The 72089-nt window shown below is 42.4% G+C and overlaps 3 protein-coding genes across 3 annotated transcripts in view; 1 reads left to right on the plus strand and 2 right to left on the minus strand.

Moving 5' to 3' along the window:
* Positions 1-3099: 3099 nt before the first annotated feature.
* slc18a1 (solute carrier family 18 member A1) lies at positions 3100-40675 on the minus strand. The gene is made up of 17 exons (XM_084312989.1): positions 40654-40675; positions 33367-33478; positions 31058-31359; positions 30813-30943; positions 30059-30117; positions 28378-28461; positions 26829-26921; positions 26002-26091; positions 20380-20423; positions 20197-20257; positions 19594-19689; positions 19036-19114; positions 18837-18888; positions 18522-18585; positions 17882-18001; positions 17484-17617; positions 3100-3217 (listed from the first exon to the last, which is right to left on the minus strand). Exons 2-17 carry the CDS (start codon positions 33476-33478, stop codon positions 3107-3109), a joined length of 1632 nt encoding a protein of 543 aa, XP_084169115.1. The 5' UTR covers positions 40654-40675; the 3' UTR covers positions 3100-3106.
* A 6025-nt stretch (positions 40676-46700) lies between these two features.
* On the plus strand, positions 46701-53401 carry LOC311240822 (uncharacterized protein). Its single transcript, XM_084329413.1, has 4 exons — positions 46701-47042; positions 47352-47495; positions 50853-50973; positions 51995-53401. The coding sequence occupies exons 1-4, from the start codon at positions 46929-46931 to the stop codon at positions 52297-52299; spliced, it is 684 nt and encodes a 227-aa protein (XP_084185539.1). The 5' UTR covers positions 46701-46928; the 3' UTR covers positions 52300-53401.
* A 441-nt stretch (positions 53402-53842) lies between these two features.
* Positions 53843-72089, minus strand: part of LOC311227382 (intraflagellar transport protein 172 homolog) — an 80934-nt gene continuing 62687 nt past the window's right edge. Inside the window, exons 38-48 of the mRNA XM_084312998.1 lie at positions 67961-68024; positions 67700-67786; positions 61949-62065; positions 61265-61375; positions 60035-60154; positions 59638-59733; positions 59115-59174; positions 58779-58877; positions 56098-56251; positions 55529-55620; positions 53843-55034 (exon numbers count right to left, since the gene is read on the minus strand). Coding sequence (XP_084169124.1) covers positions 54945-55034; positions 55529-55620; positions 56098-56251; positions 58779-58877; positions 59115-59174; positions 59638-59733; positions 60035-60154; positions 61265-61375; positions 61949-62065; positions 67700-67786; positions 67961-68024 — 1090 coding nt within the window. The 3' untranslated portion in view covers positions 53843-54944. The remainder of the gene's footprint in view (positions 55035-55528; positions 55621-56097; positions 56252-58778; positions 58878-59114; positions 59175-59637; positions 59734-60034; positions 60155-61264; positions 61376-61948; positions 62066-67699; positions 67787-67960; positions 68025-72089) is intronic.

The raw sequence follows: 72089 nt of genomic DNA on the forward strand, positions 1-72089 counted from the left end.
ATAGACAATAATACAAATAAATAAGAAGAAGAAGGAGAAGAAAAAGGAATACATCACAAAGGTCGGATTTGTTCCCTTTTAAACGCTGTCTTACATCACGTGGCTGTAATGCAGAAAGAGATTGATTTTTGTTGGGTCTAATCTGTGTCTAATGAATGGGTTCTTGTGTTAGGTTATGTGTTGATTTGGAATGTCTTTGTCTAGTGGTTATGAGGAGTATTAGAGTATGAGTGTATGGAATGTCGTGCTGTTTTTGAGCACGTTTTAGTTTTTTCTGTTTAGTTTGTTTGTATATTTTATTGGTGTTTTATTGATATTTGTTATGTTTTTAGGTTGTTTTATTGATTATTCTTGTTTAATTTTATATGTTTGGATCCAGACCCCAGGAAGAATAGTCGCTGCTGAGGCAGTGACTAATGAGGATCTGAAATAAAGAAATAAAGAAAATAGTCAAATAACCACACGTTGACACGCCAACAGTTTTTCCAAGCATAACACATGTTTTAATGGCAATAGATGAATCTGTACGGGAGATATATTGACTCCAGAGACATGGAACACAGTGATATACTGTAGGAAGAAGCATGTGACACTTAAAGGACACGTTTTCCATATGAAAAAAAAGAAAGAAAACACATGTTGATATAAAACTCAAACAATACTTCTGTGGGTCTGAAAAAAGAAGACTCAACATCCTGTTTATAGTTTATGGAACAGATCTAGACTTTACATCTTGATGGCATGACGATTATCTGTTTTTTGTTTGTTTTTAGCTTTGTGAGAAAGGTGTTCATATTCACAAATATTAGTTGGACTGTCGGAATAAACCATATTATGACTTGTTAAACTGAGACATGACACAGAGTGAGAGGTTATACTGTTCCAACAGAGAGCACAAGTTGAAGCAGTGGTCTGTGTTGAGTAAAAGTCAGGAAAGACCAATTAAACTCAGTTCAAAATACATTGTGTCATTAAAAAACACATGCCAATCGGGAAAATAGAATTCTTATTTCTTTTCTTTTGAGAAACAAAGTTTTCATCATCATTAGGGAGAAGTAACGGACTGCAAGATAGGATGGGGAGGAGACACCTCTGGCTGTTTCGTGATACCTGGTACTTCCTTTAGTACAGCCAATATCGCTACCATGGAATCATGATATAATGTTGTCATGGAAAAGAGCATCGTTCTTGTGTTGTAGTGACTCACATGATGCCAAAGCAATGCAATGCTTTTATTTAGTGCAACATGACTACATTACAGTACAGTAGGCCTACATCAAGTGTTGATCAATAGTATGAACAATATCTATGTATTTGTGTATGTGCTTTAATCCCCTCTGTGCATCTCTCTCTCTCTCTCTCTCTCTCTCTCTCTCTCTCTCTCTCTCTCTCTCTCTCTCTCTCTCTCTCTCTCAGCTTGGTTGATTGGTTGAGTGACTAGTGTGTAGGTTGTTCCAGGGAGCTGATTGGTTCCAGCCTATGGTTTCCCCTGGGTTTCCCCCTAGCTCCTGTTCGCTCCACTTCCAACCAGCCTGCCCGCCAGACAACATGTTCTGTGGGAAATGTTGTTTCTAGATTTGCTCAGTAATAACACCCCAGGTTCGGTAAGGGGTGGGTAGCATTTTGTTCAAATCCCTTTTCTCCAGTTTTTTTTTAGGTTAGGATTTTAGGATAATGACTTGTTTTTTTTGTTTCTTTTGTTTGAGTAGGTAATTTTAGGTTGCTCAGCTTTAGTTCCTTCTGTCTATTATTTTTGCCGTTAACCCACTCTGAAGCTAAAACATCCAAATAAATCTTTTAAAAGGCTTCAAATCCCTTGTTGCTGGTGCTTCTTGGGGGCCTGGCTTCCCCTAGGCCGGGCCGTAACAAAACCAAATACAAATGTGTAACAGCCAGTAACATAACAAAAGGACAACACGGAAAACAAATTAGAAAGTTAAACATGAATTATTTTCAATTTCCTCTCGTCTTGTCTTTGTTAGCAACAAAGTTAGATAGCAGCCAAATCGAATATATCAGTAAGTAAGTAAAGTAAATACGTAAGTAAGTAAGTAAGTAAGTAAGTAAGTAAGTAAGTAAGTAAGTAAGTAAGTAAGTAAGTAAGTAAGTAAGTAAGTAAGTAAGTAAGTAAGTAAGTAAGTAAGTAAGTAAGTAAGTAAGTAAGTAAGTAAGTAAGTAAACCTTTATTTATCTTTCAATACAAAGTAATAACAACGTGCTTCGCAAACTAAAAAGAAAAAAGAGCAGTTTCACAATAATAAACACTTTAGAAAAGACACCTATCAGCCTGTAACAAGTTAAGAAAATGCCTGCGAGTAAAGGGAGGGTTTTTAGGAGCCTTAAAATATAACGACTTAGGGTTTCACGTTGTGAGTTCATCATGGGGGGATGTGGGCATCTCATTAGTAATCAATAACAGCCTGGCCCCTCTGATTGGTCAGTATATATAGCACAGAGAGAAGAGTGAGCAGACTCAAAATAACCACCACAATGTTGAGCCAAATTATGCCTTTGCCCCCGTAATATGTTACTCACCAGGTCGCGTGCACTGCACCCGTTCATATTTCCATGACAGCATTATAAAAACTCATCTATGACAGCCTTGAGTGTAAATAATAAAGTATTTTACACTATTGAAAAGCTCTCATTGAGTATTTATCTTTACCACAGACAAACATTTTGACCCGTATGAATCTTTGTCAGAATGAGAGGATGTTGTCCTCCTGATGAAGACCTGAATGAAAATAAAGACCTTTTGGAAAGGTTTTTTTAACAGTGTATATTACATATTCATCTGTGTCTGTCATTCTTGCTACTGTTAGCACTGCTGGCTGGGTGTCTTCTCCATTTGCCTTATAAGAGCCACCTGAAATCTATCAGCCAAGAATTATACACTATACAAACCATTTGGAAACAACAACAAAATATCTACATCTCTTCTTCTTCTTTCTTCTTATTCTTCAACTCTGCAAGTGTGTTTATGTGTGTTTATGTGTGTGTGTGTGTGTGTGTGTGTGTGTGTGTGTGTGTGTGTGTGTGTGTGTGTGTGTGTGTGTGTGTGTGTGTGTGCGTGCGTGCGTGCGTGCGTGCGTGTGTGTGTGTGTTTTCATTCCTCTGTCTCCACCTCCTCACTGTCGTCGCTCAGAGGGAAGTCACGACACTCTCTCTGTGTGTTGTAACTCTTCCGGTGCATGGGGCACTCCTGGTCCATAATAGCCTGTTATACACACACGCACGCACACACACACACACACACACACACACACACACACACACACACACACACACACACACACACACACACACACACACACACACACACACACACACACACACACGCACACACACACACACGCACGCACGCGCGCGCGCGCACGCACGCACGCACGCACACACACACACACACACACACACACACACACACACACACACACACACACACACACACACACACACACACACGCACACACACACACACACACACACACACAGTCAAGTTAGACGTTGTTATATCATATAACACACTCCACGTGACCCCAGATCTCCCACAACCGAATTATTATTATTATAATTTTTTTTTGAATGAGTCTGAATGAGTCCTCCAAAAAAGATACAGTCAACTGGAATGTTAGTTCGTTACACATATGTTGGATTATGTAATTGGTTTGTCATGACCCATTGTGAAACAAAAGAAAAATCGCGGACTTAAAAAAATGAAAAAAGGCAGCCGATAATGTTTAAAAAAAAAAATTTGTCAGACCAAACAAATATAATAATAATCTGCGTTCATTTTATAAAAAAAATTTAAGTCTGTGATTTTTCAGTATTGGATCTACTTTCTCTGTGGATGGTTTTGTGAATAAATCTCCATTATGCTTCAATAACTGTGTGTTTATTGTATAGCAATAAGGTTGGGTGAATTGGGCCATTGTATAAAAGCATTAAATCACTTGAAGTCATGTGTTATACTCATTAGATCACGCCTAGGGGGGTCTAATGAGTATAACACACTCCTGCGCATGATTTAATGCTTTAGTATATGTAGCATGCAGCCCACAATAAAGGTCACTTCATACAGACAAGAAGGGGAACAGCTGTTCCATGTCACAACCAAATGGAAAAATGTATACATTATTTTGATTATAAAAGTATAGGAGCTTTTGAACCAGGGGGCAGGGCCGCGTGTATATTTTCCCTAACACACTTTCACTTCCGCGTTCGGGTTCCGCGATCTGATTGGCCACTGACGTTTCTCTCAGCGCCAATCGCGTTACGCCTAGTTCTATCACTGGTTAAGCTTGGCGACTCTTTCGAAGTTGGTTAAGGTTAGAATTTGGTTTAGAGCAGGGTGATAGAACACCAGCCCTGATTCCAAACTCTAACCTTAACCAACTTCGAAAGAGTCGCCAAGCTTAACCAGTGATAGAACTAGGCGTTAGCTAGCTAGCAGGCTGTTAGAGGCATAACTAGGCGTAACGCGATTGGCGCTGAGAGAAACGTCAGTGGCCAACCAGATTGCGGAACCCGAACGCGGAAGTGAAAGTGCGTTAGGGAAAATATACACGCGGCAGGGCCACATGGCGTATCACTTCTGTGGACTATTTACTATTATTTACTATTGTATTCTTGCACAATCGTAGCGGGCATGGCCAACTGCATTTCACTGTATCAAGTTTCAAGTTTCAAGTTTCTTTAATAGTTGTCATACAGAAGTACAGAATACTTTTGTACAAAATGCTTCTTACTGTTGCGCTCCAGAGACTGTGCAAGACAAGATAAGTATGAAATAAAAACATAGTAAAATTAGAAGTAAAAAAAAAGAGGTCACAGTGTTCAGTTTAGACATATGTACAATGTTCGATGCAGAATAGACGTAGTTACCATACAATATACAATACTGTGCAGTGTACTAATATACAATACTATATAGTGCAAGGCAGAAATGGAGAAATGGGACGAGGTGCAATTTAGGTACAATTCACAGTAGGTGTACGAGTTGTAGTGCAAATCCTTTATCAATAAATATAAAGTGTAAGTGTGTTTGTGTGATCTAAAGTGTGGAGAGTGGGTGCTGCAGTGTGTTGTTTGTTTGAGTGAGTGTGTGCGTGTGGGTGTGTGTGCTGTGTGCATTTGATGGTTGTTGCATAGTGATTATTGTTCGTTTAGCGATTATTGTTCGTTTAGCAGCCTGATGGCCTGGGGATAGAAGCTTCTTCTGAGTCTTTCTGTGCTCGCCTTAAGACTCCGGTATCGCTTGCCTGACCGCAGCAGTTCAAAGAGGCAGTTGTTCGGGTGGCTCGAGTCCTTAATAATTCTCTTAGCCTTCCCCTTGCACCGCTTGTTGTAAATGTTCTGGAGGGTGGGAAGCCCCCCTCCAATTGTGCGTTCGGCTGAACGTGTCACTCTTTGTAGTCTGCTACGGTCTTGTGCAGTGCTATTCCCAAACCAGGAGGTGATGTTGCCGGTCAGGATGCTCTCTATTGTACATGAGTAGAAGTTCCTAAGGATCTTCTGACTGACTTGGAACTTCCTTAGGCGCCTGAGGAAGTAGAGGCGTTGTCGTGCCTTCTTCACAACACTGTCAATGTGTGTGGTCCATGTCAAGTCCTCGGATATGTGGGCTCCGAGGTACTTGAAACTATGCCCTGGTATATAAATAAACCTCTTGAATCTTGAAATCTTGAAAGTAGAGATCAAATATAATATACATATTTTGTTATCGAGACTGTCTCCTTCTCTCTCTACCTTCCTACTGTCTCGATAACAAAATATGTATATTATATTTGATCTCTACTTTCAAGAGTGTGGGAGACTGGGGCTACACCATCTCTGGACCACTGACATGGTTTCAGAGGCAGGGCTCTCAACCACTACACCATCTCTGGACCACTGACATGGTTTCAGAGGCAGGGCTCTCAACCACTACACCATCTCTGGACCACTGACATGGTTTCAGAGGCAGGGCTCTCAACCACTACACCATCTCTGGACCACTGACATGGTTTCAGAGGCAGGGCTCTCAACCACTACACCATCTCTGGACCACTGACATGGTTTCAGAGGCAGGGCTCTCAACCTATACACCATCTCTGGACCACTGACAGCCAGCAAGTTGTTTACTTCCTTAAACCATGACTCAACCTCTTCATTTATGGATCTTGTTTCTCCGCTGGGTATGTCGGTGTATTTAATGCACAATTATATTTTATGATTTCCAGTGTAGCTTTGAAGCCAGGGGTCTCTGATCTCTAATCATTATAATCGCTTTGGTAATGACCCCCCAAACACACACACATCAAACCACAGGACACAGCCTTAATGACGACTGCCTGTGTTTAGCTAGATGATAGCTTTGGCTGACACTTCTGTCAGAGGAGAAAGAGAGAGGAGGGGGTGGAGGGTGGAGAGAGATAGAGAGAGCGAAAGAAAGAGAGAAAGATCTGAGAACTTCCTACTGTTCCAACTCTTCTCTTTGGTCTCTGTCAAGACCTGTCAGCTCAAGTAGTGTGTATGTGTGTGTGTGTGTGTGTGTGTGTGTGTGTGTGTGTGTGTGTGTGTGTGTGTGTGTGTGTGTGTGTGTGTGTGTGTGTGTGTGTGTGTGTGTGTGCGTGCGTGCGTGCGTGCGTGCGTGTGTGCGTGCGTGCGTGAGTGTGTGTGTGTGTGTGTGTGTGTGCATGCATGTGTTTTCTGCTGATTCACCACTGTCATTGGCTTCCAGTATCTCTGAAGATGAGTCATAAACTGAAGAAAGTCTCCACCTTTGAATAAAATGCCGTGCAAACATCTTATGTGTCACTTCTGTCACATCTTATGTTTTCTGAAAAGTTTTGCCATTGTGATATAATACAGTACCCGAGGAAGAATTGCTCTTCTTCCTTTTTAGACACATGGACGTAGTATTTATACAATGTATTATATGGACAGAGTATTCATATGTTGTATTTTATGGACCTAGGATTTATAGAATGTATGATATGGACCTAGTATTTATAAATACAAAGTATAAATACAATGTATTATATGGACCTAGTATATATACAATGTATTATATGAGAAGATTACAAAATGCCACTTCCATCACATCGTTTTATTGGTTTAACCACGCCCCTTCCTGGTCTCTATGTTTATTAGCGAGACCGCCCACCCACGACCCCAATAATTTTTTAACATTATTTTCGTGATTATGTCTCATGGGTCGAACAAACCTGAACCTTTCTGTGAATGTCTAGGAAAACTTTCTTTCTCAATCTGATGAAAAATGGCAGAGCATTTTTCATTACAAAAAAGTAACTGTAACTTACAGTAGATTTCATTCTCAGTCTTTACGGGCGCCTAGTGGTACTAAATCCAGATTGAACTCTGCCATTGGAAAGAGGAGATTTGGCCCGATCCATAGATAATGTCATTTATAGGCCTGATATTCTATATTCATATTTAAAATTGCATGTGTCCGGATGGCAAAATTCAGTACTGTATCTACAAAGAAAACTGTAAATCATCTGCCCTTTATTCATTTGCTTAGATTTTCTGTACACTTGATCTCAAGAAGGTGCTGAATGAGTAGCCATTTTTCACGTCTGGTCAAATTTACTCAAGCATAGTAACAGACACAATATTTCTGACACTCGGAATACATTTCCTGAGGTCCATATAATGTCCCTAGATACCAAGAACATGCAAATGGACCTTGTAGAAGTGGAGCAATCTTCCATTTACTTGGGTAATAATAATAATAATAACTTCGTTTTATATAGCGCCTTTCAGAGGACCCAAGGTCGCTTTACATAGGGGGGGGGGGGGGATGACAAATTAACAAACATAGTGGACAGACAACATATACACTCTTAGGCAAGGGTATGTACTCTTAGGCAAATATTCTGACAATATGGCTAGGGCTTAAGAGTTTAACTGTTTTCTATTATGACCTATTATGACTGCCTCTTTGAACTGCTGCGGTCAGGCAAGCATTACCAGAGTCTCATGGCTCATCGCCAGTACAGAGAGACAGAGAGGGCTGGGGGTTTGGACATTTACTGGGGCCAGTTTCGAATTGCAGCCACTCATCTGTGCTCTTTGAGAGCGGTTTTGAAGGAGGGTAGGGATTCACATTATTTTACGGCTGTGGGTAGGGCGTTCCACATAGTTGTGGCATAGTTACGAAATGTGTTTAGTCCCTTGTTTGAGCTGAATCTGGGTTGAACATGATTTGTGGAACTCCCTCTGGTGTTGTGGTCGTGGAATTCCCTGACCTTTGGGAAGTATTTCGACATGTACATGGGGAGCGACGACGCCTCCCTTGCGGACAAGCTCAACACCTTCTACGCGCGGTTTGGTGCAAACAGGGGCACTGCTAGCCCAACGGCTAGTGACGTCACTGGTGCGCCGGCTGTTGTGGAGGGGGGGGGGGCTTCCGCGGGGGGGGCGGGGACGCTCTCTCATTGACGGTACACAGTGTGAGAAGAGCATTTATGCAGGTGAACACCAGGAAGGCTGCTGGCCCAGATGGTATAACAGGACGCATACTTAAGTCCTGTGCCAACCAGCTTGCCCCGGTGTTCACCGCCATATTTAATCGATCCCTGGCGGAGTCAGTGGTCCCTGCCTGCTTCAAGATGTCTACCATCATCCCTGTACCGAAGAAAACCTCCCCAACATGCCCAAATGACTACAGACCGGTGGCACTCACCTCTGTGGTCATGAAATGTTTCGAGAGGCTGGTCAAGGACCATATTTGTGCCTCCCTCCCCAGTGATATGGACCCTATGCAATTTGCATACAGGACAAACAGGTCCACTGACGACGCGGTCTCCCAGGTACTGCACAGCACCCTCTCCCACCTTGACCGTCAGAAGGGGGGCTATGTGAGACTGTTGTTCATTGACTACAGCTCAGCGTTCAACACCATAGTCCCCACCAGACTGGTGGACAAGCTGATCGAGCTGGGTCTGAGCTCCGCCCTGAGCGCCTGGGTACTGGACTTTCTGAGTGAAAGACCCCAGGCGGTCAGGGTGGGGGGTCAGACCTCCAACACCATCACCCTGAGCATCGGGTCCCCCCAGGGCTGTGTTCTAAGCCCCCTGCTGTACTCACTCTACACACACGATTGTGTGGCCAAGTTCAGCTCCAACTCCATAGTGAAGTTCGCAGACGACACAGTGGTGGTGGGGCTGATCTCGGACAACGACGAGAAGGCCTACCGGGAGGAGGTTGAGGTACTGGAACGCTGGTGCCAGGACAACAGCCTGCTCCTGAACATTGGTAAAACCAAGGAGCTGATCGTGGATTATAGGAGAGGACAGCAGGAGACACACACACCACTGATGATTAACGGGGCTACCGTGGACAGGGTGAGCAGCTTTAAGTACCTGGGGGTCCACATCTCAGAGGATCTGACATGGTCAACACACATAGACACAGTAGTAAAGAAGGCGAAACAGCGCCTCTACCACCTGAGACAGTTAAGGAAGTTCAGTGTATCGGGGAAGATACTCCAGTCCTTCTACTCAGGAGCTGTAGAGAGCATCTTGACCGGAAACATCACTGCCTGGTATGGAAACAGCACGGCACAGGACAAGAAGGCCCTACAGAGAGTGGTGCGCTCAGCCGAGCGTACCACGGGTATTGCGCTACCTCCCCTGCAGGTTCTATACAACAAGAGGTGCAAATCCAGAGCCTGCAGGATAATGAAAGACCCCCACCACCCCAATAACAGCCTGTTCCAACTGCTGAGGTCAGGCAGACGCCTGCGAACCCCAGCTACTAGGACAGAGATGCTTAGGCTCAGCTTCTTCCCCCAGGCCATCAGAGCCTTGAACAATGAACATTGAGTGCCACAGAACACTGAACTATCCACACACAAGCACACATGAGCACACACACGACATGCTCACACACTAGCAGCCACTTTAACACTTTAACATGAGCGGGCACACACTCATGCCGCACACACGCACACTTATGGCCAAAAGAAAAGGCCACTTTAAATTAGTATAACAACAGGAACAGTGTATTGCACTACTAAAGCTACCTAGCATGTCCTATATGCTCTGTAAATAACTATGTACAGATACCGAGATGTCACACCATGTTACCTGTTACCTGTTACCTGTTTATTGCACAATGTTGTTTTTTTATTGGATTCTATATATTTTGTACCACTGTAATGCACATCGTTGCGGGCAAGACCACCCGCATTTCATTGTATACTTGTATGCCGTGACAAATAAAACTCTTGACTTGACTTGACTTGTATCTTAGTAGTGTATCTTGAAGACCAGGCCCATTGCAAGTTTCTGTACTCTGCCGTCTACTCTAAGCCATCCTAGGTAGTCAAAATGGGCAGGCGTGAGGTGGGTTTTAAGAGTAAGGTCAAGCAGTAGTCTGACCAGTTTGTTTTGTGATGTTTGTAGTCTTGTTTTTAGGGCCTTTGAGGTGCTTTGGTACCATGAGGTGCAAGCATAGTCGTAGTACCCTTGGATCAGTGCTCCTGTTAGAGTCTTCAAGGTATTCTTGTTTACCAGAGAAGAGATCCGGTAAAAGAATCTTGTTCGTTGGTTGACTTTTTTGATTACATTGGTTGCCATTTTGTCACAGGGAAGATTTGCCTCTAGGATGAAACCCAGGTAGGTAATTTCATCTTTCCTTGTGACAATATTGTCACCCACTGTAACAGAGAAGCCGTTGGCCTTGCTGAGTTTGTTATTTGATCCAAAGAGAATGGACTCTGTTTTACCCAGGTGTAATGATAGTTTGTTATCAGCGAGACAGGTGCAGATCCTGCCGAGTTCAGAGCTGAAGGTTTTTTCAACCTGTAACTTGTTCTTGTCAGAGACCAGCAGGGCTGAGTCGTCCGTGAATAGGAACAAGTTGCAGTCACAAGCTGACGACATGTAATTTTCATAAATTAGGAACAGTAGTGGTCCTAGTATGCTTCCTTGTGGAACACCACAGCTCACTGGGAGGGGGGGGGGCAGTGTACCGTTTACCTCCACCATCTGTTCTCTCCCCTCCAGGTAGGATTGCATCCAGCTCACTGATGAACTATAAAAACCAATTGCTTTTAGCTTGTCAATCAGAATGGAGTGATTGACAGTGTCAAAAGACTTTTGGAGGTCCAGCATGACCATGCCACAGTATTTGCCCGCGTCCACCTCCTGTTCAGTGGTGAATATTCATGGAAGCCAAGGGAAGCCAAGCTTCCCCAAAAATATGACCAGTAAAAAAAGAATTTTTAATTACAATTTAAAATAAAAAAATATATAATTTTTTTTATAGTTTACAATAATAAGAAAATCATTATTTTTAATCTCTGAGTTATAATAATGTTCTCCCTCCTGGATAAATGAACCTAACGAGCAAAACTGCGCCCACTCTCTATAACACTGAAGCAGCCCAGGTACACTGCTGGTAGCATTATTTTGATTGACATTGAAGCCAGGCTTGGATTTCATTTTCTGGCGTCCCTTAACATATTATTAGCCAATAAGATTCAAGCTTAATTCAATGGGGTTGGTCTTAACGGCCCACCAGCCTAATGAACTGGGGATTCCACTAGGATCTGGCTGCCTCACAGCCTGGGCGGCTGGGCCAGAAGTTCAAGACCAATCAAATCACATTAAAAGCTAAACGTCATCGCCTCACGGCCTCGTTCGAAGTTTTAGTAGCTAGCAATCAATTAACAACAATGGAAGGTGACAGAGATCTTGTTGAGTATCTATTACTAAATGATTTCACTAAATTAAAATTTGAACAACAATTGCTCATCAAAGCAAAAGGAAGGCAGACACCACAGCTCTGCATTGTTCAGGCAAGAGCCGGGAAGGGACAACGTACTTTTAATGTTGATAACTATAAGCGAACTGGAATGGCTAACTGGTTCGGCTAACAGAGGACAATTGTTTTGTTGGAGATGTTTCAAGATTCAATAGGTTTATTCTCGACAAAGCGGCTGCAGGACTAAACAATCCCTGGTCCACCACTGGATATTCTGATTTAACAAATCTGTCCAGGTCCATTGACAAGGTAAGCCTATGGTACTTCATAGTGCTGACCAATGCCAATAGTGTGCTATTCCATTTCTGTGATGCTGAATTCTAACTAACGTTAGCAATCTATAGTTCACTGCCATAGCAAGCTACCTTCGTAGTAAAAATAATTTAATATTTGACAGCAATACAAATGGTGGAAAACAGCCAAAATGAGCATGGCTAGATTTAGTAATGGGTGAATGACAAGAGCTAACATTACGTTAATCAAAAATTTGTTATTTATGGGTAGAAGAATATTCTGATTCTAGCTCACTAGATCACTCAGTCACATTAAACTGTTTCCTTTTTATAGCTTGCTTGCTTCCAAGGGTGCAGTACAGTTGACATTTTCTGACAGTGACACGTATTTTCCGTCTGAACGTAATATTAGTGGTTTTGACACAGCAACGTTTAACGCATTATCAAAACATAGTGTGGCAGATATCATCCCCCATCCCATGGCTACGTGGAGGAAGGGAGATACTACTGCCATGGGCAGAGGAGAGTTAATTAAGGAGTTGATTAGGACTGATGGAATACACCTGTGCACCACGTGATCACCCACACACCCCACACACACAAGACACACATAGCATAAAACCCTAGGAGAGACAGAGAAGAGTGTGGAGGTGAGGAAGGAGCAGAGATCGTGGAGAGAAAGTGTTATACGGAGTTTGTGAGGTGAGAGGTAGTTGGAAGGAGAGGTGAAAGCGAGAAGACTAATGGACCCTGAACTGGCTGAGATACCCCCTTGTGAAACTGACCCTGGACCGGACGACAAACATTGAACATTCTCTTTTTGTATGAGAGCCTGGAACGTGTTTTGACCATGGACTGTTATTCGACTACTCTATTGCCCATTGGACTTGTACTGTTGAACAATAAATATTTATTTATTGAAATTGTGCTTGTGTGGATATTGGAATTGTTTGTTTTGGTCCATGTCGAGCCTGAACACCACCAGGCTCGTCACACTAGGTTGTGAAAAATAAATTCTGACTGGCATCCTCGTCATTTAAACCACACGACGCCACTGCTCCTGTTTGATGTGGTCGTTCAAATAGAGAAGGCATGTGTCAGTGGAGTGGGATGTTCTGAAGCCAGATTGGAATTCGTAGATTAGCTTTTTCGACCTGTTCGTAGACAATATTTTCCATAACTTTCGAGATGAAGGTAAGAATAGAAACAGGGCGGTAGTTGCCTGGGTCTAATTTGCTACCTTTTTTGTGCAGGGGGGTCACTCTCGCAATTTTGAAGTCTTTGGGGACGTATCCCTGTTTTATGGAGAGGTTTATTATGTGGGTGATGACTGGGGTGATGGTTGCTGCTGAGTCTCTGAGGAATCTGGAGGGGATATTGCCAGTGGCCAGTGGCCTTGTTAGATTGGAGGGCACTCAGTTTTTTGAGCACCTCATCTGTTGTTACCATTTCGAGTTTGAAGTCGTCTTTGCGATGTTCGAAGGGTCGAAGGGTCAAAGTGGGTATCAAACAGGAAGGAAGACTGTCAAGTTTTAAACTGGGGATATCAAACAGGGAAGGTAAAGACGGTTTTAAACTGCTAAACAGTAATTCAGAACTATTTTATTGCACTGCACTATTTTCATATTCTATTCTATTCATCATGTCCAGCCTCATCCCTTGTATTTATACAATGTATTATATGGACCTAGGATTTATACAATGTATTATATGAACCTAGTATTCATACAATGTATTATATGGACCTAGTATTTATAAATAGTTTAAATACAAAGTATAAATACAATGTATTATATGGACCTAGTATTTATACAATGTATTGTATGGACCTAGGATTCATACAATATATTATATGGACCTAGAATTTATAAAATGTATATGGACCTGGGATTTATAAATACAAAATAGAAATACAATGTATTATATGGACCTATAGGATTTATACAATGTATTATATGGACCTAGTATTTATACTATGTATTATATGGACCTAGGATTTATATAATGTATTATATGGACCTATACAATGTATTATATGGACCTAGTATTTATACAATGTATTATGGACCTAGGATTTATACAATGTATTATATGGACCTAGTATTCATACAATGTATTATATGGACCTAGTATTTATAAATACAAAGTATAAATACAATGTATTATATGGACCTAGTATTTATAAAATGTATTATATGGACGTAGGATTTATATAATGTATTATATGGACCTAGTATTTATAAATACAAAGTATGAATACAACGTATTAAATGGACCTAGCATTTCTGGGTGTGAAGCTGCCAGACTCAATCGTATGTCTCAATCTCACTTTCTCTCAGCAATTTAAATATTATTAAAAAATGCCTATGATGATTGATTGATTGATTGATTGATTGATTGATTGATTGATTGATTGAAAACTTTATTAACAGATTGCAGAATGGGTACAATATACAGTACGGCTCAATACACACCAGCATTGAGCCACCCCACCCACCCAACCACCTCCAATGTACAGTTCCCCCCCCACCCACCTACCCAACCTCCTCCAATGTACAGTTTCTACGTCAAATGTATATACTCTCTTTTTTTAGACTCTTTTTGTATCACAAACAGTACTGTATTTGTAAATCTGGTATGTCATGAATGTATAGATGTAGCAGTACTGTCTATCTGTATGTCGTGTATGTCATATATGTTATGATGAATTGAAAATGGGGGACCCTGATGTAAACAAGACGAAAGTCTTTCTCTGGTCTGCATCCCATTAACAATTGTGTGTATTGAGCTGTACTGCATTGTACCCATTCTGCAATCTGTTAATAAAGTTTTCAATCAATCAATCAATCATGGGTACAATACACACTATGATGAATTGAAAATGGGGGACCCTGATGTAAACAAGACGAAAGTCTTTCTCTGGTCTGCACTCCCTTAACAATTGTGTGTATTGAGCTGTACTGTATTGTACCCATTCTGCAATCTGTTAATAACATTTTCAATCAATCAAAGAAACAGACTAAGAAATTACGTAAACTCCATGATCAAAACAGCAAAAAAAAAATGTCATCAATGACAAAACTGAGGAAAACAAAAACAGACCACGTGAACTTTGGAAATTACTCAATAATCAACTAGGCTGCAGTAAAAAACATTAAACATTTTCTTCACAAACATAGCCACAACACTGGTAAACAAACTACCCTCCCACTCAGGGCATTATGGGGTAGAACACATAGTAGCATACTACAAGAACCTAGGGGTCCACAAAGATGACTTCAAACTGGAAATGGTAACAACAGATGAGGTACTCAAAAAACTGAGCGCCCTCCAACCGAACAAGGCCACTGGCCATGACAACATCCCCTCCAAATTCCTCAGAGACTCAGCAGCCGCCATCACACCAGTCATCACACACATAATAAACCTCTCCATAAAACAGGGACACGTCCCCAAGGACTTCAAAATTGCGAGAGTAACACCCCTGCACAAAAAGGGCAGCAAATTAGACCCAGGCAACTACCGCCCTGTTTCTATCCTTACCTCCATCTCGAAAGTCATGGAAAATCTTTTATACGAACAGGTCGAAAAGTACCTCGCGAAAAAAAATCGAATCTACGAATTCCAATCTGGCTTCAGAACATCCCACTCCACTGAGACATGCCTTCTCTATTTAAACGACCACATCAAACAAGAGGTGGACGCGGGCAAATACTGCGGCGGGCATGGTCATGCTGGACCTACAAAAGGCCTTCGACACTGTTAATCACACCATTCTGTTTGACAAGCTAAAAGCAATTGGTTTTGATAGCCTATCAGTGAGCTGGATGCAATCCTACCTGGAGGGGAGAGAACAGATGGTGTAGGTAAACGGTACCCTATCCCCCCCCCCTCACAGTGAGCTGTGGTGTTCCACAAGGAAGCATACTAGTTCCGCTACTGTTCCTAATTTATGCAAATGACATGTCGTCAGCTTGTGACTGCAACTTGTTCCTGTTTGCGGACGACTCAGCCCTGCTGGTCTCTGACAAGAACAAGTTACAGGTTGAAAAAACCCTCAGCCTCGGAACTAGGCAAAATCTGCATATGGCTCGCTGATAACAAACTATCATTACACATGGGCAAAACAGAGTCCATTCTCTTCGGTTCAAATAACAAACTCAGCAAGACCGACGGCTTCTCAGTTACAGTGGGTGACAATATTGTCACAAGGAAAGAAGAAATTACCTACCTGGGCTCCATCCTAGAGGCAAATCTTTCCTGTGACAAAATGGCATCCAATGTAATAAAAAAAGTCAACCAACGAACTCGATTCTTGTACCGGATCTCCTCACTGGTAAACAAGAATACCCTGAAGACTCTGGCAGGAGCACTCATTCAAGGGTACTACGACTATGCGTGCACCTCATGGTACCAAAGCACCTCAAAGGCGCTAAAAACAAAATTACAAACATCTCAAAACAAACTGGTCAGACTACTGCTTGACCTTACTCCTAGAACCCACCTCACCCCTGCCCACTTTGACAAACTAGGATGGCTTAGAGTAGACAACAGAGTACAGCAACTTGCAATGGGCCTGGTCTACAAGATACACTACACGACCAAGGTACCCATGTACATGTCAAAATACTTCCCAAAGGTCAGTGAATACCACGATCACAACACCAGAGGGAGCTCCACAAATCATGTTAAACCCAGATTCGGCTCAAACAAGGGACTAAACACGTTTCGCAATTATGCCACATCAATGTGGAACGCCCTACCCAAAGCTGTAAAGGAATGTGAATCACTACCCACTTTCAAAAACACTCTCAAAGAACACCTACGGGAGACTGCAATTCGAAACTGGCCCCTGTAAATGTCCTAACCCAACCCAATGTACAGTAAATGACCAAGTATGGTTTTGTCAATATTCCAATGTACAGTTTTACTTGTACAGTTGTACAGTGTCCCACCCCACCCACCCAACCTCCTCCAATGTACAGTCCCCCCCCCCCCCCCCCCACCCCCCCGCCGGCCCCACCTACCCTCCAATGTACAGTTTCTACGTCAAATGTATACTCTCTTTTCTGGACTCTTTTGGTATCACAAACAGTACTGTATTTGCAAATCTGATATGTCATAAATGTATAGATGTAGCAGTACTGTCTATCTGTATGTCGTGTATGTATATGTTATGATGAATTGAAAATGGGGGACCTGATATAAACAAGACGAAAGTCTTTCTCTGGTCTGCATCCCCTTAACAATTGTATGTATTGAGCTGTACTGTACTGTACCCATTCTGCAATCTGTTAATAAAGTTTTCAATCAATCAATTAATCAATCAATCAATCAATCAATCAATCAATCAAAGCATCAGGGTCCCCCATTTTCAATTCATCATGAATGCGGTGATAGTCTTTGTAATGTCGATATTCTATTTTATATTGCGATATAAATATGAATTTGATATATTGTTCATCACTATTATCTCACCATCTTCTCCTCACTGACGGCGGGATTACGGAGGAAGAAGCAGAGAGGGGCGTATAGGATGTTGATGATGCCGATGGACACCATCAGGTAGGGGAAGCCAATGGCCTGCACTAGAGCACCCCCTGTGGACGGACCTGGAACAGCAGCCAGAGAGAAAATACCACCACCATTGAGACCAATATTGCTCCAATTTTGAGACAGATTTACAAAGAGATCTCCAAATGTATTAACAATTATATATAATGTTTCTCAACAATATACACAATATTTTAAGTTACGTGTAACTGCTTTCTTGGCCAGTTCTCTAACTACTGGCTGTGTGTGTGTGTGTACGTGCGTGCGTGCGTGCGTGCGTGCGTGCATGCGTGAGTGCGTGCGTGCGTGCGTGTGTGTCTTACCAATTGCAAAGCCCATGCACAGAGCTACATCAGCGATGGCATACACACTGCCATAGACAGATGCATGACGGATGTCCACCAGATACGCCATTATGGCCATCATAGACGAGTCCACCATGCCTGCAACACATGCACACACAGACACACAGTCATAATGGCTGACATTAACCCTTTGAGGTGTACCATCACACCGGCACGATTGGAATTGTGAACAGTGGCTACAGGTATAGAGGTCAAGAACTCTGAAATAGAATTCTGCAGAAATGTTTGGAGTCAAATGTGAAAATGAGGATAATGATACACACATAAATACCGATGCAGACACACACACACACACACACACACACACACACACACACACACACGCATACACACACACATACACAGAGCAAGACAACCACCTCATATGCATGTAAGCATGCACATACACACACACACTGAGCACACTTAAAGCCAAGCATGCACGTGCACACACACACACACACACACACACACACACACACACACACACACACACACACACACACACACACACACACACACACACACACACACACACACACACACACACACACACACACACACACACACACACAAACACACATATTACTTCCCAGTTAATTGTTACATTGTTACCTACCAATAGCAAAGCCCAGACCTCCATTTGGTACTATCAGGCCATAGATGTTGGTGGCAAATGGAACCTGTACAAAATACAATAAGATAATCAAGGGATTTAGTCCAGAATACTATATAGGCCTATCAATTCAAGAACAAATGTATTTTTCATGTTAACTAATATTGACTAACTATTAACTAACAACAAGTGTAAGTATTGAGGTAAAGGATGCAATAATAATATAAAGATTTTATAATTGATCGATGACATTTTGGAATGAAACTCTTTGAGAAGGAAGGAAGGAACAAAGGAAGGAAGGATGTAAGGTTCACTCACACATAATAGACTAATGCCAACAATGAACATTCCTATCATGGAACATAGCCACCTGTAAACAACAAAAGAATAAATGTGAATTAAACATTTCTCTCTCACAGGCACTTTCTATCCGTCTCCCTCCAAGATGCACACAGACTTCTACAACGTAGGGTTCAATAAAATAATGATTGACACACTGACATAGTAGTCAACTCACCTTCCCATCTTGTTGGCGAGCATTCCAAAGAGATTGGTCCCAATGAGGTAAGCGATACTGGCAGGCAGGAAGGCCATGCCTGAAATTTACAAGTTTGAATGGAGCCATTTAACTGATGCCCTTGACAGACAGATGAACGACCAGACGGACTGACAAGACAGACAGACCAACAGACAGACAGACAGACAGACAGACAGACAGGCAGGTGGGAAGACAAGACAAACAGATAAATATGTAGACCGACACGTTGACAGTCAAACAAACGGCAGGCAGATAGGGTCCTATGAAGTTGGAGATAATGGCTGGTAGATGGACAGTCAGATAGATGGACATACAGGAAGGCAAACATGCAGGCCGGCAGACAGACAGAAAAACAGTTTGGAGACACATGATGGACAAGACAGGCAGGTAGGCCAGCAGACACGATGATGGGTGAGTACAATGAGACAGGAAGATGCAAAGACAGATGGGCAGACAAACTGGCAGGCTTAATAGTGGACCAAACCAAGTTGCCACAGAAGATAGGTGGAGTTGTGTGGGGACAATAGTGGACCGTACCAAGTTGCCATCTGGGGGAACACATGGTCTGCATCATCCAGATAGGCAGTGTGGGTTCTAGAATGGCCACTCCCATGTTGGCAAAACACAGCGACCCTGACAACAATCATAACAGCAGGATAAGGGATTATTTGTATACACAAATCGTTTAGTTATTTGTTTGTATATTTGCCCTGTACAAATTGTACCGTTGAAATACACATTGAATCAATAACCAGAACCTTTGCTGTACCTGGCTAAGTAACTTTAGCCAGCAGTCCCTGTGTCCATAACATAGCTTATGAGAAATATATAAAAAAAAATTTTTTTACAAATTGGTGTATTGGTGTTTGGATTGTATAAACAAGCCACAGCAATATCGTGCTTTTCCAGTGATATTCTACTCTACCACAGCACAGAGACTTTCCTTAGCTTTACCGGCAGCCATGTTGGAAGAAATAGAACTACACAAACATTCTGTGCAAGGCCTCTATTGAACGCATGAAGGAATAGTGGACCCTACTTGCCCCCCCCCCCCCCCCCCCCCACCCCCCACTCCACCGTCTCTCAAAACAACAGTTGTACTGATATTCAGATCTGTAGTCCCTAGTTATGCATTCTCACCTGCACTGATGAGGATGTAGGGGTCTTTCAACAGGGTGAGCAGAGGAGTGCCCTCCACACTCTGAAACACACACACACACACACACACACACACATTATCGACTTTTCCTGTAAATGTCTGTGCTCTTTTTCTGTTCTCCTTGAACCCTGAATATATTTGAATCTCTGAGATGTCAGACTCACCCCTGGTGAGATCTTGGAGGGCTGCAGGATGCACAGCTGTAACACTAGTAGGATAGATAGAGGTAAAATTAGTAGAATAAATAGACTACAGTTGACAATGCTGGTAATGGGGGGTTATGTAAAGGAACATGTGACCTATTTTACATGACCTTAAAGGAACACGCGAACTTTTTGGGAAATTAGCTTATTTGCCATCTACCCTGGAGTTAGACAAGCAGATACATACCCTTTTCTTCTCTGTGCATGCATTAGGCTTAGGGAACAGGCACACCGTTAGCCTAGCTTAGTGTCATTCACTGGAAGTAGGTGTGCCAGTGTAGCCTAGTTCCCAACAGTCACGAAATACACTCCAAATACAACTCCAAAACTTTCCTGTAAAACATGTTGTGACCTGTGTATTTACCACATGGAGAAAAAATTACAAATAATTAGACATTTTCGTTTTATAAGCAGATATATACTCTGAACTATTTTTTGCTGAACCACTGCTGCATGGGTGCAGTGATTTCATCACCTCAAAAGCTCTGTTGTTTTTTGAAAAACTGGAATTTTGAGGTGATGAAATCACTGCACCCAGGCAGCAGTGGTTAGGCAAAAAAAAATTCCGAGTATATATCTGCTTAGAAAACGAAAATGTCTCATTTCTTATTTTTATTTCTCCACGTTGTAAATACACAGGTCACAACATGTTTACAGGAAAGTTTTGGAGTTGTATTTGGAGTGTATTTTGTGACTGTTGGGAACTAGGCTACACTGGCACACCTACTTCCAGTGAATGGCGCTAAGCTAGGCTAACGGTGCGGCTGTTCAAGCCTAATGCATGCACAGAGAAGAAAAGGGTATGTATCTGCTTGTCTAACTCCAGGGTAGATGGCAAATAAGCAAATTTCCCCAAAAGTTGGCGTGTTCCTTTAACCTTACAATCAATAAAACATCTATTGTAAAAGAAAGAAATGTTGGCTTAGGATGCAATTCAGTAAAAAGCTAAATCTTGACCCCATATAACTACAGTCTGATCATTCCAGTGCACACTACAGGAACAAATATTCAAAATCTAGGACCATTATGCGCAATGCTTCCCAGAGTAGGAGTGCTGATCTGGGGTCAGTGACCAGGAGGAATGCTTGTCTTTGTGACCTTATTTAAACAAACAGACTGACTCTAGATCAGTAACATTGGGGTGCTACACTTTGAGAGCTATGTTCCCACTACAAACTTTAGTGCTCAATTCAGATCTATTGCTCAGATCCGATATTTTTGTTTGGCTGTTCACATTATTATTTAAATGTGGCCAATATCAGATTCCAGTGTGAACTGTCACGATCCTGAACTGACCCACATGCACAACAGAACAATAACAAGGACTTCAGCATGCTTGATTGATTGATTGATTGAAAACTTTATTAACAGATTGCAGAATGGGTACAGTACAGTACAGCTCAATACATACAATTGTTAAGGGGATGCAGACCAGAGAAAGACTTTCGTCTTGTTTACATCAGGGTCCCCCATTTTCAATTCATCGTAACATATATGACATACATGACATACAGATAGACAGTACTGCTACATCTATACATTTATTACATATCAGATTTGCAAATACAGTACTGTTTGTGATACAAAAAGAGTCCAGAAAAAAGAGTATATACATTTGACGTAGAAACTGTACATTGGAGGAGGTTGGGTAGGTGGGGGTGGGGGGGGTGGGGGGGTACTGTACATTGGAGGTGGTTGGGTGGGGGGGGGGGGGGGGGGTTGGGTAGGAGGGGTGGGTGGGGGACACTGTACAACTGTACAAGCAAAACTGTACATTGGAATATTGACAAGACCGTACTTGGTAATTTTTACTGTACATTGGAGGGGGTTGTGTTAGGACATTTACAGGGGCCAGTTTCGAATTGCAGTCTCCCGTAGGTGTTTTTTGAGAGTGTTTTTGAAAGTGGGTAGTGATTCACATTCCTTTACAGCTTTGGGTAGGGCGTTCCACATTGATGTGGCATAATTGCGAAACGTGTTTAGTCCCTTGTTTGAGCCGAATCTGGGTTTAACATGATTTGTGGAGCTCCCTCTGGTGTTGTGATCGTGGTATTCACTGACCTTTGGGAAGTATTTTGACATGTACATGGGTACCTTGGTCGTGTAGTGTATCTTGTAGACCAGGCCCATTGCAAGTTGCTGTACTCTGTTGTCTACTCTAAGCCATCCTAGGTTGTCAAAGTGGGCAGGGGTGAGGTGGGTTCTAGGAGTAAGGTCAAGCAGTAGTCTGACCAGTTTGTTTTGAGATGTTTGTAATTTTGTTTTTAGCGCCTTTGAGGTGCTTTGGTACCATGAGGTGCAAGCATAGTCGTAGTACCCTTGAATGAGTGCTCCTGCCAGAGTCTTCAGGGTATTCTTGTTTACCAGTGAGGAGATCCGGTACAAGAATCGAGTTTGTTGGTTGACTTTTTTTATTACATTGGATGCCATTTTGTCACAGGAAAGATTTGCCTCTAGGATGGAACCCAGGTAGGTAATATCTTCTTTCCTTGTGACAATATTGTCACCCACTGTAACTGAGAAGCCGTCGGTCTTGCTGAGTTTGTTATTTAAACCGAAGAGAATGGACTCTGTTTTGCCCATGTGTAATGATAGTTTGTTATCAGCGAGCCATATGCAGATTTTGCCTAGTTCCGAGCTGAGGGTTTTTTCAACCTGTAACTTGTTCTTGTCAGAGACCAGCAGGGCTGAGTCGTCCGCAAACAGGAACAAGTTGCAGTCACAAGCTGACGACATGTCATTTGCATAAATTAGGAACAGTAGCGGACCTAGTATGCTTCCTTGTGGAACACCACAGCTTACTGTGAGGGGGGGGGATAGGGTACCGTTTACCTCCACCATCTGCTCTCTCCCCTCCAGGTAAGATTGCATCCAGCTCACTCGTAGACTATCAAAACCAATTGCTTTTAGCTTGTCAATCAGAATGGTGTGATTGACAGTGTCAAAGGCCTTTTGTAGGTCCAGCATGACCATGCCGCAGTATTTGCCCGCGTCCACCTCTTGTTTGATGTGTTCGTTTAAATAGAGAAGGCATGTGTCAGTGGAGTGGGATGTTCTGAAGCCAGATTGGAATTCGTAGATTAGATTTTTTTTCCGCGAGGTATTTTTATTTTTTTTTAAACTTAGATCCGTGACGCGCACGGTTGTCCCCGACGCCGAAATAGCGTTTGAGATACGCGGTGAACTACTGGAGCTCCCCCCGCAAGGTATTTTTTGACCTGTTCGTATAAAAAAAATTCCATGACTTTCGAGATGGAGGTAAGGATAGAAACAGGGCGGTAGTTGCCTGGGTCTAATTTACTGCCTTTTTTGTGCAGGGGTGTTACTCTTGCTGTCGTACGGAAATAAACATGGAGGCCACTGAAGTCAGTGATTACAGTTTCATTTATAAGTTGATAGACAGAGAATTTGTGAGCAGATGATAACAAGGATGAGGAGAAAAAGAGACAATTTCCTTGTGGAGCAATGGCTCCTACTTCTGTACGGAGCTGTGTGAGACTGTGAGGATGCAGAGTCTGAGCCAAGAGTAGTTGGGATCATGGCTTCACGGAAACAGATTCACAGAGTGACTCCTGCCAGCGCAGAATTGTGACAAACGTCGATCTAGACTAGTTACATAAAAGTTGCATTGATATTCCAATATGACTGTTCAGACTGACACCACATAATGAAAACGGCGCACATCAGAATTAAAAAGATCAGATGCCATGTGATTTGTGCTGTTCACACTGAAAAAAACACAGATATGAGTCACATTATGAGCTAAACCAAAAATCTGATTTGGGCCACTTTTGCCTGCACCCTGAACATAGCCCAAGGCTAGTTAACACAGCCTGTCTGGTAACCATACAATGAGAATGGTTAGAGGGACATTTTCTAGTCCATGGCACATGGCTGCCATAACATTAGCTGAATGGCAATTTTTTCTCCCATTTTCTATATTTTCTCCCATCCCAATTTCGTATCATCCAATTCAACCCTCCCCTGTCACGAACGCTGTTTCTTGCCTCCCACAAGCCGGCTGCAATGTGGACTAAGTCATACATAGCACAAGTCCCCTCCGGTACTTGAGGTAACAGCAGTCGCATCTTTTCACCTGCGCAGCTCGATCTCTCAGTGGCGAGGAGTAACGCGTGGGAGGCTCACGCTGCCCCCGACACTTCCTGATTCTACTGCGCAGGCGCACCAACCGACCTGTAGGAGTCGCTGTCCACAACGCCCGATCCCCACCCATCAGTTTCCCACCCCCTAATACGGCCAATGTGTATTAGTACGGACGACCAGCTAAACTGAAAGCAAATGTGGAGCGCTGGGCTCGAACAGGCGAGCCCAGCGTCTCCAGATTTCGTGGTGAGCGCCTTGCCCACTACGCCACGTAGCCGCCAGCTGAATGCCAATTTAGGAATGTTATTCTGAAAGGAAATGCCCATTCTTCTCAGTACTGAAAACAGTGGCAGTAGCTGCTGACTGGTATTATGATGCTAACATAGGATTTGTAGTAGAAAAGACTCACGCACATCCAAAGTGTAGTCACGGGTGCTTGACTCAAATAGATATTTCAAGTGACACTTGAAAAAGGCCACAGGCCGAAACGTTGTGTTAAATTATATTAAACTTGGGAACACTGCAGACGGTGTGCTGACTTTTTTTCACAGCTAACATAGGATTACCAAACTATTCAGCCCTCATTACCACCTTGTCTAAGGCTGACTACACAGTGTGTCCTGACTGGCCAGGACTGGAACATCATATTTCCAATTCAACATCTTTTAATACAGTCTTATCTTAAGTGTCTAAACCTATGTCATTTTCTGAATGCAATTCACCCACACCCCAGTTTGTCACCATATTCTTGGCGCTACACACTTTCTAATGTGAAAATGTATATTTTCAGCCTCTCAAAATAATGAACGATGTGAAATAGTCTAAAATTACAAATCTTTGTTATTTGTCACAGTTCACCATTCTGTGCAAAATTAGGGGCATTCCAGAGCAAGTCAAACGACTTGAGAACCACTACTGTTACATAACCACACTGCCATCTTGGTAGGCAAAATATATACTACTGTATGTATTCTATGTCAGAGGCAGCCACAGCCAATAAAGTGGGCATATGGAAAATCATCTTAGAATTTTAGAATGTATATATTTGACTGTATTTGTATTCTTATTCTTATTTTATATTTGCGATCTGTGGTGCTGAATTTCCCTCGGGATCAATAAAGTACTTCTAGATTCTATTCTATCTTACTGATAGGAAGTGCATGCAAGTGGAGTACTATTTTATTGTCCTTGAAGGGCAATTTGTTTTACAGCCATCAGTCATTAAACACATCACGGTACCTAGGACACATATAAAAGGTTAAACACACACAATGCTATAATTGAATGCATATGGATCAGTCATGAGCATCAGTATTTCTTCATAAAAGCAACAGGTGTTGGAATAAAATTATTTTGAAAGCTGTTGGTTTCACACTGCATCGCAATGGGAGAGACTGGAATGGATTAAAAAAAATTGATTAGGTGGGAGAGATGGTTGTGAGAACAACGTAGTGATAATGTAGTGATAATGCTGCTTACCTCCATCAAACACAGCCAGGAAGGCGAGGATGAGGAAGGGAGCGCTCTTCCCTACAAACTCATACATCACACTGCCAAACGGAGCACCAACTGAACACACACACACACACACACACACACACACACACACACACACACACACACACACACACACACACACACACACACACACACACACACACACACACACACACACACACACACACACACACACACACACACACACACACACACACACACACACATATATTATTATATAGGCTACAGTATATACTGTTATCATCACTGTTTCTATTATCTGGCATCTCATCAATTTGTTTTTCTTGGCACTTGGCTGTCTCTCAGCATTGTGTGGTTGCTCTATCCGATTGAATTGCAGCCAGAAGAGCTGCAGCCAACTCAAGCATGAACTAGTAGTTTAACTACATTTCAGCTTGCCGGAACTACAAACTATTTCATGCCTATAAAAGGAAGGAACAAGAACTTTGAGATAAGAGATTCTGCTCTGAGAACTGAGCGGTCAGGCTCATTGTTCAGACCATTGTGGTAAATGGTCTAAAAAGGTGCAAGTTAAAAAAATTTGTTGACTGTTGACAGAAAGTTCCTGGCACTTCCCCCCCCCCCATGAAGAACCCAGATAGGTTATTGATATTGTTTCTGGTCTGACTGGTAACTAAACTATATTTCTGTTGAGGGTAGCTTTGCTGTAGTTCAACTCCTTCCAGTGTGAAGTAATTGGTACCTTGCAAAGCTATATGCTTTCAGAGTAGCGTCCCCAACACTGTGTGCATGTGTGCAAGAAAGTGTGTGTGAGTATTGTAACTTACTGAGTACCCCCATAGCCAGTCCCCCGAGAGCAATGCCCATTGCGATGCCTCTCTCTTCATCATCTGTGTACACACTGGCTAGCATCCCCAGGCCTACACACACGCGTACGTGCACACGCGTACGTGCACACACAAACACACACACACACACACACACACACACACACACACACACATAGAGATGAGAGAGAGAGAGAGAGAGAGAGAGAGAGAGAGAGAGAGAGAGAGAGAGAGAGAGAGAGAGAGAGAGAGAGAGAGAGAGAGAGAGAGAGAGAGGGTGATTAGTAATATACCAGATTATACTTTGAAAGTAAAGTACTGCCCATGTACTGCCAAAGCCTTTTTCTTTCACCATAAGACCAAGGCCTTGGCTAAGAACCTGCGCAAACGTGCATGCCACCATGTCCTCCCTCGTCACCCCCCCTCCCCCCTCATCTCTCTCTGCGGAAAACTTTGCCATATACTTTGAGAAAAAGGTAGAGAACATCCGCAGCTGCTTCTCCCCAAACCCCACCCATTCCAAATGCTGAACCAAGAGTGTCATCTTTCTCTCCCTTACAGATGCCGAAGCGTTGACAGTGGTAACGTTGAACAGTCTCACTACAAGCCAGCTGGACCCGACACCCTCCCCACTCCTCCAGACTATAGCACCAGACATCCTCCCATCAACTCCTCTCTCCACTCCCCACCATCATAGATAACTATCCCCCTGTCTCTCTTCTCTCCTTCCTTTCTAAATCACTAACCAGCTCACTGATGATCTCTTACAGAACGACCACCTAGACCCTAATCAGTCAGGCATCAGGACTGGTCACTCCACAGAGACGGCCCGCATAGCGGTCACAGAGGCTCTTCACAGAGGCCTCTCCTCTGTCCTGATTCTCCTGGACCTGTCAGCAGCCTTCGACACAGTCAACCATCAGATCCTCCTCGCATCCCTCACAGGAATGGGAGTTGTAGGCTCTGCGCTGGCATGGCTGTCATCCTACCTTGACAACCACTCCTACCAAGTATCATGAAGAGGTACCCTGTCGGCCCCCCACCCCCTACAGATGGGTGTCCCCCAGGGTTTGGTCCTTGGACCCCTCCTTTTCTCTCTCTACACCAAATCTTTGGATAACATTATCACGTCTCATGACTTCTCATATCACTGCTATGCCGATGAAACTCAACTCTTCCTCTCCTTTCCTCCACCTCACACACCTCAAACTGAACCTACACACTGTAATTTTCTAAAAACACACTTCTTCAATTAATATTTTAAATAAATACAATAAAATATATATATATATTATAATAATAATAATAATGAATACTACTAAACTGTGTACTGTATTTTACTATTATGCACTCTGCTACTAAGGAATCGACCTTGCCTATATTATTACCTACTATGCTATGCACTCAAGTCTGTAGCACTCAAGTTGACACCCTTAGCTGCCAAAGTTCTACCCTTGCTGCTGACTTGTTGTACAGAACTTGTATGTCGCTTTGGATAAAAGCATCAGCTAAATGACTAAATGTAAATGTAAAAATGTATACTGATTACCTGCTACAGAGGAGAAAGAGGAACCGATGCCCTGAAGAGAACGAGCAAAAAACAGCAAGGCATACGTCCCTGAAAAGGCAAACACTGACAAACACAACAACACACACGTTTATGATGAAACACACAGTGTTTAACCTTAATCAGCACCTAAAACTGAGTCAGATTAAAATAGATGAATAAATCTAAATAGAGCTCCCAAAAGTTTTTATTTTAATTTTCACCTCAGATCAACATTTACTCTACTTCTCTAACATCTACTCCTGACAAAGATCTGTATGGATCAAAAGGTAGATCTGTGGGGACAGTAAAAAAAAACATTGTGCAGACTCTATTATTCATTCATCTGTGTTCATCAGTCCTGCACCTATACAGTTGGATGTGTTTGCTTGTTCTATTTGCCAACATTAAAATAGGTCCTAATTTTTTTTTATTTTTTTTATTTTATTTTTAAGTAGGCTAATTGCCCTGTTTCTAATCCATTGTAAAGTAAACGGATCATGTTGTGGTGGGGGGACCGGTAGATGGTCAAAATGAATGGGGGTTTTCCTGTTTAGCGATGGGAAGGGCTATGTAGTTATAAAACGAGTTATAAAATGAAACATGATTTCACAATCACTACAGCTGACATGTTGCCTAGGGGAGTGGGGATAATGACCTCTACAAGCAGGCCAAGTAAAACCTGGAGCAGGGAATTAGAGTTGTCAAGCAGTGGCAGAATAGCAGCTGACCAATGGCCTGAATGAATTCTACTGTAGATTTGAAAGACAAAAGAACAACCTGCCCCCACCCTCACCTGCTCCGCCTATCCGTAAAAATGTGCCAGTTGATGAAAGAAATGTCAATACAGATCCTGTTGTTCTCAATGAAAGCAAGTGGTATCCCCCCCCCCCCCCACACACACACACACACACAACAGCAATATGCTCTATGTTTACATAGTGAGGTAATAGTGATATAGGGCAATTAGAATACTGTAGGTAAATAGGTAGTGTTTAAAAGTCATTATTTGTTAGCACAGCCTGCAAAACGTTTTATTTTCTGTAGGTCAGTTGGGTAGAGCATGGCAGGTCGTAACACCAGAGATATAAAACAGTGTCAACGTGTCATATTCAATTGACATTCTGGAATGGGACCATATGGCAGCCATCTTACCTGGGTTAAGTTTTAAACTTGCTGTAATTGGAACCAATGGTGAAAGAGGTGTATGTTTATAATCATAATGTTGCATCTACTGTTTTATATCTACACTGCCAGGGTTAGGGATTCCGTTCCATTGGACCACACATATTAACATTGTATTCACTCATGGTACTGTAAGGCAGTATCAGACCAAGATTATTATAGTTCAAAACTAGACTATAAGGAAACAAAACTAACTGAAACAAAACTGAATTGAACATAAAATCTATGAAAAATACAAAACTAGAATAACACTGCATCAGACGTACACTATGCCCTATTGTAAGTACATTTAAGGTAATAATTACAGGGGAGGGGTTGAATGTATAATTAGGATTAGAATTAGGATGTTATGCATCCTTATATAGATAATTTCTCAAAACAGAGAATTAGGTGCATGCATGCATGCATGTGCGTGCGTGTGTGTGTGTGTGTGCGCGCGCGTGTGTGCGTCCATGCGTGCGGTGTGATCACGTGTGCATATTGAGAGGTTTAAACTTACTGATGGTGGAGACAAACATGATGATAAAACCTGCAAACATGGGAATATGATACCCAATCCTAGAGAGAGGGAAAGAAAGAAAGAAAGAAAGAAAGAAAGAAAGAAAGAAAGAAAGAAAGAAAGAAAGAAAGAAAGAAAGAAAGAAAGAAAGAAAGAAAGAAAGAAAGAAAGAAAGAAAGAAAGAAAGAAAGAAAGAAAGAGAGAGAGAGAGAGAGAGAGAGAGAGAGAGAGAGAGAGAGAGAGAGAGATCAATGGGGCTGGGTACCAGTGTACTTGTAAAGAAGTCTGTAAAACTCAAATGAAATATGCTTCAAACTAGTTAAACTATTAAAATGTGTTTTAATAAATGCTGCTGCCTTTGCCACGGGTGAGCACAGAACTAGGCTATGCAGAGCAGCGGCCTCGAAGAGGAAGATCTAGTCCTCGCTAGCATCAATAAACATCTCGTTCCTGACCACATCACACGCCAATAATAACAGTAACACAGTAACACTTGGAGGCAGGGCGTCCTGGTGGCCGGCCTGGCCTGAGACCTTAGTTGCTTGTTAACCCCCTTCTCTCCCCCTAATGTCCTGTCCTGTCTAATGAAGCCCAAATGGCCTAAGAATATCAATAATAATAATAATAATAATAATAATAGTAATAATAATAATAATACTTTACTGAATGACTGATAACTATAGCGAAGTCACACAGGGTTTTAATTAGAGAAAAAAGTAATCAAAGTAAAACAGTAATAATAAATAAATGTTACCTGTTGGTGAGCGGCCCCACAAATGGGTTGACTAAGAGCTGGACCAGGGCTTTAGAAGCAAACAGTAAACCTACTCTGATGTTCTCCTCCGCCAGGAAATTACTGTCCTGTACACAAGATCCTGGCAAAGCCTGGGGGAGAGGAGAGGATCACAGCAAAGATAACAACTAAGATCAAGTAAGTAAGCAATATAAGTGAAAAGGTCACAGATAATTCAGGTTTAGAGGTTCCTATCTAATGCCTACCGTTGCATTAGAGGAGTCATTGATCTGCAGGAATGCTCCCAAGGTGGGGTGCTGCTCAGAGAGGTCGGTGACGGCTGGGGGCTCAGACGAGCTGGTCTGGCTCGCATGGAGGCTGAATGTAGTATTGTCAAACAAGGATAGTACTGAGGAGAAGGGGGTTTCCAGGTCCCTGGGTTGGTTCTGCGTCTGTGTATCCAGGATCGGTGCACTGTCTTTGGACACAGGGAGCAGCGAGGGCTGGGAAGCCTGGGTCTCGGGGTTGGGGTGATCAATGGCATACAGGAAGGTAGGAACAATTGGCACTAGAGAGGAGGAGAGAAGAGGAGAGGAGAGAAGATGGGAGAAGAGGGAGAAAGAGGGAGGAGGGAAAGAGAAGAAGAAAGGAGATGAGGAGAGGGTGTAAGAGGGTGTTACTATCACCAACATCTAAGAAGGGAGATCCCCCCTTGAATGGCCCTTCTAAGGTTTCTCTCCTCCACACTGCCTGTGGAGCTTTTTTCCCCTATTGTTAGGTTTTAGTGAGTTTTTCCTTTTTGGGGTATGTCTGGGACTGGGAGTGCTTGCATTCTTTCATTTATTTGCATTCATCTAAAAATGTTTGGACCTTATGGTGTTGTTGTTCTGTTCTTGACTTATTGTTATGTTTTCTTCTTGACTTGTTTAAAGAAGACCTGTACGGCCCATGGGGACATTAACGTGTGTTGTCGGGCCCTATAAATAAATTTGATTTGATTTGATTTAAGAGAAGGGGGGAGTAGAAAGGAGAGGAAAAGGAGAGGAGGAGACTCCAAATGGCCATGGACAAGATATTATATGTGTGCGTGTGTGTGTGTGGTGTGTGTGTGTGTGTGTGTGTGTGTGTGTGTGTGTGTGCGTGTGTGTGTGTGTGTGTGTGTGTGTGTGCGTGTGTGCGTGTGCGTGTGTGTGTGTAGAGGAAAGGCGAGTCACCAGCGTGTGAACTGCGTAGCTATCCTGTCTACAGCACAACACTACAACCATACAACTCTACTACTCTCCTTTATGACAGACCTGTTGTCCACGGGGAGCCGCATCCCTGGATATCAGTTTCATGACTGGATCAGGAGATACACTTATTTGAAAATTGAAGGTTTGGCCTCATGATGGAGTTAGAGGAAATGTCACAGGGTGACCAAAATCAATAGGGTTCTTCCTCTCTTCCTCTAGGGGGTCATGAATGTGCACAGCACATTTGAGAAATTACTTTAAAAAGACTTACTTGCAGCAGTCGTCCATAATATCCCTGTGTCGTTCGGGATGTAATTATGTTCAATAAGAAGTATTGTTCTTTAATCTAATGAGCCGTTTACGGGCCACAATGCTAGTTTGAAAGCCAAAAATATCAGCATCTGCCAAAACTATAGTTCAACAATTACTATAGCATCTATACCGTCCTTCGGATGAGACGCTGAACCGAGGTCCTGACTGAATCTTGGTTGTTAAAGAACCCAGGACGCCTATCGCAAAATAGTAAGGGGCTCCCCGACGTTCCTGGCCAAATTCCAGGTCTCTGACATCAAGGCCACCTAATCATCCCTTCCCCTTAATTGGCTGATATCAATCCCTGTCTCTTGAGCCGTTCAGCCATTGTGTAGTGTGATGTGTGCCTGCCTGGTGTCAGTGTATGGCAGCCATTGAGCCTGCGTAGCCCAAGGTTGGGTGCTACCAGTGGTGGTGAAGGAGGCAATTTCCAACCTACATTGTGGGGAGCGCTTTGAGTGTCTAGAAAAGCGCTATATAAATGTAATAAATTATTATTATTATTATTATACCAATAGATCAACAACCCTTTCCAATCCTTTTTTTTCCCACGGTTGTGAAAACGGTTGAGAACCACTAATTGAGAAGTACACACATACAGTACATACAGTACACACATATAGAGTACACACATACAGTACATACAGTACACACATACAGTCCATAACATAATACACCTATTCGATTTCTTATGAAACATGTCCATGTGTATCTGGCGGCCTGTTCCTGACCCAGGCTGGTGTCTGTCAGACTGTGTTACTGTGGCTTACTCTGGCTCTGGCCTACGGAGGTCATACAAGGCAGAGAGAAATGCCATGCTCACTAACCAGCTCACTAACCAGAGTCCAGGACACACTGTTAGTGTGTGTGTGTGTGTGTGTGTGTGTGTGTGTGTGTGTGTGTGTGTGTGTGTGTGTGTGTGTGTGTGTGTGTGTGTGTGTGTGTGTGTGTGTGTGTGTGTGTGTGTGTGTGTGTGTGTGTGTGTGTGTGTGTGTGTGCGTGTGCGTGTGTGCGCGTGCGAGCATACTCACCAACCACAGTGAGCAGCATGTTATCCAACAGCAAGGCCACACACACCACCACCAACACCAGTCTAGGAGAGCCTCTGCTGCCTCTCAGCCATACCACAGGGTTCATAGCCATCTAATGGAATGGAATTCAAATAGTCATTCAATAAAATAATCAATAATCAAGGTAGACGTCAGTAAATATAACATAATCTGTTGACAGAACTGGCTATGGGGCAACAATAATATGTTCATGAGGCATGGTTTCTACCTTTAGCCTTTAATCGGCGTGGTTTATTATTTACATTTCACAACAGCAGCACATGAGATCTCCTCTCCGTGAGAGGTAGGTGGGAAGAGACAGTTACTAGCAATCATATATAACCTCTAACTTTAACACTCCCACTTAGGGTTGTCTAGTACACTGTACAACTTCTTCAAAAACAATTTACAAATAAAATAATACAGTTCAGAACATCAAAAAGAATATGGCAGTCAATACTACATAACAGGCAATATTTACACACCAAACATGACCTCTGCAAATTTTTTCAATTTCAGTTTGGAAGCAGGTTTCGTCATAGCGTTTGCTACCATGTCGTCTGTTGGACAATAAATCAGTGTCATTCTTTCTTCTCTGATGACAGATCTAATGAAATTATATTTTATATCGACATGTTTACATCTCTGTCGGCACACAGGGTTTCTAGCAATCGCAATGGTTCCCTGGTTGTCTTCATAAACAACAGTTTTCTTACATACATAGGTATCCATTCCTTCGAGCAGTTGTTCTAGATAAATACATTCCTGTATTGTCATAGCTAGAGCCATGTATTCGGCTTCACAAGTTGCCACTGTGGGCTGCTTATTTGTTTTCCATGAAACCAGTGAGCTGTTTGTGTTCAAACTCACACAATATCCTGTGGTACTTCTTCTATCTGTGGTGTCTGCTGCCCAGTCTGAATCACTGTAGGCTTTAAGCCCTAAGCCTTCGCTGCTCTTTCTGAAACAAAGCTGTTTATCTGCTGTACCTTTGAGATAACGAAAAACGTGTTTTGCTGTAATCCAGTGCTCCTCTGTGGGGTCAGCAAAATGCTGTGACAATTTACTCACTACAAAACATAGGTCAGGGCTTCTCTGTACATTTTTACATCTGTCAGTTTCTGAGCATCCTCCTGATTTTTTTATCACATGGTGTTTCCCTTGTTCTACATTCTTGCATGTCAAAACGTTTCAGGATCTTTTCCACATATCTCTTCTGGGATATTTTTACACAATTGGCAGACTGTTCAAAGTCCATGTCTAGAAAATGCTTTAACCTTCCAAGGTCCTTCATTTTGAATCTGGTGGAGAGCATACCTTTCACCTGTTCTAGGTTTCTAGTGTTGTCTGCTGCGATGATCAAATCATCCACCCAAATGACGATTATCACTTTTCCTGACTCTTTTGACTCCCTTGAGTAAACACAGGGGTCTACTGGGTTCTGTAGGAAGTGATCTTCAATGAGACATGTATGAAGCATCTCGTTCCAATTTCGCCCAGACTGTTTCAGGCTGTAAATGGATTTTTCTAGCTTACACACTAGCTTCTCTCCTTTCTTTTCGTAACCTTCAGGTTGTTCCATATATATCTCCCTATCTATGGGTGCGTGCAGATAGGCTGTCTTCACATCCATCTGATGTAAAATCAAATTGTCCTCAGCTGCTTTCTGCATCACTACCCTTACACTGGTCAGATTGGCTGTGGGGGAGAATGTTTCACCGTAGTCTATCCCCTCCCTCTGACTGTAACCTTTAGCTACAGATCTCGCTTTGTACCTGTCGTGGCCTTCAATACCCTCCTTGATTAAGTACACCCATTTCCCTCCCACTTTCTGTCTGCCCTCTGGTAACTTGGTTAGAGTAAAGGTGTGGTTGTCCTCTAGGGACCTCATCTCCTCATCCATTGCTCTCTTCCATTTACTTGATTCAGGGGACACTATGGCCTCTTTAAAGGTCTGAGGTACTCCACTGACTACTCTGTAGCAGTAATCAATGCTGGTAAGTGTACTGTCATCCTCGTCACTTTCTCTCCGGGCATAGTCTGTCAGATACTTTGGTTTGTGTTCCCTTGAGGGATACCTCCCACTGCTTGGGGCACGTGACGTCACCCTCGGGTGCTCCTCATCATCGTCCTCTGGGGGTTACTGTCTGTCTGCACGACCGTGCTAAGTACACTAGGCTGGGGTGTCTCTGTTTCTTCACACCTTTCTCTGGAGTCCAGTCTTTGTGACAAACTTGACTAGCCTGTGTTCCTGCACTCTCCCTTTACCGGGATAATAAACTAGGAAAGCGGGGCTTCCTTTGTCGTGCCCTACAAAGAGTCCTTTTTCACATCTGGACTCGAGCTTTCCTCTGTCCTGCAGGTAAGCATAACACACTGATCCAAATTGGTGCATCCTAGCTCTATTACACTTCTTTCCTGTCAGTGCTGTATACGGGGTGGTGCCCGTGTGCTTATTAAAGCACCTGTTTCTGGTGTAAGCGGCTTCTTGCACCGCATAATGCCATAGACTCTTAGGTAAGTTACTGTCTACTAGCTTACACCTAGCCATTTCGAAAAGAGTGAGCCATTCCCTCTCTGCCACTCCGTTCTGGTGTGGGGAGTATGGACATGTCGTCTTGTGTCTTATCTTGTTCCTTCTCAACAGTGATTGGAACTCTATTTGTGAACTCGGTTCCGTTGTCGGACCTCAAGCATCTTATGTTACCATAAGGGGCTACGTCTGCCAGGAATTTCTCCGTGGCCTGGAGTGTGTCACTCTTTGCTTTGAGACAGTAAACAAACACTGCCCCTGTACACACATCTGTAAAAGACTGTACATATCTAAAGCCTCCTATGGACTCGTTGCTTACTGGACCGGCTAAATCTGTGTTAACTAGCGCAAGTGGTACCTTTACTTTTTCTGTGGGATATCTGTTTCTCGATTGAGTAAACTTCCCCTTTATGCACACTACACATTCTCTATCAGGTCTACGCTTTTCACCTTCAATGTGCATGCCTTCTGTCACTGCTTGCAGTTTCAGTAAATCCTCATAATTACAATGACCCATAATCTCATGCCATGTCTGAATATCGTGACTGACAGTCACGTTACACATATCATTATTATTACACTTGTCGTTGTCATTACACTCTGTTTGTAGATAATACATTCTCTTGTACACCTTTATGTTAAATCGCGTACCGTCAGGCTCTACAAGAAAATGTTTACCTTCATTGAAGAATACTTTGGCACCGTTCGTAGTAGCAGCTATTACAGAGAATAGTTATTGTGGGAACGAGGGTACGTAGAGAGCGTTCTTTAATGTCACTGTACACCGGCGCCCCTCACTGTCTATGAGGCATACCTGTGCGTCTCCTCTCTCTTGCGCCAACCCGTAGGTGCGCTTCCCGTCTGCCAGCTCCATGCTGTGTCTCTCCGGGTCGAAAGTGTTGTCAAAGTTCTTGAACCGACTCCTGTCATTGATGACGTGGGACGACGCATCTGTGTCCACAATCAGTCCCTTCCTTTGGGCCTGCTGCAGCTGCGTTGGCCTGGTGACGTACGCTGTCTGCGCCCCGAAGATGAAGTCTTCTTGTCCCGCTACTCTCCGGGCGTCGTCTCGATTCGTCTCACGTCCACCGTCGCCGCCATCTTGTCCACTGCCGCCATCTTGTCCATGCGCATACCGCACGCTCTGGTCGCGTTTCTTCATGCACACTCTGTCTGTGTGCCCCGTGGATTTGCAGAAGCTACACCAAACAGTCTTTGTGCCAAACAGTCTTTGTGCAGTTACTTTTCCGATGGCCTTTTTCTCCGCATCGCCAACACGCCAGCTCCGTCGTGGGCCTGGTCTTCTCCCTCGGCGTCGCTCGGGCCTTCAGCACCCTCTCTCCCGCCTCCGCGGCGGCTGGGTGGATATCTTCTGAGGCCTCGAAATTTCGTAACTTGGCCTTGAACTTTCCCAGCGTCATGTCCGCTGAACCGTGTGTTACCAGGAGTGTGAACGGTTTGTACAGCTCCGGTAGTCCCCTCATCACCATCACCATCATTAGCCCATCGCTTGGTGCTTCTCCTGCACTCTTCAACGCCGTAATGATCTGCTCAGCTCTGATGACGTATTCGGTCACAGTCTCGGTGTGCCCCTTCTTCAGTGCTGTTAGTGTTATGTAGAGGGACACGACTCGGGGTCTTCCTTGCCCGATATAATGTTCTCTCAACACTTCCAGGCTTTCTCAGCCTTTGTCCTTAGTGTCGCGGAATATCAGCCCCAAGCTTGTGTCGTCGAGCAGTGGTGCTAACTCACAGTATGCGTCTGCATTATGCTTGTCGTCCAGGGCTTGTGCTTCCGCCGCCAGGTCTCCCGTGGGGGCCGTCAAGATCGTCATCTTCAGTCCCACACCGTGCATGCAGCATAACATGCGCTCTTCCCAGAGCTCATAGTCCTCTGCCTTTCCATTGAATGAGGGCCATTTGCTCCTTCCCTTAGTCGCCATCCTCCTTTTTGATGGTAGGCGTAGCTTTAGCTCTGTTGGTATAGCCTTTAGCCACGCGGTGCTCCCGGCTCTAAACTAGCCTATACTTCAGCTAAACTTGCTACCCTTATTATTTCGCCCCTGCGTGATCTGGGCCCATAACCTGTTGACAGAACTGGCTATGGGGCGACAATAATATGTTCATGAGGCATGGTTTCTACCTTTAGCCTTTAATCGGCGTGGTTTATTATTTACATTTCACAACAGCAGCACATGATCTCCTCTCCGTGACGGCACTAGCACACTGAACGCGCATGAATTTCACGCACGGGTTCCGTGCGGGATCGCGCGCCTGGCCAGGCACACCTCCCGGAAGGCGCCGCGGTGCACGGACGGAGGAATGCCGTCCGCGAGCCGCCCTCCCGCTTGCAGCCAGTGTGCACAGTAGCGTCCGTTAACATGGGAGCGGAAGTGAAGCGGCAGCCGCCCGTCCGTCCGTCCGTCCGTGTTCATTCGTTAGCAGTGTGCTAGGGCCGTAAGAGGTAGGTGGGAAGAGACAGAGGGGGAGTCGGCATCAGCTTATATACCCTCTACCTGGCGGTAACATTAACAGCTCCGCCTATAGCGCCCTCCAGTGGAAACAGTTATGCATAGTTAGACAGTTACTCAGTTACTAGCAATCATATATAACCTCTAACTTTAACATAATCCTCTCTCGACTAATCTATGGGATTCAACACACAGACACACATCTATAGGTCACCAGCAAAATAAGGAAAACAAGTCAGTGTGTGTGTGTGTGTGTGTGTGTGTGTGTGTGTGTGTGTGTGTGTGTGTGTGTGTGTGTGTGTGTGTGTGTGTGTGTGTGTGTGTGTGTGTGTGTGTGTGTGTGTGTGTGTGTGTGTGTGTGTGTGTGTGTGTGTGTGGGGGGGGGGGGGTTCTGCTCTCTGTAACCACTTGTCTGGCTGGTGGGCTTACTGACTTGTTATATGACTATAGCTGCCTATGTGGCTGACTGACTGACTGACTGACTGACTGACTGACTGACTGACTGACTGACTGACTGGTTGCTGTTTGCTTGGCTGGTTGACTGACTGGATGGCTTATTGCCTGCTTGCTTGGTGTTTTGGCTTACAGGATAAGTGACTGGTTGGCCTAATAGCTGGTTAGTTAGAGAGGACTAACTAGCTCAGTAGCTGTCAGTGATGTCTGGCTGTTTGCCTTACTGTCTGCCTGCCTGCCTGGCAGTCTGGTTAAGCAGTGCTCCTGGTTACATTTGGCTGGGCAGGCTGATGTGTGATTGTTTTAGGAGCTGCATTCTCCCTCAGAAATGCAATTATGTCTCCCACAGCACAGATCACCTCTCTGCTTCTGTTTCATCCTTTTATTCTCTCCATCTCTCTATATGTCTCTCTTCTTTGTTTTTTATCTATCTATTGTTGTCTTTCCATTTCTCTCAGTCTCTCTCGGTCTCTCTCAGTCTCTCTCAGTCTTTCTGCCCCACTGACCCCAGGGCTGGAATCAATACATTTTACATTCAATCAGTTGAAAGTGTAACTCGAAAAATCCAGTTTTACTGTACTTGCTAATAATTGAGAAGTATTTCTGTTATTTTTTAATAGGTTTGATTAAACCTTCTCATGCCAATAGTTTTCAGTGTAAGAAAATCCATTTACTTAATTGGTTGAGTTGAACAGGAATTGAGCCCAGCCTTGAGTAACATGAGGGATGCACCAATACCGATAACAATACCGATGACATCTCACACAAGGTGGGATAAAGGTATCAACTCAGCAATATTTAATAAGAAAATGCAGAGAAAAGAAACATGATAATCCATCAATGAATCAATGAATTCATACTCATACTCACTCTTCAAAATGAATGTATCTGTGTGTATCTAATACTCGACTAAGAGAAGTGACTAAGCCTATAGCCTCCAGCCACAGAGAAAGCCAGTGAAATCTCTGTCAGCATCAAGTTAAAACCTTCCTGATCTGTGATGCAGAGGTGAGTCTTATTGTTGCTGTCAATTTCATCTCAAATGAGGAGTTACACAGTAAATGTTAATTCAAGTTATTTTCAACCTAGTGGCCACAATCTGTGTCCTGATGGCTCCACAATCTACGGTTGATATGACGTACTTGTGATGTCATGGATTAAAATCTGACTCACAACATTTGTCATATGTCAACCTCTCTCTCTCACCTATCCGTCCAGTCATAATATTAGTATGAATAATCATATTAAGGGGGGGGGGGGGGAGACGTGGTTAATTTAGGGGATTTATTTGGTGGGGGATGGGGTGTGATTAGCAGATTATATCCTCCTTGTTACACAAATGATTCCAAGCATCCACCTTGTAGATATAGATCTTTCTGAAAAGAGTAAGAGTAAAGCCTACAGTATAGGTATATAGTATAAACACGGTTTATCAGTGAATATAAATATAAATATATTAGTAGTATATTAAAATATGAAATACATAATGATGGACAAAACACCAAGGAAGGTGTCAGACTACCCTTCAGCCCTCATCAGATCACCCAATTATTACTCACTATTAGTTATTTGTTGCTAATGACATTGACACACAGAAACAGGGTTGAGGTCAACTAAATTTCAAATCAATCAATTCAGCAGGTGGGTTTCCTTCTAAATTTAAACACTGAATAACTTTTGGCATGAGAGGATGTCCCTGTCCAAACTGTCAAGTAATTGAGAATTAATGTTTCATCATTAGCAAAAAAAACTGTTATTAACATGTTATTGAACTCATTGTATTGCACCTGGTTAGAAAGCATTGTTACTTACCTTCAGCTGTTGTAGCCTTGGGTTCCTTGTGTAGAGGTGGTCTCTTCAGCTGTCAGGTCTACTTGGGTCTGTCTATATATCTGCCCAGAGGGAGAGGAGAGGGCTAGGGAGGGAGGGAGGGGGGAGAGAGGGAGGGAGGGAGGGATGGTGGGGGAGGGGTTGGAAAAGGAGAGGGTAGGGATGTGATGAGAGTGGAGGAGGAGGAGAGAGAAAAAGAGAGTTTGAACATACTGTATGTGTGTATATATATATATATATATATATATATATATATATATATATATATATATATATATATATATATATATATATATATATATATATATATACACACACACAGTGGAGAATGGTGGGAGAGAGAAAAAGAGAGAGGGTGGTAGAAAGGGGGAGGTGGGGGGAAGACATGGATTGGGAACTAATAGAAAGAGAGAAAGGAGGAGAGTGGAAATGAGTGAGATGGAAGGAGAGAGGAGAGGACTGGGAGGTGGGAGGAATGGAGAGAGGGAGGTGTAGAGGTTGGAGGTGGAGGAGATGGCTGGGGACTGTTGCTCTCTCTCTCTCTCTCTCTCTCTCTCTCTCTCTCTCTCTCTCTCTCTCTTTCAGGTAACTTTTACATTTTTTATTTTAGATGGTTATTTCTTTTACCAGATACTTCTCACATTTTGTGGAAAATATTCTACATGTGTCCTTCAGTTTCTGCAGAATATTTTACCATTGTTGGCATAGCTCACTGAAAGCATGGGACACACCAAGCGTCATGCTTACTGCTAGTAGGGCCCCATGGTTTAGATTAGATGAGATGCTAACCTGCCATTTAGGGAAAATAAAGGGCCATTTTATAAATGTTTTCTTTCATTGTGGCAAGTGTTTGACAGAAAAAAGACAAAATACAAAATGTTGTATGAATGTCAAAATGTTTGCCACAACACAGGAACACACAAATACATTATGCTCAAACACAGGAACACACAAATACATTATGCTCAAACACAGGAACACACAATTATATTAAGCTCAAACACAGGAATACACACAAATACATAAAGCTCAAACACAGGGAGACAAACAAATAGGCCTACATTAAGCTCAAACACAGGAACACACACAAATACATAAAGCTCAAACACAGGGAGACAAACAAATAGGCCTACATTAAGCTCAAACACAGGAATACACACAAATACATAAAGCTCAAACACAGGGAGACAAACAAATAGGCCTACATTAAGCTCAAACACAGGAACACACACAAATACAATAACCTGTCTGGATGTAACAGTACTGTATATCTGCTGGTCTCTGACAAACTATCACTACACCTGGGTAAAACAGAGCCCATTCTCTTTGGTTCAAATAAACTCAGCAAGGCCAACGGCTTCTCTGTTACAGTGGGTGACAATATTGTCACAAGGAAAGATGAAATTACATACCTGGGCTCCATCCTAGAGGCTAATCTTTCCTGTGACAAAATGGCAACCAATATAATCAAAAAAGTCAATCAACGAACAAGATTCTTGTACCAGATCTCCTCTCTGGTAAGCAAGAATACCCTGAAGACTCTAACAGGAGCACTCATTCAAGGGTACTACGGCTATGCTTGCACCTCATGGTACCAAAGCACCTCAAAGGCACTAAAAACAAGACTACAAACATCACAAAACAAACTGGTCAGACTACTACTTGACCTTACTCCAAAAACTCACCTCACCCCTGCCCATTTTGACATCCTAGGATGGCTTAGAGTAGACGACAGAGTACAGCAGCTTGCAATGGGCCTTGTCTACAAGATACGCTACACCACTAAGATACCCAATGTACATGTTGAAATACTTCCCAAATGTCAGTGAATTCAACGACTACAACACCAGAGGGAGTTCCACAAATCATGTTCAACCCAGATTCGGCACAAACAAGGGACTAAACACGTTTCGCAATTATGCCACAACAATGTGGAACACCCTACCCACATCCGTAAAAGAATGTGAATCCCTACCCACCTTCAAAACCGCCCTCAAAGAGCACCTACGGGAGACTGCAATTCGAAACTGGCCCCCGTAAATGTCCCCCCCCCCCCACCCCCTCCTAATATACAGTTTCCTCCCCCTGAATGTATATAGTTTCTGTTAGGATCTCTGGTAAACAGTACTGTATATTTGTATATCTTGTATGTCATAAATGTAACAGTACTCTCTCTGGTAAACAGTACTGTATATCTGTATGTTGTGTATGTCATAAATGTCATTATGAATTGAAAATGGGGGACCCTGATGTAAACAAGATGAAAGTCTTTCTCTGGTCTGCATCCCCTTAACAATTGTGTGTATTGAACCGTACTGTATTGTATCCATTCTGCAATCTGTTAATAAAATGTTCAATCAATCAATCAATCAATCAATCAATCAATCAATCAATCAATCAACCTCAAACAGAAACACACACAAATACATTATGTTCAAACAGAAACACACACAAATACATTATGCTCAAACAGAAACACACACAAATACATTATGCTCAAACAGAAACACACACAAATACATTATGCTCAAACAGAAACACACACAAATACATTATGTTCAAACAGAAACACACAAAAATACATTATGTTCAAAGTAAACAGAAACACACAAATACATTATGTTCAAACACAGCCACACATACAGATATACTGTATGCACATTCATATGCAAGCAGACACACATATACTGTATGTACATTCAGACACATATACTGTACGTACATTCAGACACATATACTGTACGTACATTCAGACACATATCCTGTACGTACATTCAAACACAAGCAGACACATATAAATATACTGTACGTACATTCAAACACAAGCAGACACATACATATATACTGTACGCACATTCAAACACAGCCACACATACACATATACTGTACGTACATTCAAACACAAGTAGACACATATAAATGTACTGTACGTACATTCAAACACAAGCAGACAGATATACTGTACGTACATTCAAATGCAAGCAGACACATAAATATACTGTACGTACATTCAAACGCAAGCAGACACATAAATATACTGTATGTACATTCAAACACAAGCAGACACATATAGGCCAAATTAAAAGTATATCCATGCAAACATACAGTATATGTTCAAATGTGATCACAGGCATATTGAAATATAACCAAATGGAAGCGAGATATAACCTCAATGACGAGCACACACACAATATGTAGTGTAAATACTCAAACACAAGCACAATATGAAAACACACACAATAACACACACACACAAAAAGACAAATTCTCTCTCTGTACCTAATATACCCCCGCTCCCATCCCACACGTACGTGTGTACACACACTCATACATGTATTCAAATGTGAGTACACACCAATATACTCAAACACACACACACACACACACACACACACACACACACACACACACACACACACACACACACACACACACACACACACACACACGCTCAGTACACACCATGCCACACACAAAATACACACACCAGGTCATTGTGTTGTGTGTGTGTGTGTGTGTGTGTGTGTGTGTGTGTGTGTGTGTGTGTGTGTGTGTGTGTGTGTGTGTGTGTGTGCGTCAGTAGGGGAAGTAATTGTGAGCATCTGCTGTCCTTTATTGAAGCCATGGAACAACCTGCAGACTGGAAAAGCCTTATCAGGCATCTCTCTCTCTCTCTCTCTCTCTCTCTCTCTCTCTCTCTCTCTCTCTCTCTCTCTCTCCCGCTCGCACACGCACACACACACACACACACACACACACACACACACACACACACACACACACACACACACAACACAATGACCCTCTACAGCACACCAGCCCTAGTCTATTCAACACACTTGACTTACTATGGCTGCGTGGTTTCGCTATCTATCTCCCTATCTCTCTTTCTCTTTATGTCTCTTGCTCATTCTCTCCCTCTCTCCTGTTTCCCAATCTCTCTCCTTCTCTCTGTCTGTCTACCACCCCCAGGCCCTCTCTCTCTATCTCTCTCTCTTAGATCTTACCTGCTGTGTGTGTAAGTGAGAGGGGGGGGGGGCACAAGAGGGAGAGAGGGAGAGGGGCAGGTTGTGGTGTGTGTGTGTGTGTGGGGGGGGGGGGGGGGGGGGTTCTGTGACTCATTTGACATTTGATCTGATCCAGTTGCCACATATTGTGGCTTAACCTTAATGCTTAACTAATTCTATGAGCCGAACACATCAAGAACCCTACATCAATTGATTCATATTTCTTTTTACATAATTGTATACATAACTTGGACATAAACTAATCTTTCTCATGGAAACTAGAACTGTATTCACAGACCACATCATCTGTCCATGTTTAGCAACAAAAAGAGGACAGTGGTTCCCAAACTGCTACCTGGGGATGAGCCATAGGGGGTCCATTTAAAGGCTTCCAGGGATCCCCAGAAAAATCTATTTAGTTAGTTTAGTTAGTTTCACTTTAATCAGCACAGTGAGTAAATGTTGAGTAAAGAATGGCTCCAGATCACACAGGCTTCACTCTCCATCTACCATGGCACAGTTTTATTTTATTTTGTCATTTGTATTTGTCTTTTATTTAATCAGGTAAACACTATGAGATCGATATCTCTTTTTCATGAGCAACCTGTTTACAATAGACATAATAAAACCCAGTTTTAAGTGTCCATGTATTATTATATCAGTGGGTCTCAACCCTAAAAACAGAAGGTATTGTACAGCTTAACTTGGAAATAATTGTGTGGCCCCTCTGAGGCATCCTAACCTCCCTGTTGAAACTCACAAATCTTTCTCCTACCCCATTAATGTTTTTTATGGGTTTCATACATGACTAACAACTGTATCTGTCATCAAACCACACTTCAAGAGCTCCTTTAACCATTAATGACTAACCACTATATATTTAGAAATGATATGTTAAGGAAAAGCCCCACAGAATTTCTAGAGGTAGAAACACAAAATTGGCTGTGAGAACTGTCAACACATGTGGTACAAGACAACATTTCTCTAGATTTCATATGATACAAAAATGGCTTTATCAAACTACAAGGAGTTATATCAAATGTTTGGTACCGTTGGATTCAGCACAAGTTGCATTTTAATGACATATGTGCTTTGATCCAATGTAAATATGATATTACTCTTATTATCACGTCAAATTATTGTTAAACCTGTTTTTGTGTTTTTTTCCACACATAATACACATCCAAAAACTTTAAACAGTTTTTCACACATTCGTTGTTTTTTTTGTAATTTTTGAGAGTTTGGATATGGCCACCATGATGTCATTGAGGACACTGAATCAGTGTGTTGTGTTAATTACAGTTGAATTAATTAAATTATAATGTAGCAGTCCCTATAAAGACAAGGTATTGCTATTTTTTCATTTCATGGTGGTGTAATTAACAAAACACAAGGATTCAATGTCCCAGATGACATCACTGGTGGCCACATTCAAACTATTTTACTCTCAAAAACGTTCTAAGAGTTTTTGGATGTGTGTGAGATTATGTGCAAAATAAATCAGCATTGTTTTTTGGTGAAGTGCACCTTGGCTTTAAGTTAACATACTAAATATAGTCTAGTAATTAATGGTTAAATTAGCTCCTGATAGTGTGGCTTGGTGACAGGTATTGGCTGTCTTGTTTCGATGTTTAGGAGTGAGATTTCAGTGTGAATTCTGTATTAGGGTGGATATTTTCCTTAAATTACAACAGCTAATTTTTTAGAGGTGGGGTTGGCTGGCTGACTAAATGATTGGCTGGCTGACAGTCATTTGTGGCTTCTTAAATCAAACGTGCCTAGTGGTAAGATCTCTGATGTCCTGTAGCTACTACCTGAGCAACTTCTAAAGACAGACACATGCTTTAGCGTTTCCGGAGCCCGGGGAAGGAAGTTATGGCTCATCCTCGCCGACTGATGCGGTTTAGGCTCAAAGGACATTTCTATTTATCAAAAAATATATTTCAAAGGGTCCTCTTAGCGGGGAGGATAAAGTGAGATAGATGTTAAGTTTCTAGGGGATTTGCAGAATGTGGGTGGGCTGCTATGAGGGATATAAGAAGGACGATGGAGACCACCTGCTCAAAGAAAACATATCTTACCTGTGCGATAATTAAGAATAGCTTGGACATTTTTAATAAAGTTATTTCGAAACGTTTTTGTTGCAGCCCAAGGCATAACGATTGAGATAATTAAGTCTCGATCCCCAAAACTGAAGATTGGAGTTTATTTTATTTTTGTTCATTCCAAGAAAGATATTGATAATTAACTATGTGGGCACCTGTGATCACCGTTCTCCTTGTTTGTTCTCACTGCTTGGTCAAGTCTTTGGATTCCAACGTGATCCAATCTTCAAAGGAAATAATGGATTCTTCGCAGAAACAGGTAAGGAATATTAGGATACGACATAATAATTATTATCATCATTAATAATAACAACAACTATAGCCTAATAATAAGAAAATAACAACAACAACATAGGCTATATTAACCACCATTATGTGCCTGCCTTTTCTTCAGCACACAAAGATTAAAGGATGTCCTATCCTCGTATAAATCCTGAGTAGACAACGATATACTGGGGACACATTGACTCATGTAGCCACATTTTTACCAACAAGTATGGCCACCACCACCTTCATCATTATCATCATCACCATTATTGATGTTGGTCTCCTCACAAATATTCAACAGGTGCGCTCACGCGGCGGCGCGGCGGACAGAGGCGCGCACGGCCCTGGGAACGCGCGGCGCAGGGGAGGGGATGTGTCCGAATCCTTAAACTCCAACCGTCGAACAACGTCCTGCTCAACTCCAGACTGCAATGTCCCGCCAGTGGTGAGTGAGGATGTGTGTGTGTGTCCCAGGGCGTAGCTGGGGGGGGGGGGGGGGGAGTTTAGGATGATTCCAAGGGCCCAGCACTGGGGGGGGGGGGTGTATTTATTTATTTATTTATTGATGCTCTCATTGATACTATGTTTGTTTCTGAAGTGTGTGTGTGAGATATATCGAGAGAGAGGGGGGGCTTTGGTAGACTATTGCATTGGTCCATTCATTGAAGATGAACGCAATGCGACATCCTTTACTAGGCTCACCCACCAACAGTGCAGGTGCTGAACTGCTGATCCGAATGTATAGGTAAAAACCATATTATGCATTTTCATCAATAAATAAATGGCAAATTTTTCTTTCATGGGGCCCAGAATCTACAGCTACGCCCTGTGTGTGTGTGTGTGTGTGTGTGTGTGTGTGTGTGTGTGTGTGTGTGTGTGTGTGTAGGTGGTGTGACGTGTGTAAAGTGGTAATTGCATGCAGCATACTGAGGCTGCGGTTACACACAGGGGTATTTTCGTTTAGTTTTCAGGGTCAGTTTCGCTTTTGAGAACGCAACGTAATGGCAGGCAAGTTAGACATTATTGTTTTGCCTCCTGAGCACAGTGATGTAGTACAATGCCAAAGCAGTAGGTGGCGAACATGAAGGCAATTTTCAACCAATCAGAACAATTTTATGTGCCAATACACTTCCTGCAAAAAAGCAACAAACCACCATCTTTAAATGCCTCGCGTTAGCCATTTAGCCAAATGTAGAATTTATTTTTCAGCAAAGAAAGTGCAATAAACAAAACGGATACATTCACTGTGTTCTGCCTCATTTGTTGATGAAACAAAACTAACATCAACACAATTGACCACCAAGAGCGGAGTTTAGTCTCATCGTCGCCGATTTTGTTAGCTTACATGCTAACGCGATAGGGATATGCCATTATAACGGTATAGCATTGTGGCTAGCAGCTTGGTAACGTTAATGCTAGCAGAATGAATGGATGTAAACTTTATTTAACAGATTGCAGAATGGGTACAATACAATACGGCTCAATACAAACAATTGTTAAGGGAATGCAGACTGTTGTAGCTTGGACTGGGCTCCTTATAACAATAACTTGACAACACATGGTAGCCGCAGGTACTCGGGACTAGCATTGTGGCTAGCAGCTAACGTTAGCTCACGTTAGCCAGCCAGCACCAAACTGATATCAGGAGCTATCAGTAGCTAGATAACATTAGACAATGCATCATGTATTAAACAAAGGTGAATAGATGACTGTGCCATTTTGTTTAATGCTTGTTAAGATTGAAAGAGGAGCTCTGAGCTAACAGGGTCTGGTAGCTAGGTAGCTACGGCAGGTAGCTAACGTTAGCTCACGTTAGCTAGCTGTTCATGCAATCGTTAATGCTAGCAGAATGAATGGATGTAAACTTTATTTAACAGATTGCAGAATGGGTACAATACAATACGGCTCAATACAAACAATTGTTAAGGGAATGCAGACTGTTGTAGCTTGGACTGGGCTCCTTATAACAATAACACATGGTAGCTGCAGCTATTTGGGACAGCTCTGCTGTCTGTCGTCACCGGACGTTGGTGAGGGCACGCAGATGTCGGTATCTACTGCGCATGGGCGTTGAGCAACAACGGCTCCGTATCCGGCTCGCGCAGATTACATGACACGTTGCGAGTTTTGGCGAGTATCCAAAACGGAAACACAATTTCGCGTTATCCTGCCAAAACGGCATTTCTATTTAAGTTAACTAGGACAGCAAATGTAATCATTCAGCAACAAAACAAAAACAAAAACCCCCAGTGTAACCATGGCCTGAGACTAGTCAGACTACTCAGACCACCTATAGCACCTACAGTATCTCGACCACCTTTGGTCTTGGTCTCATAGTTAGCTAGCTTGATTACTGTAGATCTTGACAAGACAATTTTGGTTCCTCCTGGGACATCATTGACTATGCTATACAAGGGCTCAAGAGTGTATACATTTTGACCTTTTTTGAGACAGTGATATAACAGCTTGCACGTGCGACTTGTAAATAACTTTTTTTTGTTTGTTTATCACCGGGAGGGAAAAGTGTGTGTGTGTGTGAGACATATACAGTAGAGCGAGAGAGCGAGAGAGATCCGGTCAGCCAGCTCGCTCCTCTCTCTCTCCAGTATCCTGCTTGGCAATACAATTTATCGATTTATTTTCCAAAAGAAAATATCATTCAGATCCTTTTGTGCCACAGACAATAGGCTAGTGCCAGCATTACGACGCTGGGGGCAATTGAGACAAGTCAGCAAGGCGTCTGTCTACCACCACAGAGACCGTGGGATCGAATCCAGCTGTGGTGCTTCCGGGTTGGCCGACCGTCCATACTAACACAATTGGCAGTGTTAGCGGGTGGGAAACCCGGCGAGGGTGGGTCCTGGTCGTTGTAAACAGCGACTCCTACAGTTCGGTCGGGGCGCCTGTACAGCAAGGGAAGGATCTAGGAGAGGTAGTGTGACCTTCCACACGTTACACTCTCCCAGTGAGAGTCCGCGCTGCCAGGTGAAAAGAAGCGGTGGGCTGGGTACACTTGTGTCGGAGGAAGCATGTGATAGTCTCCGCCCTCCCGGACCGACGGTAGGGGGTAGAGTGCGCAACGACCAGGAAGGGGATTGGGAATTGGCATAACGACTAACATTGGGATGGGAGCAAATCGGAAAAAGGAGGAAAAAGATAATAAAAAATAATAAAAAATAAAACCACATAGGGCGGCTACGTGGCGTAGTGGGCAAGGCGCTCGCCACGAATGCGGAGACGCTGGGCTCGCCTGTTCGAGCCCAGCGCTCCACATTGCTTTCAGTTTAGCTGGTCGTTCATACTAATACACATTGGCCGTATTAGGGGGTGGGAAACTGATGGGTGGGGATCGGGCGTTGTGGACAGCGACTCCTACAGGTCGGTTGGTGCGCCTGCGCAGTAGAATCAGGAAGTGTCGGGGGCAGCGTGAGCCTCCCATGCATTACTCCTCGCCACTGAGAGATCGAGCTGCACAGGTGAAAAGATGCAACTGCTGTTACCTCAAGCACCGGAGGGGACTTGTGCTATGTATGACTTAGTCCACATTGCAGCCGGCTTGTGGGAGGCAAGAAACAGCGTTCGTGACAGGGGAGGGTTGAATTGGATGATACGAAATTGGGATGGGAGAAAATGTAGAAAAATGGGAGAAAAAGTGGATAAAAAAAAAACACACATTTGAATACATAATTGTGACCGGCTTTGTGATGCTTGATTCAGATTCAACATTTCCTAATGACATACTGTAGCAACTTCCAAATTATTTTTGTCTATCAATTTTTGTAAATAATCTCCATCCATCCAGAGAGACGCCTGTAGCAACAGGGCCCAGGTGAGGGGGTCGAAACAGGACAGACAGCAAGACAGAAACAGAGAGAGATATGGAGAAAGGCCGACTCCTTCTCCCGAAGGCAACAGAACAAAAGGTGAGAACTATATAAAGAACCAAAGAGTTCTGTTCGGTACATGGGGAACATGTATCAGGAAGTAAAACGGGACACTTACCAATTACATTTCCTAGCTGCCAACATAGTTTTTCAGAAGAGAAAAGACTGACCCCTAAGTGGCTCGGAGAATTGACAGAAGTACAAGCCACAGACGGTATTTCCCAGCATTTGGCTTGTGATAATTCCAAGCCCCTGTATGTATGTGTAGCATTAGTTATTAAGTATTGCCGCCCTCAGTAATGGTGTCATAAAGATTGTCCATTTATCCCACAAGGCAAAGTAGCCTATCTTTTGCTGTTAGCAATGGTTAGCAAGCATTAGCACTAACATGTTCTACCAAACATTACAGCTGCTATATGTCAGCTGCTGTTAATCAAAGATAGCAAATTTTGCTTTGATTAACAGTAGTTGGCTATGTTCATGTGGTGTCTGGTGGACTAGTTTCCAACCTGGAAGTAGCTTGTGAACAGCCTACCAAGTAGGATAAACAATGTTGGAAAGACGTGGACATTTTTGATACACAAGTTGCTGAGTTGTGACATTATGCTCTTTGACCGGTGCCACCATTAGCTAGTGCAGTCACAATCAATCAATCAAAAAGTGGAAAGAATCACATTCTTTATGAGTGCATTATAAAACAATATCAACTTTTTAAACAGTAGTGGCCTAAAGCCATAGGTTCTGTGTTTCAAATTATTTACTTATTATTTAGTTATTGAGTCAACATTTCTCTCGACTTTGGCACGTGAATGCTAGCAGGTCGGATGAAAAAGGACCACGTGAACATGGCATTAGACGCTTTGTATTGTGGGATGGATTAGGAAGTGACATCATCACTGGAGGCAGCCATAGTCCCCCATTCACCATTCTATCAATCAGTCAATTACCGGTATTTAATCAATCAAGCAAGCAGCAATTTAATACCAATTCACTACATGAAAAAAAATCTATACAAATAATCCTTTAGATCTTAACACCCGTGTGTGTGTCCCCTCCACAGCCTCAGAGATGGCCAGCTGTGTGCGTTCAGATGACTGCGAAGTAGGCCTGTGCTGTGCCCGTTACCTGAAAAGTAAACGGTGTCAGCGGATCCCAGTGGAGGGAGAGGCCTGCCTGGTCAAGGGACGCACCAAAATGCGGAGCAAACCTGGGCGCTGCGATTGCGCAGAAGGACTGACCTGTCGTCCCTCCAGCCGGGCGGAGAGAACCAAGGCTACTAACCAGGGAGTGTGTCAGGCGGGTAAAAGACAACGAAAGACAAGACAATCTGGGAAGAAGAGGAGGACGGCGGAGAGCAGCTGTTGATGGACAGGGGATACCTAAAAACAACAACTTTACTACTTAAGTTATATGTCCCAACTTGAGTTTTGTTAATAAAAAAAAAAAAAAAGGATATCTACTTTCACAAAAATGATTGTAGTTATAAAAGTTAAGCTCATTATTTCTAATATTTTCGGTTTTACGTTATTTTAATGACTTTGCAAAAATTACGACATTTTAGAGCGTATACAATCATCTGTAATTCTTAAATACTTAGCACTGAATATTGTGTAACAATTTGTTAGGGCAACTTACAGTAAGACTGCCATTTTGTAAAACAACAAACATTTGCACAGACATTTAGAGGTAGTCATGTTCTTTATGTCTAAACAAACACCACACCCTCTTGTTTACATGCAGAGTATTCAGGATATTCACTCATATCCACTGTGTAAATGGATTCTTGGACATTCTGACTGACAACTGCTATTGCGTTCCAACCAAACAGTAATTAACATTGGTTTTGTCCCATACCTTTGCCAATACTTTGAGTTTACTATCCTGCATAGCTTTTTGTGTTGCTTACGTGCTTGTTCATATTTATTGTGCCTATTACCTGTTTCTTATGGGTTTGCTATCCTGCATTGCCCTTTTTTGTGTTGCTTTAATACAGTACAGTACATGCTTGTTCATATTTATTATGCCTATGGCCTGTTTCTTAAGAGTTTACTATTGTGTTTTTTGTGTTGCTTTAATACATGCTTGTTCATATTTATTGCCCAATGTATTTTTCATTGTGCCTATTTTTAGTGCCCCATCTTTCTTATGCTTATGCTGGACATATTTCCATTACATAAAGGTTGCGATATAAATTATTTAAATAAGTACAGATCATTTCCAAGTCACCATGTCTAACAAAAATCCTGGTATCTCTGGTAAGTAACCAACTCAAGAATTTTTTTGTAGTCACCCTATTGCATCGTGCAACTGTTTTAACAGATTTGTCTTTATCTGTGTTTTGCTTGTATTTAGCATGTTTTATCAATGCCTACTCTGTAATCTCGGCAACATTGAGAATGAGGGCTCACCCTCAAATAGCTTTTTCCGAGACGTAAATAAAAGATGATGATGATTTTATTGTCTAGTATTGCCCCTCAGTGTGTGTTTTTGTTTAGTCTCGCTAACTTCTTCTTGCCAGGCTGTCTTTGTAAATAAGAAATAGTTCTGTGACCTGCCTGGTCAAATAAAAAATTAAATGCAATCGCATTGTGGGTGATTTGTTGAACTCTAGCAATGTTTTGGAACTTTGGGATAATTCCTCAGCATTTTCACCACAAGGGACAGCCTTCATCTGGACATCACAACCTGTGCTTGTACAGTCTGTCACACAAAGATAAATGTGAGACATTTACACACAGTAGGTCTGCAATCTGCTTTTCATTTAGGCGTATACCACTTGGTAGCTTTAAGTAGTGCCTATTGGATTAATGCCCATGCAATGGAACCAAAACTACTCAGAATAATTTCAAACAATTTGTATTTATTTATTTAATATTACTAATAGGATACAAAATACATTCAATATCATATACAAACCAAAGATGGCTTTCAAACCAATGCACTGGAAGTGCATCATGTTAAAATTATCTTACAATATTTAGCTCCTCCTGTGTTTAGAAAAGCACAGAAAAGAGCGATGTACACTATGAGATTATGCACTTCAAATAGTTCTGGTTACGAGGAGTATGAAAATATGACTATTATATTCTGAAGTACAAAAGCATTTCTGAAGTCTGATGGATCTGTCAAAGCCCACTTTGGTGTTTAGCCAACATAACCGCATCCTGAGAATAGTGCTACTGATAAAAGGAGAAAAGGAGAGAGAGAAATAAAGACAGAAGACAGGGACAGACAGAACACGTGGAGAGAGAGACAGATGACTTGAGAGCACTGAGAGATGCACAAAGACGAGTGAAGGAATGTGACATGGCGGAACACAATGGACACAAACTGGTTTCCAAGGTAACATGGAACTGCGGCACCACGGTGCTGACTGAGCCATGGGAGCAGGATTAGGACCGTACCTAATGCTGAACATATTTCAGTTGCCTTAACTGAGAACCTGAAGTCACAGTAACTGAACATATTTGAGTTGCCTTAACTGAGAATTATAAGACTTAGCCAAATAATAAAAAATTTGAGTCAATGAATTGCCTAAATCTTTTTAAGTTCTGGTTTACAGTTTTTTTTTTTAAGTTGGGGTTTACAGTGTAAGCAGCATCACACTGGGTCACTGACTCTTCAGTTAGGGAATGATGTTCTACATAAACAACACTTCAATAATAAAAGTCTATACTTAAGAAAGGTTGATACATTGTTCAACAAACAAGTAAAATAAAATAAAAAAGACAAGTAAACACACACATCACATTAGTTGACCACAATGCCATGAACCAACAGAGAGGGTAGGAGGAGAGGAGGGGAGAGGAGGAGAGGAGATGAGGAGGGAGGTGGGGAGCCATGGTCTAAAAGGTTGGATGGATGAATTGAATATTTCAACGATTGGGGCCAGTTTGATGATGACAAAATAGTGGCAACTGGTACAAAGGGATTGAGTGGGAGTGTTGTGTTATATTGTGTGTGTGTGTGTGTGTGTGTGTGTGTGTGTGTGTGTGTGTGTGTGTGTGTTCTCAGTGGAAGGAGAATCCAGAGGTGGGCAGCCCTCCACACCATTGACTGATGAACTTCAGGACATCCTGGCATTCTGGACTGTGAGTGGTCTGCAGAGACAGACAGACACAACGGCCAATCACAAAACACATTCAACAGAAGGAATCGCCAATTCAAGTTTAAAGTGCATCATGTTAAAATTATACAATACTTTCCTAATCTTGGATATTTTGACAAAATGTTTGATATGATGGGAGCTTTTCCTGCCGTTTTACCAGAACGAAACAACCCAACCGCACTTGAAATATCCCCCTCAAGAAGCACTTCATGTTATAGTTATAGCAGTAAAACTACTTTGAAATACATTTAAAAGCAGATATATTTCTGTGACTATTGAAATATAAAAAATAAGAATATGAAAGATTATTATGAAATAATAATTCCAGTTTCTGTGAATGTGTCAAGATGTGCATGCCACTTTAAGGTCTGGTCCACGCTGGAGATCACTCTGAGTGCACATCTCCAGGGACTGAAAAGCAGCCAGTGATTCATGCAAGACTCGTTAGGTGTGAGTGCATATCAGTCGTGTGATGTATGGTCTCACCTTAGTGGCCATGAGGAACTTGTTCCAGTCATCCTGATTGGCTGCCTTCCCCGGGGCCTCAAACTCCATCTTACTCCTCAGGACAGGGTAGCCTAGGGCACACACACGGAGGACATGCAGGGTGGGTGAAATATAGTGCATGTGCCTGTGTGTGTGTGTGTGTGTGTGTGTGTGTGTGTGTGTGTGTGTGTGTGTGTGTGTGTGTGTGTGTGCGTGCGCTCACACATGCTCAAAGACAGTCAATTCATTAGTGACTTAATGAGGTTGAAGTTAACCAAAGTTTCAAACACAATAGTAGAAAATGCTAGTGTTGTGTGTGAGTACACGTGTGCGTGCATCCAGACTAAGTCAGTTAATTTCTTAGAAGTACGTTGTGAAGAGAATGGCAGATAATGACTGAGTGTTAGTGTGTGTGCGTGCGCTCAAAGTCACTCAATTAATTAAAGACTCACTTATTGACATACTGGTAGAAAATTGGTGTTTGTGTTGCGTGAGAGTTAATTAGAATTTCGAAATGGTGTGAAGTCATAAGTCGGACAGAAGAGAAGGTGTGTGTGTGTGTGTGTTACCGGTGATGATGCAGGGCAGAGAGCGGATGCCGGTGTTGCTGGCCAACAGTGAAGCCTCGTAGGTGTTCCTCTCATCGCGTGGCAGGACCTGCTCCAACTTCTGGTCCATAGACACCATCAGAACCCAGTCACGGATCTCCTCACGCTGAGCCTCCTGGAACACAGACACACACACACAATATTTGTCTTAGCTTTGACAGTATAACGTCATTTCATTTTCCAGTACAAATTACAATGTGATGACATATATTTTATGTTGTTATCTTGTAATACAATTATCATGCTAGAATTTCATTCAAAACAGTCTATTTTCTTTTATCTTACTGCTGCAAGGAATCCCTTTGGATTAAAATATGTAAATATTGTGGACGTGGTATTGTACAAACCAATACCTTTGCATGGATGATGGTGACGGTATATATTTATATTGGTTCCACCTCCCAGCCTTAAGCGTACAGACAGACATGTGACATATTGTCTTAACTGCCTCTTTGAACTGCTGCGGCCAGGCAAGCGCTACCGGAGCCTCATGGCCAGTACAGAGAGACTCGGAAGGAGCTTCTATCCCGGGCCCAGGAGTTCAAAACTTTTAATCCGATCAGATTTTTAAATCCCATTTTTTGTGATCCAGGATCAGACAACTCGGCCAGATTTTGTCCCTGTATTTCAAAGCAATCCAGGATAGGATCACCCTGATCCAGATGCAGACTTTTCAAGATGACTAGATCCTGAATATCAGTGTTTTAATCTTACCGATCTCCATCTAGTGGATATGAAAAAAAGGATGACAAGGACCACATTGCAGAGACATCTATAATGTCTAATTATATTGTTAAATACATAAAGGACATAAAATCACAATGGAATTGTAATTAAAAAAATACTCCCACTGGGGTAACAAAAAAAAACATTCATTCAAAGGCAGCTGATCATCCAGGCGTGCTTTGAGGGGCTGAATTCTAAGTGAGGTTTCAGTTTGCTGAAGGTGATGAGTGATGACAGATGGACTTTTTTTTGTTGAAGATATTTGTTCTTTAATCTAAATTACATTTGTGATTGACAATCTTTGTTGTGATACTTTTATGAGCATAAACATTTATGTCATCAGCATTTGGTTGAAAACAAAATAGGCCACCACAAATGTGACCAAAAGATAAAAAATTTATTTGATTTGCCATGAAGGCTAAAATTGTGTATTATTTCAGTTAACAAACTTTGCCATAATAAATTATTTATTATTTATTATTATTATCTTAGCACATTTTGCTCTGGTAATCCACTGGAAATCCACCCCTCTGGTGGGATCAAGAATTTTTTATTTTTTTTATCAAACTGATCCCAATCCTGTGTTGTTGGTTTGAACTACCCGTTTCTACGATTTGATCCAGATTAAAGCTTGGATTTGATTTCCTGATCTGATCGGATATCAAAGTGATCCTAATCCTGTTTTTTGGTTTTTTTAACTACCGAAAATCCAAATCTGATCCAATCAGATAGGGATTAAAAGTGTTGAACTCCTGGGCCCAGGCCATCAGGATGCTCAATGACAATGATACTATGTAACAACCCATCATCTACATACACTGCACACACATCCACATGCACACACTCACTTTAAACAAACACTCACCTTATTCACTTTAACACACTTTATATTTATCTATATATATATATATATATTTTTTTATCTACTTTTTCTCCCATTTTTCTATTTTTCTCCCATCCCAATTTCGTATTGTCCAATTCTACCCTCCCCTGTCTCAAACATTGCTAGACTATGCCTGCCACAGGCCGGCTGCAATGTGGACAAAGCCTTGCATCACGTGTCCCCTCCGGTGCACGAGGAGGCAGCCGTCGCATCTTTTCACCTGCACAGCGCGATCACTCAGCGGCGAAGGTCTGCGTGGGAGGGACACGCCGCCCCCGTCGCTTCCTGATTCTACTGCGCAGGCGCACCAACCGACCTGTAGGAGTCGCTGTCCACAACGTCCGATCCCCACCCACCAGCTTACCACCCCTAACACTGCCAATTGTGTTAGTATGAACGACCAGCCAAGCTGGTAGCAATGTCGAGAGCTGGGCTCGAACCCAGCATCTCCTGCATTAGTGGCGAGCGCCTTGCCCACTGCGCCACTTAGCCGCCTTTCACCGAAAATTCTTCACCCAAACACAACACTTCTTAGCTTAAACAATGTTGTTATAACTAAGAGATTAGCTGAAAATTGTGCATAGATCACTAGATGAATTAATTTATAATACAAGTTTCACGTTAGCATTTCACATTAGCAATTGGCATTTCCATGGATGATAGTGTGACCAGCTGGGAAATAGCATTCATGATGGGTTTGCAGGATTAGTTGGGTCACACATGCGGCTCAGAGTTTGAGGAAGTACAGGGAAGCCCCCCCCCCATCCAGTGGAAGAATGTGAAAAGGGCATTCTGGTGACAAGTTCTGCACAAATAACAATCTGTATAGTCAAAGTCATGCCTCCAAGATGGACTGGATTTATATAGCTCTTCAATCCAAAGCGCTTTCTCACTTATGCCTCACATTCACTCACACACAGATGGCGGAGGCAACCATTCAAGGTGCCCACCTGCTCACCGGGAGCAGTTAGGGGTTAAGTGTCCTGTCAGTCAACTGAGTGGAGAGGATCTTTAAGGTAGAAGAAGGCCTTACGGTGACATGGAGCCTGGTGGGCACAGGAACCTCTGATGGGATGTCAGTGTCCAGGAAGTCCGAGTGATCCAGAGTGTCCAGGTTCCCCTCATCAATACCCTACGCACACGCACACGCACACACACACACACACACACACACACACACACACACACACACACACACACACACACACACACACACACACACACACACACACACACACACACACACACACACACACACACACACACACACACACACACACACACACACACACACACACACACACCTCATAAGAATTATATTTTTCACAAGATGTGTAGTAAAAGAGGTAAGCTGTGATTGGCTACTCACCTCAGACAGATCCAGAAAGTGGTTTAGGAAGATGAAAGCCATGTTTTCCCACTTAATGACCTAATAGCAGGAAAATAAATAAATAAATAATTAATAAAAAAAATTATATTATTGTAAAGGCTTATTTATTTGAACTTGGAGATTGTTGAAAAGAATGGGAGAAGGGATGTTAGTTGGAAACAGCTCAAGATATACCAACAGACCAGACCAAAGTTTATTCCAAACGAGATCATATGCATACCACACATTCTAAAACACTGTGTTTAATTGAATGTTTCAACAAGGACATATCCTAAAATGAAGATATCACTTTCGTATCACTGCCCATTTTGCTTATTATACCCGTTTGGCTGATTTCGAATTTGGAATGAATAAATGACACAGTTTGACTGTGTAAGATGAAATGTTAGTCCTGTCTGTGCCCCAAATAAGTGAAAATATAGGCCAAGGTGAACACCTATTCTTAAAGGAAACTAATTTTAAAACATGTATCACTAAGTGGAACATGTAAATGAGCGCTCACCCTGCAGGCCATGCCGGCCTCGTAGAAGGCCTTGTCAGCCGGCACCAGGTTGGTGTGGCGTAGCAGAGAGATGGACAACTTGGCCGCTACGCTCTCCTGAAAACACGGGACAACACTGTCATCTGAAGCTATGGTGTATGCCTGTATGGACTGGATATGGTGCTTGGGGGGGTGCTTATGGTGCTCTCTGTGTGTGTGTGTGTGTGTGTGTATGTGTGTATGTGTGTGTGTGTGTGTGTGTGTGTGTGTGTGTGTGTGTGTGTGTGTGTGTGTGTGTGTGGCAGACACTGTTTTCTGTCCTCAAAAGCATGTGGAACCTCTGTTCATATTTTAATCCTATGTGTGTGATGTATAATCTGTGGATTCAAATGGAAGTATTTAAAAATGTTGTGTTTACCAGTTGGTCGATGCCTTTAGCAGCAGAGCGCGTGGCGTAGTAGTGAGCGGTCATCAGCATCTGCTCAAACTCCTCGTGGGCTGAAGAGTTGGCCTCCGAAGACTTAGACACGTTCTCACACTGCAAACGCAGCACAAAATGAACAGCTCAAAGAGAGCGAACCGTTTCTTCTCCGCCTGACCACCAACTTCCTTTTCCAAGTATCAGTTCCATTTCAGGTCCATCTCTCGTCCCATCAGAGAAACTCTCTGCCTTCTCTTAAACGTTCTCGATTCTATGCCCAGGTACAGACACAGAACCAGATCCAGGTCTTACCTGAAGCAGCGTACAGACGAAAAGTGTATTCTGAGAGACCCTCTATTACCTGTATTAGGACTCAAGCCTGACTCTACTAATGCCATTCCTAGCGCCCTCCCCAAGGAAATCAGGGGTAGACAAAAAATGAGTATGTGACTAAGCTTCTCTGACAACAACGTGGACGATTCTGGGACCATGGGCCAAGCACTGGGGCCAGAATCCTATTTGGACCATGCCGTTATAGTGGCGCTGTATTAACATTGGTTCCATGACAGCCATGAGTAGTTCACTTCCACAAGTTGTGACAACCTTTGTAATATATAAACCCCTTTCAACTCAATGTATTGTCGTTTATTAATAGTTTTTATGTTCATAGTGTCTCAAAACTCATTTATGAGTGGTCCACAAGGTTTGCTTTTCTCTGACATTCTGTCAGTGTTGATGTTACTTATAACTTTGTAAAATTACACTTTCTACTCTATTCTACTCCCCTCCCAACTGTGGCTGTAGGACGCTGTTCATGTTGGCAGGTGGAACATTCTGCTAATGTTCTTCAAAGTCCCCCTCCTCCTATCCTCAGGTTTCCCACAGGCATTGCAAAATAAAATTCAAGGACTTTCAAGTATTTTTCCAACCACTATTTTTCACTTTAAAGGGCATTTAAAATGATACAATTCACTTTCAAATGCTGTTTTTGATTGAAAATAAATCTGATCCAATATTTATGGCTTAAAATCAATTTCTGACAAAAGAACTATTTTATCATGGATGAACAAAACTTGGTTGATTTGAATTTCAAGGACTTATTATAAGCACCTTGTTAAAAAATGGGCTGTTTTCAAGGAATTCCAGGCATTGTCTTTTTTTTCTAGAATCAAGCACTTCAAGGACCTTGTGCGAACCCTGTATCCTAGCCCCCAGGGACTTTCTCACCAGTAGCAGCAGGAAGTTGCGGAGGTCGGCCCACATGCGGTAGGACTCCGCTACGTCTGTCTCCGTCAGGTTCAGCAGGTCCACGAACAGACGCTTGTAGATGTTGAAGTTCTGATAGGACAGAGGTGGACAGATTATATAATATATAATAGCTCACATATACAACAATAATTCCCAGGAAGATGTTCTTTACTGTGATCATGAGCATGACAGTGATGTGGTATCATGAAAGTAGTATAATCTCATCTCATTAATTGCTGGGTATTATGGCTCTTACACGATAAGATAAGATAAACCAAAGTAATTAACTACAAAAAAAAACGACAAAGATTAGAAACTACCACCAAACTACTGCAATTACTACATGGAATCAATTAACCCCCAATCCTGCTTATGTGTGCATTCTTGTGTCATTCTTCTATATGTCTTGTGTCTGTATATGATGAATAAACCTCTTGAATCAAGATACAAGATACAAGAGTTTTATTTGTCACGGGCTCACGGGTCACGGCATACAGGTATACAGTGAAATGCGGGGGGTCTCGCCCGCAACGATGTGCATAATACAAGTAATAATATAAGAGTCCAACCAATAGAGCGACATAGTGCAATAAACAAGTAAACAAAGTAGGCATATCGGTATCATATCGGTGACGTCGCAACCGGTGGTCTTCACTCGTGTACCTGTGTGTTGGCGGGGACTCCATACTGTGAGTACAGGTGGAGAGCTGTCTTCGCCTCTCCCTCCTTGATCAGGTGGGTGGCGTACAGAGCCACGTACTTATGGAGGATCTTAAAGTTCTACACACACACACACGCACACGCACACAATGAGAACATTGGAAGACTAACTGCTCAGACAAGGGGTTCTCCAACTCCTTCATAACAATGGACCTCATTCACCAACACTGTCGTAAGTTTCCTCTTAAAGGGGAACTATTTTACTATTTCTTTCACTATTTGGGCACTTTTACACAATTCCTGTGAGTCTATGGAACACCTCTGTACGTTTTCTTTTTTTTAAATGCATTGTTTTGTATTTCTAATCAAGTACTCAAAAACTCAAAAAGTACTCATAAGCTGTTTTGAGGCTGGGCTCCAACCAATGTGTGTCCTGGTGCCAACTGCCACATCAACTGCCACATTATTATGCAGCTGAGAAATCGCTGACATCACAGATATGCACATTTTCAGATGACTCAGTTCAGTGAGGGTGAATATTGTGAGAGGAGAATTGGAAGAATGCGCCAATATGAGAATTAGAGACATAGATCCTATTAATATAAGTCCACATAGCTAGGAAACAATGCTAAACACTGAAAAAGGCCATTTATAAGATAGTTCCCCTTTAAATAACCTTGTTGGAAGTTCGTAAGAGAAAACCTACAACAGTTACCCCTGGATTCATCAACATGTGGAGAGGTTCTCTTAAGTTGCCAAAATGATCGCAACTGCGACCCCCCTGAATGAAGTACGTCACTCATTCTCAAACTGGAAGCCGCTCTCCTACACCTGAATTTGCATACAGACATGCCCCGCCAGCTGCTTATAAAGCGAGGGCCCTGTGCATTGTGCAAAACGTAAGAGAGAGGAACTCAAGAAGGCCATATCCGAAATGCAAAGTGGTAAGGCTCCTGGAAGAGACGGTATCCCACCAGAAATGTACCTTTCTTGTTGGGACATAATTGGACCCTTATTACTAAATATGATCTTATACTCAGTCAAGGAGGGGAACTTCCATAAAAACGACAATATTGCACTCATAACAGTCCTTCTCAAAAAAGACAAAGACCCCACCGAGTGCGGTAGTTACAGACCCTTAAGCCTCCTCGGAACCGATATCAAACTGTACTCTAAGGTATTAGCCATCAGATTACAAAAGCATATGACGTCTTTAGTTCATCCGGACAAAACTAGCTTCATAAGAGGCCGCCTGATCACTGATAACATAAGACGAATACTGCACGTACTAGATGCCGACAAGGACGACACCATACCTAAGGCGATGCTGTCCCTGGATGCAATGAAAGCTTTTGACAGGCTGGAATGGTCGTATCTATGGGCAGTATTAGAAAGGATGGGGTTAGGAAAAGGATTCATTGATATGATTAAAGTATTATACAAAGACCCATCGGCCATGATTACAACAGGTACAATCATCTCCAAAATCTTTCCGGTATCACGCTCAGCCAGACAGGGTTGCCCTCTTAGTCCCGGACTATTCGATCTATCATTAGAGCCTTTAGCACAATATATAAGACAATCCCAATCCATAGAACCAATCGTAATCAAGGGCACACAACATAAAATGAGTTTATATGCGGACGACGTAATACTGTTCATGCAAAACCCCAACACCACATTGCCTCATCTGCTCAAGTTGATTGAGAACTTTGGTGATTTATCGGGATTTAAGATAAATTGGCCGAAGTCGGCTTTCCTTCCACTTAACACCCCTGCAAAAAAAGATATAACCCTCCCAGGAGAGATACCTATGGTAAAACATTTTAGATGCTTGGGAGTGGAAATATTCCCCACCATAAGACAAACGGTGAAGCACAATTACACAAAAATCCAAAACAAAATCAAAGACGACCTTGATAGGTGGGCAAAACTTAAAAACTCAGTACAGGCACGGATATCAATAGTTAAGATGGACGTACTACCTAGAATCAACTTCTTCAGTTCAATGCTACCGTTACCCCCTCCAAAGGGTTACTGGAAAAGATTACACTCCTCCACATACAAATTTATTTGGAATAACAAACCACCACGTATAAAAAGATCCACCGCACAGAGAAATAAAGCAGACGGTGGCATGGCATTTCCAGATTTTTTCCACTATTTTAAGGCGTACACATTAAGACCATTGACAACATGGTTTGATCCCCAAGCATTAGTATCCTGGAGAAAATTAGAAGAAAACATAGTAGCCCCACATAGACTGAAGGACATAGCATACACTAAACTACCAATCAAGCACTGTGAATGGAAATTTGGCCCCATAATTACTCATGCGATCCGGATATGGCGTGAAACACAAAAAAAATATCCTAACCCACATAAATGGCACAATCATACTCCCTTATTCAATAACAATGCACTCTTAATTGAAAAACGACCTATAAGATTCCCTATATGGGAAGAGCAAGGCATACACTCATTAGGGGATGTTTTTAACAAACAGGGTTTTTGTAGTTATGGAGAAATATGCAAAAAATGTAATCTCACCAAGTCCACATGGCTTTTTTACATACAGTTACAGCTATGTTTGAAGTCTCACGGTGTTCCATTAGACATACCAATTGAACACCACAGATACCACAAATTCTTCTATGAAAGAGAGACATCAAGAGGTTTTGTTTCAGATTTTTATCATCAATTACTAACGTCCTCGTATGAAACCCTCCAACTAGACTCTGTCTGGAGGAGGGATATACCAGACCTGGAAAGTGACTTTGATTGGCAAGGAGCCTGGGCAAATGTCCGACTTACATCAAGGAACCCGGACCATCAACAAATCAATCTTAACTATATTCACAGGACATACTTGACTCCTATAAGACTGAACAGAATGGGTCTTAAACAAGACTCCAAATGCTCCCAATGTACAAATGGGGACGAAGGGTCATTTATGCACATGTATTGGGACTGCCCACCAGTTAAGATATTCTGGAAAGATGTGACCCAACAATTATCAAAACTCGTATCTTGGAATATACCTGTACACCCCTCTGTATTACTATTGAATGATGTTTTTGAGTTTGCAGTACATCCACAGCTAAAGAGATTGGTTTTATCGGGTATCACAGTAGCTAAAAAGCTGATCGCATCACGCTGGTTTCAACCGGAAAAAATTTGCCAAAATGTCAATGTGGTTAGAAGTGGTGGAGAGAATAAAAGCTAGCTTATAATGGTAGTGTCTGGTTAGGTGCGAGGGATAATGGAGGTACTATCCAAAGAGGGGTCCGGGAGGGGGGGGGTTCGAGCTGGAGCATATGTGTGTAGGTTTTTAGATAACAGGTATTAGGGGTATATCCTGTATAAGACATTGGTATAGATGGTAATTTCGTTGGATATACACTGTGTATTAATGCTTGTGTATCTTATCGTGTGTTGTCATGTTTGTTTAAATGTGTGTTTAAAAAATTATAAAAATAAAAAAAAAAAAAAAGAGAGAGAGAGGCTCCCCCGTATTCAACAGGTAGCGTGGAAGTGATTTGCAACTGAGGCAGGTGGCCAGGAGCGTGCAACAAGAAGGTATAAATATGGAATATTAATACGGTCTATTCCACTATAGTGTGCTGTATGATGACAATACATTTGAATCTAATCTAATTTTGATCGGTTGCAAATCACTTCCACGCTACCTGTTGAATACGGGGGAGCCTCTCTCTCTTTTTTTTTTTTTTTTTTTTATAATTTTTTAAAACGCGATTGGGTTTAGTTCTTATTTATCTATCCACTGTCATTTGCAGTGTTAGTTTAGTGCTTTTATTTATTTTCGGACACCACGATACCTCTTGACTGTAAATGTAAAACGTAATTGTAATTTGTTAATGAGATAGTCATATTTATTATTATTATAATTATTTAATTCTGTCTGTAGAATCTAGGTGAACGCAATCACCATGATTCCTCCCAAATAAAGCCCCTAAGATCACGGCGCACACCAGTCTGTCCAATTTAAGACTGCTCTTCCATGCTCGTAAATCGTGCTCTTAGCTACGCGCGAATCCCCGAGAAGGAACCATTTGTGAATGCCATAATCGGCCCGAAAAGGTCTTAAGTGGAGCTACGATGACATTTGCTCTTAACTTTTGTTTTAAGTCTGTTAGTGAATGAGACCCAATGTGTATTTGGCTGGGAATCCTGTATTGAAACCATGCGAGAATGAATGAAACTGAAATTTCTCTAGAGATGGAGAGATAACAGTGGGCATGAAATACTCATTCATGATTGTCCCATTATTGTCATTATCGTTATCCTTAGCAGCCCTAGCTTTAGTTTATTACAGCTAAACAATGCGGTCATGTAGATATTAAGGTTGTATTGTTGGCAGTGAGGTTGTAGATATTAGTACAGCAGTATTGCAGTACTGCCGAGAGTGGGTATAGAACCTGCTTCTGGAGGTGTTGTGGGTTTAACTCAACAAAACATCTATGAACAAGGTTCCTACATATGTCTATGGCACCCTAGTCTATGGCACAAGGCCTGATTACATCATAACCCGTGTATTGGTAAATGCCTCATTATAGTATAATAAATAAAGTACCAGGGATAAACTATGGGGCATCTTAGTGCCCACGGATGGTCTAGTGGTTGGAACTACTGCCTCTGGAGCCACGTGTACCGCTGCTGACCTGGGATGTAAATCTCACCAGATTGTCACCTTGTCTCCACTGTCCTCCTCCCAGCCTTCCTACTGTCTCAATAAAGAGCTTTCTCTCCCATGTCTCCCTCTCAGCCTTCCTACTGTCTCAATAAAGAACCTCCTGTCTTGTGTCTCCCCTACTTCTGTCTCCCTCTCAGCCTTCCTACTGTCTCAATAATTAACCTTCTTTCCTGTGTCTCCATTACTCTGGCTCCCTCTCAGACGTCCTACTGTCTCAATAAAGAGCTTTCTCTCCCATGTCTCCCTCTCAGATGTCCTGTCTCAATAATTAACCTTCTTTCCTGTGTCTCCCCTACTCTGTCTCCCTCTCAGACGTCCTACTGTCTCAATAAAGAGCCTTCTCTCCCATGTCTCCCTCTCAGACGTCCTACTGTCTCAATAAAGAGCTTTCTCTCCCATGTCTCCCTCTCAGATGTCCTGTCTCAATAATTAACCTTCTTTCCTGTGTCTCCCCTACTCTGGCTCCCTCTCAGACGTCCTACTGTCTCAATAAAGAGCCTTCTCTCCCATGTCTCCCTCTCAGCCTTCCTACTGTCTCAATAAAGAACCTCCTGTCTTGTGTCTCCCCTACTTCTGTCTCCCTCTCAGCCTTCCTACTGTCTCAATAATTAACCTTCTTTCCTGTGTCTCCATTACTCTGGCTCCCTCTCAGACGTCCTACTGTCTCAATAAAGAGCTTTCTCTCCCATGTCTCCCTCTCAGACGTCCTACTGTCTCAATAAAGAGCCTTCTCTCCCATGTCTCCCTCTCAGACGTCCTACTGTCTCAATAAAGAGATTTCTCTCCCATGTCTCCCTCTCAGACGTCCTACTGTCTCAATAAAGAGATTTCTCTCCCATGTCTCCCTCTCAGATGTCCTGTCTCAATAATGACCCTTCTCTCCTGTGTCTCCCCTACTCTGTCTCCCTCTCAGCCTTCCTACTGTCTCAATAAATAACCTTCTCTCCTGTGTCACTCTACTCTCCCCACTCTGCCTTCGTACTGTCTTAATAAATAACTTTCTCTCCTGTGTCTTCAGTGCTTAGTGTTGGGTACTGTACCTGTTTAGAGGCCGTCTCGATGCATTTGTCCCACTGGCCCCGCTCTGCATACATGTCAAGAGCTGCCATCACATCCACTCCAACCAGCTGCACACACATACAGTACAACATGTATCAACATATAATCAGTATACCTTTAATGTGGCAATATTTCAATCTTTGATAGATCTTCATACTTCAACTTTCATGTGTGTGTGTGTGTGTGTGTGTGTGTGTGTGTGTGTACAATGACCATGATATTTTCTTTGTTAGTCTACTTACAGAGTCTACTTTGCCTTGGTTTTTCAAGTGCTCTTTGTATTTGTGGTCTACATACTCTTCATATCTGCAGGGAATAACAGAAAGGCCAGGTGGGTTATACATGGAATAAAAGGAAAACATCACCCTCCATTAACTCTTTAATGGCCAAACCCGAGATAAGTCGGGTTAACTCGTCATCGTTTATTCTTTTATTCGATATTTGTATTCATTATTCATCCGGGGACCTTGGTGTTACCATAGGGAATGAGTCTGAGATCGCCAAAGTGCAATACCGGCCGCATCCAGCTAGATGGCGGTATCGAGCACCCTTTGAAACCTTATATCTTGGCCTGTGCAACAGTCAAATGTCACAGAGCTGATCAGGAACTTCCGGTTGACGGCACGCGAGTTCATGTCGCTGTGAGTGTCTCCTCACAAACCTCCAAAATGTGTTGAAATGAACGTAACTCAACTCGAAATATAAATATAAATCAAATCATGTTGTGCCAATGGATCTGAGATCAGGAGCGGTTACTCAGACAAATACGACAAAGAGCAAGACAAAGAAGCCGCCACGCGGGACAAACAAATCAGAACAAGAAATGGAAAAGCTCGAACAAAGTATCAAGATGATGTTGACAGACTTCAAAGAAGACATTTCCAAACAAATTGGAGATCTCCGATCCGAGTTTGGGAATTTTACGTCGGAGATTAAACAAATAAAAAAGGAAGTTAACGAAATCCACTCTGAATTAGGAGAGGCTGCAACTAACATTATAGAGGCCGAGCAAAGAATACATCAGCTTGAAGAGAGAGAGGCGACTACAAACGCGGCCCTGAAACACCTGCTACAAGAACAAAAAAAGACGATTGAAAAAGTAGAATACCTAGAAAATAAATCTCGGCAGAACAACGTACGGATTTACCAAGTAAAAGAAGGCGCAGAGGGGGACAATGCAGTGGATGCACTACTTTTGGAAAAGCTGCAGATCCCCTCGGATACACTGCATATTGTCGCACCGCACGCTCAGTAAGAAGCTGACACAGGTAAATGCAACCCCTCGATCCTTTGTGGTGCGTTTCCTACAGTGGAACACCCGGCAAAAAGTCCTACAAGCAGCCTGGTCTAAGAAAGAGATCAAAGTAGGAGACAATCGAATCTACTTCTCTCAGGATTTCTCAAGCAAGATTCAAAATGAAAGAAGCAGGTACGCCCCAATAAGAAAACAATTGAAAGAAAAAGGAGTGAAATCACACATCATATACCCAGCCAAACTTAAGGTGTTTGAAAATGGTGGAACAACTACAACGTATAACTCCCCAGAAGAGGCAGACACGCACTTAAGGGAGCGGGGAATTATCCCTACTACCGAGCCGAGACTAAATCAGGCCCCGGTGCGCAGCGCAGATGCCCAATCCACCGCGTTCCAGAGGACGCGCGACCAGAGGCACGGAGCAGACGGTGGCTCACACCTGAGAGACTAAGGTACTGTAAACGTGACGACCACATAATAGAATAGATCTACTGGAATCCAGTGACAATTCCCCACCATCGCCATATCCTCCCTTTCTTTTTTCATGATTATCCGGACAATATGGAATATTGAACTTTATAAGACAATTGCATTCCCCCCCCCCCCAGCCCTCTCTCTTGCGTCCATCTTCCCCGACTCCCATTAGAAGATGTGAACTCATGTGAGCTTACACATGGACAACAAACGAAAAATTATTGTGAAAGGATTTTCGTTTTGTTACTCTAAAATGATGTATTATTTAATTAATAGCCTATACCTTGTAGACCTTAATATGGCGCAAAGAGTGTTTATTTACTTTTATTTTTATTTTCCCCAATTATTAAATATTAAACTAAGAGCCAGAAGGATGAGAACAAGGTGAAGGCTTAAATGATCTATGGATGATAACAAATACAAGTGATATATTATTATTATTATTATTATTATTATTATTATGAAAAAAAGTCCTCATTATTCTCTATGAGTAGTGTGTGTAGGCATGTTTATGTATATATATATATATTATTTTTTTTAATCAGGAATCGGTGTATGTGGGCATGTATATATGTATGTGTATATGTGTGTGTATGTGTTTATATATGCATAGGTTTATGTGGGTATAATGTACATGCAGTATGTGTGTGTATATGTATGCATGAATGTATGTGTGTGGGTGTGGTGATGTGTGTAGCATTGTGTATGTATCATACGTGTGGTGTGTGCATGCATACCTGCATGCATGCGTGCAGGCAGGGGCGGTTCTGGCTCTTTGGGGGCCCTGTACAAAAAGTTGTATGGGGCCCCCCTGAACGTTAAGAGGATATATTTATACTATTATTTTTTTTTAAAACTTTGGCCATTCCGCTGGCTCTTCTTGCGTTTATCGCTTTTTTTTTTCTCTGGTCAAGAATGACCGATAGAAACAGGTTGAATGGGGGTAGAGATGGGGGGAAGACACTGAGAAAGTTACGGCTTTGTCCGGGAATCGAACTTGCTACCCCATATCCGTGACGAGCACGGTTGTCCCCGGTGCCGAAATAGCGCTCGAGGTACGCGGTGAGCTACTGGAGCTCCCTTATACTATTATTATTGTTTTTCTTTCCCTCTTCTTTTCTTGAGCATATAGGTACTTTCACTCAACGCACAAGAGTGCTTGGCTACCAAGAGAGACTTGCCATTTTAACAAAAAAAAATAGAGGCTAAAATGGCAGTTTAGGGACACTATACATGCACATAATAGTGATTTGTGTGTGTGTGTGTGTGTGTGTGTGTGTGTGTGTGTGTGTGTGTGTGTGTGTGTGTGTGTGTGTGTGTGTGTGTGTGTGTGTGTGTGTGTGTTTATGTAGTTTTGTGTATATGTATGCATGCCGGTATATACTACGACTATTATTATAATCTATGCTTTGAAAGGTATTGGAGATCTATGCGAGTTATACAAATTATCTATAGAGATTAGAGAGACATGTTTGGAGGGGAGGGTGCTGTTAATTGTTGTATGCGTGTGTATGCATATGTAGTATCGTGTATATGTATGCATACCTGCATATACTATGACTATTATTATAATCTATTCTTTGAATGGTATTAGTATTAGATATATACGTGAGTTACACAAATTAGCTATAGAGAAATTATTGGAGGGACTGTGCACCCGCATGCCGTCTACCATGCAGATATGGGAAACCTTTTGTCCCATAACCATAGCCACACTCACCATCTGGTGGCAGGGGTTACTTAATGATAACCCCTCTTTCCACATAACCATAATAATGTGGAATATCTCCTGTAACCGGTTAGAGGTTGCAGGAATTGGAAGTTCACTGTTGGGTGTTATGTTTGTGTTTTATGTTTGTGTTCTTGTAGGGGGAATAGGGGATTATATGTGTTCGTATGTGTTTTCTATATGTTGGTTATTATGCTCAAGCTCGGCTCACAACAGGACCTCAATTGGATATATATCTATTATGAATCAATACTTTAGACGAATTACACACAAGAATACTGCAACATGTTTAGATTATGGCTAGTTTGAATATACTGATTTGGAATACTGGGGGACTAAACATACCACATAAACGCAAAAGCGTGCTTACATTGATGAAAAGCAAACAGGTTGATGTGGCTCTTTTAAGTGAAACGCACCTTTTATTGAATGACAATGTAAAGTTGGCGGATAAAATATATCAAAACATAAGCTACTCATCTTTTGGAACTAGATCTCGTGGTGTAGCTATAGTCATGAAACGAAATCTGAATATTAAATTATTGGACGTATGGTCTGATACAGCCGGCCGAATAACCATTGCTAAAATAGACTACAGTAACAGGAAAATCGCTTTGGTAGCAGCTTATGCCCCTAATCTGTACGACGCTAACTTCTACGATACACTCACTAGAGCAATGCTTGATCTCCCTGAGTATTCATTTATAACTGGAGCGGATTTTAATGCCATATGGGAGCCCTCGATGGATAAATCTAACCCCACCAGTTCCAATGAACAGAAACAGACCTCTGATGCATTACAGGCATGGGCCAAGGATACAAGCGTAAATGATCTGTGGCGATTACTCAACCCTACGGCCCATGAGTACTCTTTTTTCTCAGGTAGACACAAGACATTTTCCAGAATAGATTA

The sequence above is a fragment of the Notolepis coatsorum genome, assembly GCF_963971535.1.
Source record: "Notolepis coatsorum genome assembly, chromosome: 1".
Lineage (NCBI taxonomy): Eukaryota > Metazoa > Chordata > Actinopteri > Aulopiformes > Paralepididae > Notolepis > Notolepis coatsorum.

What these genes read in the sequence shown, in the direction of transcription:
- slc18a1 (XM_084312989.1), bottom strand. Translation starts at nt 33,478, where the DNA reads ATGGCTATGAACCCTGTGGTATGGCTGAGAGGCAGCAGAGGCTCTCCT. An exon ending in CCTGGCTGTGTTTGATGGAG is followed by an intron (nt 20,424 to 26,001) that starts GTAAGCAGCATT and finishes CTATCCTACTAG; the next exon opens with TGTTACAGCTGTGCATCCTG. An exon ending in CCTCCAAGATCTCACCAGGG is followed by an intron (nt 20,258 to 20,379) that starts GTGAGTCTGACA and finishes TGTGTGTTTCAG; the next exon opens with AGTGTGGAGGGCACTCCTCT.
- LOC311240822 (XM_084329413.1), top strand. Translation starts at nt 46,929, where the DNA reads ATGTGGGCACCTGTGATCACCGTTCTCCTTGTTTGTTCTCACTGCTTG. An exon ending in ACTGCAATGTCCCGCCAGTG is followed by an intron (nt 47,496 to 50,852) that starts GTGAGTGAGGAT and finishes CCATCCATCCAG; the next exon opens with AGAGACGCCTGTAGCAACAG. An exon ending in CGAAGGCAACAGAACAAAAG is followed by an intron (nt 50,974 to 51,994) that starts GTGAGAACTATA and finishes TCCCCTCCACAG; the next exon opens with CCTCAGAGATGGCCAGCTGT.